Genomic DNA, 72,089 nt, shown 5'->3' with positions numbered 1-72,089 from the left:
CACAAGCTTCACCTTCAAGCCTTGGTAGACTCTGGAGCCGCAGGTAACTTCATGGATGGTGTCTGGGCGAAGGAGAATGGCGTTCCCTCTGAACCTCTAAGTGAACCCATGAGGGTCACTACATTGGATGGAAGCCCTTTGGGATCTGGACTTGTCACTCATGTCACTACCTCCTTGCGACTTTCAGTTTCACAACACCAGGAATTGATGAACTTTCATTTGATCTCCTGTTCCGAGTTCCCTCTCGTCCTTGGATACCCCTGGCTTCACAGCCATAACCCTCACATCGACTGGTCTGTAGGCACTATCAAGCAGTGGGGTCCTACGTGCCAAGCTACTTGTATTTTCCAGAATTCCCCGAGTTCTACTCCCGAGTCTTTAGAATCCATCGACCTGACCCGAGTTCCCGAGTGTTACCATGACCTCAAACTGGTGTTTAGCAAACAGAGGGCCACCATGCTACCACCCCATAGACCTTACGATTGCCCCATCGACCTGTTTCCGGGCACTTGCCCCCCAGGGGTCGGATCTTTTCCCTATCTCCACCCGAACGAGCTGCTATGGATACCTACATCAAGGACGCTCTGGAAGCAGGCCTCATGCGTCCATCCACCTCCCCGGCGGGAGCAGGGTTTTTCTTTGTGGCCAAGAAAGACGGTGGATTACGTCCTTGCATCGACTACCGGGGACTCAATGCCATAACCGTCCGTAACCGTTACCCGCTACCCCTTATGGCCACAGCCTTCGAGCTGCTCCAGGAAGCAGTTGTTTTCACTAAGCTTGACCTGCGGAACGCATACCATCTTGTGCGGATCAGACCTGGTGACGAGTGGAAGACCGCTTTCAACACGCCTACTGGTCACTATGAATACTTGGTGATGCCCTTCGGCCTGACCAACGCCCCAGCGGTGTCCCAAGCGCTCATAAACGATGTGCTTAGGGATATGCTTAACATATTTGTGTTTGTTTACTTGGATGACATCCTCATCTTTTCGAGCTCCCTTCAAGAACACACTAAGCATGTCAGACAAGTACTCAAACGCCTCCTGGACAGCCATCTGTACGTTAAGCCGGAAAAATTTGAATTCCATTCATCCCGAGTACAATTCCTGGGATTTGTAGTGGAACCCGGTCGAGTCCAAATGGACCCCAGGAAGGTAGGGGCGGTAGCGGATTGGCCCACCCCAAATCCGTTAAGGAAGTTCAGCGTTTCCTGGGCTTCACAAACTTCTACCGCAAGTTCATCAAGAACTTCAGCTTGGTGGCAGCCCCTCTCTCAGCTTTAACCAAGGGTGGCAATGCAAGGTTTTTGTGGGGAAGAGAAGCTGAGACGGCCTTCCAAGGACTCAAGCAGCGCGTTCTCTCTGCTCCCATCCTGATACTACCGACTACGGATGAACCATTTGTGGTGGAGGTAGACGCATCAGAGGTTGGTGTTGGAGCTGTCCTGTCTCAGAGGGGTGAAGACAAGAAGCTTCATCCGTGCGCTTTCTTCTCACACCGGCTTACCCCGACTGAGAGGAACTACGATGTGGGGGATCGTGAACTCCTAGCGGTTAAGATGGCATTGAAGGAATGGAGACACTGGCTCGAGGGGGCTTCTCACCCGTTTCAAGTGCTTACGGACCACAAAATTCTGGAGTATATCCAGCAGGCGAAGCGGTTGAACTCTAGACAAGCTAGATGGTCTCTTTTCTTCAATCGATTCCAGTTTATCCTCACCTATCGGCCCGGGTCGAAGAATCTCAAACCAGATGCCCTGTCCCGAGTCTACGCTCCTGCCATTCGAGATGACACGGACATGCCTGTCCTTCCTGCTGCTAAGATTGTGGCTCCGATCTCGTGGCAAGTTGAGGATACCGTGAGACGTGCTCAAGCTAGCGAACCGGACCCGAAAGGAGGTCCTGCCAATCGGTTGTTTGTCCCCAAGGCAGTGAGGACTCAGGTCCTTCTGTGGGGGCACTCCTCTCGCCTCACCTGTCATCCGGGCGTAGGTCGCACCTTGGAGTTCATCCAGCGTAAGAAGACGTTGCCACTTTCGTCAATGCCTGTCCCGTGTGCTGCCAGGGCAAATCTTCTCACCTCCGCCCTCAAGGACTCCTTCACCCTTTACCTGTTCCCCACAGACCCTGGTCCCATATCTCATTGGACTTTATTACTGGACTTCCTCCATCCCATGGCAATACTACTATCCTAGTCATAATCGACAGGTTTTCAAAGGCGGCCAGGTTCGTCCCTCTGACTAAGTTACCTTCTGCCAAGGAAACGGCTGAGTTGGTAATTAATCATGTGTTCCGAGTCTTCGGCATTCCTCAAGATATGGTTTCTGACAGAGGTCCCCAGTTCGCCTCAAGGTTTTGGAAGGCCTTCTGCCAACTCATGGGGGCTTCTGCCAGTCTATCTTCAGGGTACCATCCGGAGTCCAACGGCCAAACAGAGAGGATGAATCAAGAGCTGGAAACCACCCTCCGATGTATGACTCGTGACAACCCGTCCACATGGTCATCCTTTATTGTTTGGGCCGAATACGCGCACAACACCTTGCGTTCCTCCTCCACTGGTATGTCCCCGCACGAGTGTCAGTTTGGCTATGCTCCTCCATTGTTCCCGGACCAGGAGGCAGAAGTCAGAGTGCCTTCAGCCTTGAAGTTCGTCAGACGCTGTCGGCTTATGTGGAGGAAGACCCGTCTTAATCTTATGCGTTCCTCACAGAGGTACCAACAACAAGCCAACAGACGTCGCCGTCCCAGGCCTACCCTGCGCCCCGGCCAGAGAGTCTGGCTCTCCACAAGAGACTTACCTCTACGGGTGGAGTCTCGCAAGCTGTCCCAAAAATACATCGGTCCCTTCAAGGTTGCCAGGAGAGTTAACCCAGTTTCGCCTACACTTACCCAGATCCCTTAAGATTAATCCCACATTTCACATTTCATTGTTAAAACCTGTTGTTTTTTCTCCCCTTGTCCCGGCAGACAGACCTCCCCCTCCGCCTCGTGTCATTGGAGGCCAGCCGGCTTATACCGTCCATCGGATACTGGATTCCCGCCGGGTGCAGCGGTCCTGGCAGTATCTGGTGGACTGGGAAGGCTACGGTCCCGAGGAGCGCTCCTGGGTTCCTGCCAAAGACATCCTGGACCCTGACCTCATTCGTCAGTTCAGGGCCCTCCACCCTGAGAGAGCTGGTAGGAACGTCAGGAGCCGTTCCTAGGGGGGATTCTGTCAGGATTTGGCCAGGGTTGTTCCGGGTTTTGGTCACTAGATGCCCCCATTGTGCTTTTTGACCTTATGTTTTTTCCCTTGTTCCCCATTATTATTTGCACCTGTGCCTCGTTTCCCCTGATTGTATTTAAACCCTTAGTTTCCCTCAGTTCTGTGCTCTGTGTTTGTATGTTAGCACCCAGCCCTAGTGTTCTGTGTATTCTTGTCGATTCCGGTGGATGCTCTTGTGGAATTCTGTTTTTGTTTTTGAGTATCTCTTGAGGCTTTTTTGTGCTATTCCTACCACCTTTTGGATTTGCCATTTTTGTATTGAAGGACTTCTCCTTTTTTTTTACTTTATTAAATACACCGTCTTAAGTACTGCTGTGTCTGCCTCATCTTCTGGGTTCTGCTCACTATTCGTGGCTCAGTTGGTTAAGTGACTGTTTCTCACTCCGGAGACCCAGGTTCGTAACCGGGTCCTGACACATGGGTTGATAAATTTGATTTCCATTGATAATTTCATTCATTCAGATCTAGGATGTGTTATTTTAGTGTTCCCTTTATTTTTTTGAGCAGTGTATTTCCAAATCATGTCCAATCAATTGAATTTACCTCAGGTGGACTCCAATCAAGGATGATTAATGGACACAGAATGCACCTGAGCTCAATTTCGAGTCTCATATCAAAGGGTCTGAATACATATGTTTTTTTATTTTAATACTTTTAAATCTAAATACCTGTTTTCGCTTTGTCAATATGGGGTATTGTGTGTAGGTGGATATGTTTTTTTTTTTTTTTACATTTTAGAAGAAGGCTGTAATGTAACAAAATGTGGAAAAAGTCAAGGGGTCTGAATATTTTCCAAATGCACTGTATATGGCTAATTAACCAGCCCATATGATAGCGCAGCACTTGTTGACTAGCACAGGAAGGCAGCGCCACAGATGGAAGGAGAAACTAGTGATCAAACTTGAGTTAGTAAGTAGCCCATCTTTGGCAGACCATCTTTGGTAGATCACCTTGCTCCCTCCTACAGTCAAACATACGGTGAGATTGAGATTTATTTCGTGAAAGTAACTAAAGTAATAGATCTAGTAATGTAGCATGTTACTATCTAGTAATATAGCATGTTACGATCTAGTAATGTAGCATGTTACTATCTAGTACTATAGCATGCTACTATCTAGTAATGTAGCATGCTACTATCTAGTAATGTAGCATGCTACTATTTAGTAATGTAGCATGCTACTATCTAGTAATGTAGCATGCTACTATGTAGTACTGTAGCATGCTACTATCTAGTAATGTCGCATGCTACTATCTAGTAATGTAGCATGCTTCTATCTTGTATTATAGCATGCTACTATTTAGTAATATAACGTGTTACTATCTAGTATTATAAACTGAGTGGTCGAGCCCTGAATGCTGATTGACTGACAGCTGTGTTATATCAGACCGTAATACCATAGGTATGACGACAAACGTTTATTTTTACTACTCTAATTACGTTGGTAACCAGTTTATAATAGCAATAAGGGGTCTCGGGGGGTTGTGATATATGGCCAATATACCACGGCTAAGGGCTGTATCCAGACACTCCATGTTGTGTCGTGTTAAGAAAAGCCCTTAGACGTGGTATATTGTCCATATATCACTCCTTCTCTTAAATATAACATGATACTATCTAATAATATAACGTGTTACTATCTAGCAATATAACGTGTTACTATCTAGTAATTTAACCTGTTACTATCTAGCAATATAACGTGTTACTATCTAGTAATTTAACCTGTTACTATCTAGCAATATAACGTGTTACTATCTAGCAATATAACATGTTACTATCTAGTAATTTAACATGTTACTATCTAGCAATATAACGTGTTACTATCTAGTAATTTAACATGTTACTATCTAGCAATATAACGTGTTACTATCTAGCAATATAACGTGTTACTATCTAGCAATATAACGTGTTACTATCTAGCAATATAACGTGTTACTATCTAGCAATATAACGTGTTACTATCTAGTAATTTAACATGTTACTATCTAGCAATATAACGTGTTACTATCTAGTAATTTAACATGTTACTATCTAGCAATATAACGTGTTACTATCTAGCAATATAACGTGTTACTATCTAGTAATTTAACGTGTTACTATCTAGCAATATAACGTGTTACTATTTAGTAATTTAACATGTTACTATCTAGCAATATAACGTGTTACTATCTAGCAATATAACGTGTTACTATCTAGCAATATAACGTGTTACTATCTAGTAATTTAACATGCTACTATCTAGTAATATAACATGTTACTTTCCACACAAAGTAATTTTGTAAAGTAACATGTTACTTTTGGTAAACGTAACGAGTAATATGTAATATATCAATTACTTTTTCAAGTAACTAATCCTAACACTGTACAGAATAGTGTTGAAAATTGTACTGCGCTTTTGTCTCCGTATGTAATAATATATCTTCAGTTGTACAATCAGGCTAGGTAACAATATAGTGAATGCCATGAAAGTCTTTTGTATTAATTGCAGTTCCAATTATGAAAGTCCCTTGTATTAATCAAATTACAATTATGAAAGTCCCTTGTATTAATCAAATTACAATTATGAAAGTCCCTTGTATTAATCAAAGTACAATTATTAAAGTCCCTTGTATTAATCAAAGTACAATTATTAAAGTCCCTTGTATTAAATTGCAGTTTCAATTATTAAAGTCCCTTGTATTAAATTGCAGTTTCAATTATGAAAATGCCTTGTGTATATAATAGACAACAGAATGTGTGAAAGGAATCAGAGGAATTTTAATGGAGTTGTATTGGCAGGGAAAATACATTGCATTGAATTATCTCTCACAGGAGCATCTGTTTGTGCTTCTTTAATTAGCAGAGGCTGTTCAGATTGCTGCATACATCTCCAGTCATTGAATAGTCTCTTTGTCTACCAACACAATTGCTAGTCTCGCATCGATGAAGCGAAGAAGGCCTATATTGCTGATGTCATTGAGACTATTAGAATTCTTCTGCATACCTTGATATCGTAGCTCGTTCAGCACTTTGATCTTGGGACTTTTATTTAGTCTTTGGCCATTTATCTGAACGATAGACCTTAGTTGTGCAGAGGGAATGACAAAGAAAGGACAATCAGTGAAATGATGGAGAGCTGTGTTTACACGCAGCCCAAGGTTATCCACCATGTTAAACTCAGAAGGAGTACAAGGTTTAAAAAAAGGCAATGTGGAAGGCTTCCAATAGCAGAACCTTCTGGTGTTATTGAAAATAAGTCACAAGATCAAGGCACAACTCTTGATCAGACAAGGACCATCTATATTTTCGATGGCGGACAAGAGAAAAATAAGCCCAATTGAAATAAATACAGCGCTCCCCGACAAGTTTAGCCCAATTTCCTGAATAATTGATCCAGTGAAGGAGCTCTAAAATGCTCCGAAAGCCTAATGAGCACAGCTCGGGCTCGATCAATCTTCAGATCAAACTAAGTCGCAGCAGAAATTCAGCTGTCACCTCCTTCGGGCTCTTACTATTTGCTGGCGTTTTAAATGGCTCGTCGGGCTTTTTATTGATTGTGATTCTGGCTGCTGTTGAAGCACAGAGTGGCTATTAAGAACGTCTATAATGGCCCCCCATTTTAATCCACGTACGGTGCAGTGTGTACAAAAACATGGAGGCTCACGCCCTAGTGTTAATTTCATGATCTCATTTGTGCAGCACATTTGGAATGCAGATGAGGTTGCAGGACTGATATTCGGGCTCTGTCCTGTGTGGCTCAGTCGGTAGAGCACGGCGCTTGCGACGCCAAGCGTCGTGGGTTCGATTCCCACTGGGGCCACCCATATGCAAAAGTAGTGGCCCCAGCCGACTTGTAAGTCGCTTTGGACAAAAGCGTCTGCTAAATGGGATATATTATTATATTATATTCTAGTGCTGACTGTTAGGCTTTGTGGTAATGTGAATGGTTTTCTATTGTTTTAGGATGACACGCCGACTGGAGAGAAATATACATAACTGGGACCTATGGGAGGCTGAAAAGATTTGGCATCGACCCTCAGATCCTCAAAAAGTTCTACCGCTGCCCCATCAAGAGCATCTGGACAAGCTGCATCACTGCTTGGTATGGCAATTGCACCGCCCTTGACGGCAAAGCGCTACAAAGTGTGGCAAGGACAGCTCAGTACATCACTGGGTCCAAGCTCCCTGCCACCCAGGACCTCTATACCAGGTGGTGCCAGAGAAAGGCCCAGAAAATTGCCAAAGACTCCGGCCACCCAAGCCATAGACTGTTCACTCTGACACCGTCCGGCAAACGGTACCCGGAGCACAGGCTCTCAGACCAACAGGCTCCGAGACAGTGTCTAGCCATAAGACTGCTAAATAGCCAGACAGTTAAAAAGTCAATAATGGGCCTCAAACCATGTGCACTGACCTACGCACACCATATACACACACTCACTAGACTATAGATACACACACTCACCTAGTAGAGCTAGTGGAGTAAGGAATTGGGGTTGTGATCTTGGACATTATACTCTTCAGCATTTCGTAATAAATATATGGCACACACATTTTGGTCCATGTACACATATTTTCTGAATGCTTAAATAGAATTGTGTGAATACTAGACTATACACACACTCACTAGACATATACACACGCTCACTAGACTATATACACACCATATACACACACTCACTAGACATATACACACACTCACTAGACTATATACACACCATATACACACACTCACTAGTCTATATACACACACTCACTAGTCTATATACACACCATATACACACACTCACTAGAGTATATACACACCATATACACACACTCACTAGTCTATATACACACCATATACACACACTCACTAGACTATATACACACCATATACACACACTCACTAGACATATACACACACTCACTAGACTATATACACACCATATACACACACTCACTAGTCTATATACACACACTCACTAGTCTATATACACACCATATACACACACTCACTAGAGTATATACACACCATATACACACACTCACTAGTCTATATACACACCATATACACACACTCACTAGACTATATACACACCATATACACACACTCACTAGACTATATACACACCATATACACACACTCACTAGACTATATATACACACCATATACACACACTCACTCACACACACTGTCACTCCCACACAAAACCTTCACACATTCAAACACTACATACGCACACAAACACACACACCGACACATCTCAAACAAACACACATACACACACTTTTACACTCATCATTTGCTGTTGCTACTCTGTTCTTTATTTTACTGTTATTATTATCTATTCTTATTTGGTCATTTTACCCTGCCTTCATGTACATATCTTCCTCAAGTTCCCTGTACCTCTGCACATTGATCTGGTACTGGTACTCCCTGTATATAGCTACATGCTTGTATTAGTTACTGTTGAAGTTAGTGTTGAACTTAAACACCTATACCTTTAAACACCTATACCTTTAAACACCTATACCTTTAAACACCTATACCCTTAAACACCTATACCTTTAAACACCTATACCCTTAAACATCTATACCCTTAAACACCTATACCCTTAAAAACCTATACCCTTAAACACCTATACCCTTAAACACCTATACCTTTAAACACCTATACCCTTAAACACCTATACCCTTAATTAAACACATATACCCTTAAACACCTATACCTTTAAACACCTATACCCTTAAACACCTATACCCTTAAACACCTATACCCTTAAACACCTATACCCTTAAACACCTATACCTTTAAACACCTATACCCTTAAACACCTATACCCTTAAACTTGTTCCACACTTTTTCCACAATTTCAATTTATTTTTGTTATTCTGTCACAATACCACATAATGTCAAAGTGGAATTATGTTTTTAAAAATGGTAAAAAAATATATATAATTAAATGGAAAAGCCCAAATGTCTTCAGTCAATAAGTATTCAACCCCCTTTTGTTATGGTAAGCCTAAATACTGTAATGAAACTGCAGGGAGAAGGTCTCGAACCCTCGACCTTCTAGCCCGAAGTCAAGCGCGCTATCGACTGTGCCGCAAAAGCCTGCTCAAACGGCAGAGTCGATATCCGCGCTTATAAACCCAGTCTCGTTACAATACATTCAGGAGTAAACGTGCTTAACAAGTCACATAACAAGTTGCATGGACTCACACTGTGTGCAATACTAGTGTTTAACATGTTTGAATGACTACCTCGTGTCTGTACTCCATACATACAATTATCTGTAATTTCAAACACAGATTCAACCACAAAGATCAGAGACGTTTTCCAATGCCTTGCAAAGAAAGGCACCAATTGGTAGATGGGTACAAAAAAAGCATACATTGAATATTCCTTTGAGCATGGTGAAGTTATTCATTACAATCTGGATGGTGTATCACTACACCCAGTCATTACAAAGCTTCCTAACTAGGTTGCTGGAGCAATGTTGACTTTATAACAGTCGCAGAGTTTAATGGCTGTTGTCGTGTCTTTGGCTATGCTGGATTAAGTGATATGACATGCTATTCTATAAAATCCTTTCTCTGTAATTAATATTACCTGATTGAGCTAATCAGGTAAATGTAATTAACTAGAAAGTCGGGGCACCACAAAATAATATTTATAGAGCTGTTATCTTCCAAATAAACTATTAAAGACCTAGTAATATATTTATATATTAATTGTCACCTTATTACAGTCTTATCTGAAAGTTGTAAATTCTTGGTTATCTTCATGAACCCTGGCTAACAAGTTGAATCAGCAATACAAAATTCGGTTCAATTATTTATTTAATAAATACCTAACTAATCATACAGAATTACATATACACAGAATGAACCATACATTGATTACAAATTATGTCATAAAGGAAAACGTCCCTAGCGGACGGAACAGATATGGCAACTGGTTACCCAAAGAAAAGGGGGCTAGGTTTGAGTGAAAGAGCGGGATGACTGAAGAACAAAGGGAGAAGCGATGTCTCTACTGGGCCGTAGGCAGCTACTCTATTGTAAATACAGAATCTTATGCATTCTAAATTACCGCCCATTTGGAAAAGGAAAATGCAATAAATATTTGCTTTGAGCTGCGCTTCGGCAGGTTGGTCGTAGATGCTGGTCGTGTTGGCCAACAGAGATCTTCCTGTCCTCGGAAGAATGTCTCTGGAGGTAAATTGGATACGTTGTACTAACGTCGTTGTGTGGTAGAAGGATAACTCTGTCTGTTCTTTCCTAGCCCACGTTTGCAGCTGCTGTTGCTAACTCAATGGCTAGGAGGTATCACTTCTGTAGTGATTAAGAGTTCAAAGTTCATACACTTCGCAACCAAAGCTAATGCTGAGGTTGGCTTCGTTCTGTAGTTATTATCTGAACCCTTCTGACATCGGATTGTCATCCTAATGTACCTGGGAACAGAAAGTGTTTCATAGTTTATAACCAATGTCTCTTCACGTGGGCGGGCCACTGAGTCGGGCCTAATTCACTCATGAAAACCCAATTCTCACATTTTAGAAGTTAAAATCACATATCATCCCCTCCCAAATAATTTCATATTCAAACATTTAAATTGCACAACAATTCCATGTGAATCTAATAACTATAATGTGTAGACTTTCCACTGTACCTTTTATGTCATCCTGAGAATGTCTCACATGACAACCGAACTGACATCATATTCATTATGTACCACCGCATATGTTCAACTGGTTGGATTACCAAAATATGGTTCATTACCCCCCACATTCTGATTTCCCTCTGTAGAGTCAAGAGAGAGGGAAGGGAGAACGGTATTTATGGGGGGGGGTCTTAAACCTTACCCACATGCCAACGTCATGACACTGTGATGGGAGAAAACTGAGGATGAATCAACAACATTGTAGTTACTCCACAATACTAACCTAAATGACAGAGTGAAAAGAAGGAAGCCTTTACATAATAAAAATATTCCAAACCATACATCCTGTTTGCAACAAGGCACTAAAGTAATATTGCCCCATGAGTGAATTTTGGTTGTATCCCTTGATTCAATAAGCAAACAACAAAATAAGCCTGGCTGCTGTAGATGCATATTGGTAATAATACTAAGTACATGAATACAACTGACCAAATACCTCCCCTTTGGGATAAGCAATACCCCAAGCCCCCATTATTCTACCTGGTTCTATTGGTAATAGTAATAACAAATAATATATCAATTCCAAACACTCCAGAGCATGTGTACCCTGTGAGGGTTCTTAGACCTGTTCACCTCTCACATGTCCCCCTTTCCAGATTCTACATCCTGGGAGGGGGATCAATGATTCTCCCAAAACACTGTCTGACCTGTCAGAGCTTCTCACTATTCTTCCCTCAGGCCCTCCTCAGAGTAGCATTTAAACCACAAACTGACTATGAGACGGGATGCTCTCACCAAAAATGTCTCTCTGCAGTAACTGCGAAAGTAGATTCAAGATATTTCATACATTTTTGGATTCAAGATATTTCAGACATTTTTGGGTCTTGACACCCTTTACAGACCATTATGGGGAAGAAATAAAACGCAAGGACAGTGTTGCTGCAAAGCTATTTGACTTACACTGTCTGACTTGTGTGAGTTTGACCTCAAAGTCTGTATGACTTGAACTGGAAAGAAGTTGATTCCAAAAAATCTGTAGGTGTACCTTCAAGTTCACCCTATCGGTTCTTCCTCTTGCATATCTTAATCCGTGAGTCAACTTAATCCGTAGTCAACAAGTTATTGATTATGAAAGAAATAATACCCTTTAACAGTTTATTTGTAATCAATCAGTCCCTGAGTAGATCCCTTAAATACAACTAGTTCTAAGAAAAGATTAGAGCCACTTCCAAACCCATTTTTACTCCCTGACAACCCAATTGAATCTTCAGGAGGCTAAAGAGAAGAAATATCACTCTTTAATATTTCAGACAGGGTTTTTAAATGAGTGTCCTTACCCCTGTCAGCAGAGGATGATAAATCCCTGTTACATTTCCACAGACACAGCGTTGGCATTCCCAGACCTGCGTCCGATGTAGACAGCCCTCTCAGTGGGACTCAAAAGCTGTTCAGTATTAAAAATACATTAGTTATGATAATTCACATGACCAGCCAATGCCCCAATGAGCCCAGCGGGGGGCTGAGATTAAGCCTGGAAACTGTAATTTTCAAAATATAAATTAAATGCTTACTGTCTCTGTGCCATGAGTGGGTGGATGCCTGACATCTATCATGTACACTATAAGATCACTGCTTTTTGCAGAGGATGGGTAGAAAGAGCAGCATGGACTAGCGGTGGTCCCTGTAACAGAGTGTATGAAACTCTCATGATAAAGCCATTCTATTTAAATCGATGGAATTGAGCCAACCCAATCAATGTCCCACATCAACCAAAGGAACTTCCTAATATGTCATTTCTGAGCTGAAATATAGTACTTGTCAAAGGTTCAGATCAGTGGAGGCTGATGGGAAGAGCTATAGGAGGACGGGCCTCATTGTAATGGCTGGAATGGCATAAATGGAATGGTGTCAAACACATTAAACATATGGAAACCACATGTTTGACTCTGTTCTATTCAAACCATTACAATGTGCCTGTCCTCCTATAACTCCTCCCACCAGCCTCCACTGGTGCTGATGTAATCCTAAAGTATAATTATGTTGTAATAATTAACAATGTTATTAAAACATACACAAAGTATTTTAACAACTAAATTTGAGTTGCTTGACAATTTGAGTAGCTTGACGTGTATTAAAACATACACTACCATTCAAAAGTTTGGGGTCACTTAGAAATCCTTGTTTTTGAAAGAAAAGCTATTTTTTTGTCCATTCAAATAAGACCAAATTAATTAGAAATACAGTGTACAACTGAGCAAGAGGACAAGTACATTTAAAGTCTAGTTTAAGAAACAGACGTCTCACAAGATCTCAACTAGCACCTTCATTAAAAAGTACCCGCAAAACACCAGTCTCAACGTCAACAGTGAAGAGGCGACTCTGTGATGCTGGCCTGGACTTGTGAGGCGTCTGTTTCTCAAACTAGACACACTAATGTACTTGTCCTCTTGCTCAGTTGTGCACTGGGGCCTCCCATTCCTCTTTCTATTCTGTTTAGAGTCAGTTTGCGCTGTTCTGTGAAGGGTGTAGTACACAGCGTTGTATGAAATCTTCAGTTTCTTGGCAATTTCTCGCGTGGAATAGCCTTCATTTCTCAGAACAAGAACAGGCTGACGGGGCCTCCCGGGTGGCGCAGTGGCTTAGGGCATCAGAGACTCTGGGTTCGCGCCAAGGCTCTGTCGCAACCGGCCGCGACCGGGAGGTCCATGGGGCGACGCACAATTGGCCTAGCGTCGGCTGGGTTAGGGAGGGCTTGGCCGGTAGGGATGTCCTTGTCTCATCGTGCACCAGCGACTCCTGTGGCGGGCTGGGCGCAGTGCACGCTAGCCAAGGTTGCCAGGTGCACGCTGTTTCCTCTGACACATTGGTGCTTCTGGGTTGGATGCGCACTGTGTTAAGAAGCAGTGCGGCTAGGTTGGGTTGTGTATCGGAGGACGCATGACTTTCAACCTTCGTCTCTCCCGAGCCCGTATGGGAGTTGTAGTGATGAGACAAAATAATAGCTACTAAAACAATTGGACACCATGACATTGGGGAGAGAAAAAAAGAACAGACTGACAAGTTTCAGAAGAAAGTTCTTTATTTCTGTCCATTTTGAGCCTATAATCAAACCCACAAATGCTGATGCTCCAGATGCTCAACTAGTCTAAAGGCCAGTAGTATTGCTTCTTTAATCAGCACAACAGTTTTCAGCTGTGCTGACATAATTGCAAAAGGGTTTTCTAATGATCAATTAGCCTTTAAAATTATAAACTTGGATTAGCTAACACAACGTGCCTTTGGAACACAGGAGTGATGGTTGCTGATAATGGGCCTCTGTACGCCGATGTAGATATTCCATTGAAAATCAGCTGTTTCCAGCTACAACATTAACAATGTCTACACTGTATTTCTGACCAATTTTATGTTATTTTAATGGACCAAAAAAAGTTGCTTTTCTTTCAAAAACAAGGACATTTCTAAGTGACCCCAAACTTTTGAACGGGAGAGTACATGCAGGATATGAACAACTACATTTGACAGAGATGCTTGACATGTATTAAAACATGGATGCAGGTGTCGGGTTCTGGTCTAGTGCTTGCAGCTAGCTGCTGCCCTCGGACCACATTTTCCCCTGTAGGTAGCGGTTCAATCCCAACTTCTGCCACACACTTTCTGCACTAATCCATTCCATCTCATATTCTAATCTATATCTGTCAGTAAAACGTCAATATACCACCAACAACAAAGACATACATACAGTGTTACAGATGACTGGGGTTGTAACGTTCCAGCCTCCTTTTGCCTCCTCATGACTCATTATCTTGAGTCGAGTGAGAGCCGAGGAACTGCTCAGGGGCCAGTAGATGTCAAACCAACAACATTCAAGTGTCTGAAGAATGAATCGATGCAGCAGTGCATCCGCTACACAGCACAATCACAAACACGTCTCGATACCGAGACAAAGGTCTATTTAAAATTGACGCCGATGCTGGATGTTGACATTAAACACCATACCAGTGCAGAGGCTAACGAGGACCACAGGCCCCGACACAGGTCCCAGTGTCAGCCAAAGAGTTCTGTCTATCTAGTGAGCAGTGCAGAGCCCAATGACCCTAGGTGGAAAAACATCATGCTCTCAGTCGGATTCTGATTCACAAAGCGCACAGATGCTTAAATAAATGTAACAAGCCCCTCAAGGCCAAATGGAAATGACAATGTTTACAATCGCTCAGTGGGTTTTTGCTTCCCAAAAATAAAAATTGGTTGAGCAATTTTCACCCATTTCAGCCTGAGAGAAAGTATTGTTTGCTTTGTAGTAAAGCAAACAAAACAAAAAAAGGCTAATGACTTTGCTCAATATTCAATTAAAAACTATAAGAGCGTGGTTTTGAATACATTAGAAAGTATCTGTTTGTTATGGAAACTGACAGGAGAGAATGATGATCGTGACAGCCATCAGGTCAGACAGAATGGCAACTCTGGGAACGCGAAACGTAATAATCCCACACACCACACCCACAAAAGACCGTGACACTATTCACTGTTGAACATTCCATGTCACATTACATTATGCCCAACCACAATGTTTTAAAAAATGTGTCATTAAAATTTCAATTATTTTCCACTTTACACAATGCAATCAATGTCGCCTTACTCATAGACATAACGTGGATTCCGCGGTCTTACTATTTAACGATATATCGTATACATAAAACTACATGCCAGGAGCCATCTACTGTATTACCTGGATCATTACTGAACATCTCTATCAGCGCATGCTTGACCTTCCATCGATACTGTAGACATTACTGAACATGTTTATCAGCACATTCTTGACCTTCCATCGATACTGTAGACATCACTTAACATGTTTATCAGCACATACTTGACCTTTCATCAATAGATATATTGAGTATGTAGATATCAGCATACCACTACACATAACACGCAACTAAAAATTGCACATTTTGATTCGTTGATGTGTTATCTTTTCTCGTGACAAATCAACCCATACAGTGGCACCCAGAGCTTACATACGAGTTCCTTCTAATGGCCTGGATAAGCTCTCCAGTGTTTGCATCATTTCACACTGGGGCTCATTTGAGCGTAATGAGCCTGTGGCTATGTTTACATCCCTGGGAGCAGAGACAGGAGTTCTCTAAGTCTGTCGTGTTTACTGAAGAAGTGCTGGAGACCCGAGGGTTACAGGGCAACTTTTTAATCAGCCCCTGGAACATATTTGTGAGTTAACTGTTTCGTTAACTTCTGTACATATGGCATGGCCCATGGGAATCAAGGTCAGTTAGCTGTCGAGCTCATTTCAGCATGTGTAACATGGAGGCCAGTTAGCTCCAGAACGTGTGGCATAAGGTTCTGAGCATCTGTGACAATGGAGGTTAGTTAGCAATTTAGCTAACTCCAGCAGCACAGAGGTTGGTTAGCTGTTTTTCTAACTTCAGCACATGGTTTAAAAATGTAGCTAATTCCAGAACATGTGACATGGATGTAATTATTGTGGGCCATTCTCAGAAATACTGGATGTTCTTGAGGTATAAAATAATTTTGAAATGCATTAAAGTCCCATAGGGCAGCGCACAATTGGCGGGTTAGGGGAAAGTTTGGCCGGGGGAAGGCTATACAAGTACCCCGTCATTGTAAATAACTGACTTGCCTAGTTAAAGACTAAATAAAAAGGCTTAAAAAAAAACTCAACCAGATAATAGCACTATACCTTAGCTAATAATGTCATAGTTCTCAATCTCATGACGTTTTGCTTTCCCGTGGATTGGTGCACTCTGACCCCAGGATGATTATGCGCCAGAGCTTCAACGTCTGGACTAATCTGCATTACATGGACTAATCTGCATTACATGGACTAATCTGCATTACATGGACTAATCTGCATTACATGGACTAATCTGCATTACATGGACTAATCTGCATTACATGGACTAATCTGCATTACATGGACTAATCTGCATTACATGGACTAATCTGCATTACATGGACTAATCTGCATTACATGGACTAATCTGCATTACATGGACTAATCGTTAAAGCTCACAGGTACGTCAAACTTGGCAATTATGAAACCATGAGCAGCTCGGCTTACATTGCAATTAGTATGCATTTGTTAGTACCGCATACCTGACATGAATTTTGGGGCAGCAGGGTAGCCTAGTGGTTAGAGCATTGGACTAGTAACCGGAAGGTTGCAAGTTCAACCCCCCGAGCTGACAAGGTACAAATCTGTCATTCTGCCCCCGTTCCTAGGCCGTCATTGAAAATAAGAATTTGTTCTTAACTGACTTGCTGAGTTAAGGTAAAGTACTATTCAGTCAAATATATGTACTGTATAATTTTTTGCCTTTGTAATTCCTCAAGGTGACCTTGTATACACTATCCTTTTCTCCAGTGCGGCTCTGACCACCCAACGTCTGCATTAAATGGAGGCTAAACAGGCAGATCAATGGTCCAGCCCAGAATGGCAGCTGATGGTTCATTAACGTTGGAGTTGCAGCTAGGAGAAAATAATGACGGGAAGAGATTTAAACAACATAGTCCTATTGACTGTTTTTATTGATACACAGGGGCATGAGGTGGCAAAAACAAAAACGTGAGGAACTCGCTGGTACCTGGGATTAGGTATGTATGGATCTGTTGCAATAGCCTCACTTGACAAGTTTATTCATTTCAAATCCCCACCTCTGTGTGTGTGACATGTCTGATAGAAATATGTCAAATAGGATGCTAATATCAAGAGGCATGAACCATTTAAAGAGACTTTAAAGTTCAATTCAAGTTTAAACAAGTGCTTCTGTCTTTAAATGATTCATGTCTCTCATGCATTTGTAGGAATATAAAAGAGTAGACAAAGTTTTGGGAAGTTATTAATTACAGGAAGAAAAAAAAAAGATAGATGCATTGTATCGTCATGGGTCCCATAAACAAAACCCCACTTTTTGATCCTAACAAAGCTGGAGCAATGACCCTTCAAGGACAAAGCACTGGCCAGGGTACATCATATGTTGCTTTCTGCAGAACTGCTAAAGGGGCGATGTAAAATGAATCAATCATTTTGAATATAAAAAGCATTGTTATTTTCATGGTGTGTGGAGAGGTTGATCTTTTTGCAATACAAAATGTAGTATTTGATTTTAAACTGAAACATTGTTTTTGCCAATAACTGTGGCATAGTGTTATATAATGGATCCAAAGCAACGCAGCGGTCTAAGACACTGCATTGCAATGCTAGCGGCGTCACTACAGACCCGGGTTCGATTCTGGGTCTGTATCACAACCCGGCCGTAAACGGGAGTCCCATAGGGCGGCGCACAATTGGCCCAGCGTCGTCTGGGTTAGGGGAGGGTTTGGCCGGGGTAGGCCGCCATTGTAAATAAGAATTTGCTCTTAACTGACTTGCATAGTTAAATAAAAGGTTAAATAAAAATACAAAATGAAATGGCGATTCATTAAAGATCTATTCGTGGATCTCCTCAACCACTAATTTGGTTTTCCCAATAGGACAATTAAAGAAATTCTCTGGTACTTTTGTATATGTTTTTGCCAGGGGTTCTGAGTGTAGTACTCATGAGCCAAAAGTGGTCCCCAAAAATTGCATACTATGTCACATACAGTGCCAACAGAAAGTCTGCACTTTTGTCAAATTTTTCTACCATAAAATTAATCTAAAAAATTATTATGTTTGATTTTCTTCCTATAGATCTACATCACCTATACCATTTTCAAAGTGAAAGAAAGAAATAAAATAAAGAATGGAAGTCTCCACCCCCCTGGGTTAATACCATTGGCAGCCATTACAGTCGTGAATAGTTTTCATTAAGAGTTTGCACAACTCTTAGGGCAACAAATATTCATTGTTTTTGTCAAAACTGCTAAAACTCATTACATTTGGTTGGGTATCATTGATGGGCAGTGATATTTAAACCTTTTCACATATTTTTTTAAAAGCTGATTTAAGTCAAGACTGAGACTAGACCACTCAACTCCTCTTGGAAAGCCATTCCGGTGTGACTTTTGCATAACAATTTGTGTAATTGTCCCACAGAAAAATAAAACCCTATCCCTGGGTTAGGCATTCAGAAGACTGAGCTGGGTTTTCCTTGAACTTTTTACCTGGTGTAACGAGTGTGATGAGAGTTGGGAAGCAAGTACAGGGAAGGGAGTGTTTTAATAAATAAACACGACACACAAACAACGCACCGACATGAAAACAGAGTCAATAACACCTGAGGAAAGAACCAAGGGGAGGGACAGACACCGACATGAAAACAGAGTCAATAACACCTGAGGGAAGAACCAAGGGGAGTGACAGATATCGGGAAGGTAATCAAGGAGGTGATGGAGTCCAGGTGAGTGTCATGAGGCGTGGGATAATCAGCAGCCTGGTGACCTAGAGGCCGGAGAGGGAGCATACGTGACACCTGGGCTTTTCTCCTTATTTCTCCATATTTCTCCATATTTCTTTTGATCCTAACCAACTCCCCAGTCCCTGCCGTTGATGCTGTCACCACAATACTTGAAAATAAAAAGAGATCAACAACATTGCATTCACTCCATATTACAGGTCTTTATGACAAAGCAAAAAGAATGAAGCCACTCCAAATCCATCAACTCTGTTTGCAACAAGGCTGTTAAGTAATACTGCAAGACAACACAGCAAATAAACAACAGTACGTAACATACAGTAGCAAACTGATTTTGAAAAACGTCTGCTTCAAACTTCTTAGACGGGAAGATGCACTATGTCACATTTTGTATCCGCCAAAAACCCTCAAATTGAAATCTAATTGAAAACATGAGGGATTTTCTACATCATTTGAGAACATCCACCCGCAGAGCCTTGCCAATTATTTGCGCTGGAGAGATTTTGGCACTGGCTTTTGTCTGTGTGTATTGGGGCCAAATGGAGTTAGCACACAGTCAAGACCTGATCATCCACTCCATTTTAACCTCACTTTCAGGGCCATAGCTTGCCAACTGACATGACCCTTTCAGTGGAAAAACAATGCAAAGTCAACCTGCATAACTTGTTTGGGTGTTGGCTGTGTTTGTGTATCAACTGCATGTAATTCATTGACCATCAGGACGTTGAACAGTAATTGCGAAGAAAACAACATTGAAGTCGATGGGGAGATGCTTTTGTTATCACTCAAAACCAGGAGTGCTTTTTGGTGGCATCCTTGGACTCTTGAGCTAACTCTGAGAAATTATACACAGCATCTTGGTGGTGACAATGCCAAAGCACAATGTGTTTTCACAAACACGCAATTGCATGACCTATTCTCAAACTGTCACTGTCTTCACATCATTGTCAATACGGCCCACTCCAAACAGATTGCCGTGACGCTGTAGGTACTGCTACCCCTCAGGTCTTATTTTGGGCTGGAGGTGGAAAAGAAAACATCTATTTGTTTTTATTTTTTTCCGGTGATTAGCTCGGGCACCCCGTTGGCAAATCGGGGAATTTGGTTCCAGGCGCAATCACACTGCCATGTCGAGGCGTGTTACATCAGCCTTTCAGGATGGCGAGTTGTGCCTTGGCAATTCTGAGTTTCTCCACACTCTGCCACCGAGACTGAATTCCAGGGGACGATTACTGCACAAATAATCAACATCAGCTAGCTGCATCCTGGAGCTCAGTGGGCATCGGGGGGAGGAAAGAAGAGCAGGAGGACTAGAGAGATAGAGACAAAGAGAAGGAGACAGAGAGGGGGAGGGAGAATGACAAAGGGATAAACAGATAGGCAAGACGAGAGACAGACAGAGAGACCAAAATAGGGGGAGAGAGAGTGGGAAGGAAAGAGAGACAGATAACTGGGGAGAGAGGAAGAGAGGTTTAGGAACTTTCAATTACCTTGTACACAGACAACAAAGGCCTAGATTTCGGCAGACTATAACAGTCTTCAGCCTCGGGGAAGCTCATTTTTGCCTTCTTCATCTCTCCTCCTCTTCACACAAATTATGGGACAGACAGAATATGTAATGCATTCCTTTTGCAGCACAAGCAATTGCAGACTTCCACATTGTTAGAAGTCACCATCAGTTGCCGGATGAGTAAATTCACCTCACAGAAACAACATAATGTATCGTTGACTACATTATTGCTAAAAAAAGAAGCCATTGATAAGAACCATCCTCACATCTAGCATTGGTGATGACTCAAGTGTTTAGTGTGTATGGATATGACCCCTTATTGAATTGACCAAATTTGAGTTTGAACGAGAATACAAACATCCTTTTACACTTTCTGTGGCCTTCGCCAAACGACATTAAAACTGAGAAATCGATGACTGCAGATTGCTGATTCAGTAGCATAAAGAAATAGAGACTAATGTCCTCTGTCTGTACAAACCATTTAACACACTCTTCGTCAATCACTCGTTGGAATTTGAATGACAAACATAACGATGACTTGCCAATACCTAAACAAAGTGCTGGCTCCTACAGCGACCAACATAAAAGGGGATTACTGACCTGGCATCAAACAAGTGAGTGGTTTTACTCTGTCCATGAAAATAAGCCCAAGAAGTTAGGAATTTTTATATGGAGGTCAACGAGAGAGTCAAATTTGGTCAACAAAAAATGTAACCGCTAATTTGCTACGTGAGGCTTATTTGTTCTAATAGAAGTTTTGTAATGGTTTAGGTTGTTACGATTGCGCTGATATAAGTGGACAGAAGTGGCATTTCGGCAACTTACTCAAAAATGACTTTATATCAGAGTTGTGCCTGTTGTCATGGAGATAGACAGAGGGCTCATCATGAATATAACCTGTTTCAGCATGGAAAATGCCATTGAGGGCTTCCACCATTTTAAAGCAGTCAATTGCGTAGGGACGCCTACGAGTTGGGAGCCAATTGGCACAGATATAAAGACATGACTTCTATCTATCTCTATGGCCTGTTGTTCACATGCATATCTTCCTTCTCATTGGCTAGAATAGTCCTGATGTCACGTCCTCTCTAGAATAGTCCTGATGTCACGTCCTCTCTAGAATAGTCCTGATCTCACGTCCTCTCTAGAATAGTCCTGATCTCACCTCCTATTTTTCCATTGTTAGAGGGATAACTCGAATATCTTGTCAACATGGGGCGGCAGGTATCCTAGTGGTCAGAGCGTTGGACTAGTAACCGAAAGGTTGCAAGATTGAATCCCTGATCTGACAAGGTAAAAATCTGTAGTTCTGACCCTGAACAAGGCAGTTAACCCACTGTTCCTAGGCTGTTATTGAAAATAAGAATTTGGTTTTAACTGACTTGCCTAGTTTCAAAGAATGTGACAGACAGTCTTTGCGTCAAACTACTCACGTTCAAGCATTTAGCTTTTCATTATTTTCCTCCCTCGATGTTGAAACAGTCTAATTAGTGATCCATCACCTGCACCTGTCACTTGCCCACCTCTCCTTAAATCCTCAGTCCCAGAGGATCCACTTTCAACTACTGTCACTCCAGCTGTCATATCTTGTGAGAGGTGTCGACCGAGACCGGGCGCGTCAGCTAGCTGTGATGATGTCATGATGAGAAAATATCAAAATCATCCATCTGCTCTACACCTGTCTCCACAATCACTGACATGACATGTCGGATTGCATTATTAATGAAAGGCGTTCTGGGCAAAAACTCCTTTGAACTATGCAGTGTGGTGCCAATCAGATCCTACAACCAAGTCTGTTGTCATAGTAGTTATTGTTTTAGTAGGCTGCCTACCATACTAGTTGGACGACATCCATAAATACCTGGCCATTTCTCATTTAACTAGTTGGACGACATCCATAAATACCTGGCCATTTCTCATTTAACTAGTTGGACGACATCCATAAATACCTGGCCATTTCTCATTTAACTAGTTGGACGACATCCATAAATACCTGGCCATTTCTCATTTAACTAGTTGGACGACATCCATAAATACCTGGCCATTTCTCATTTAACTAGGTAAGTCAGTTCAGAACAAATTCTTATTTACAGTGACTATATTATATTGATTATATGCAAGTATATTACACTAATATCTGTTGAAAAAATAATCTATAAAAACAATTTGCCATCTATTCACCAAAGATTCTATAACACCTTTGTAGCCTCTGGACTGCATGTGCAGGATATGCTTCTGATGATTTATAGTTACCTAGTTTTTAAACCCATCATCATTTTAGCAGCCGCTCTTATCCAGAGTGATTTTCAGGAGGATTTATGGTTAAGTGCCATGCTCAAGGGAACATCAAGAGATTGCTCACCTAGTCGGCTCGGGGATTTGAACCAGGGACCTTTCGGTGAGAGTCCCAACGCTCTAAAACACTCGGCTACCTTCCGCCCGATTTCACCCCAACAGTTGCGCTGACAATCATCAAACTCGAAATGAAATACATCAAAGTGCATTGTGCACACAATGTTTCATTTGTCAAAAAACGGAGCTTTACGTGTGCATAAAAAAACATCTGCTTCCCCCCTCCATTCCGTGCCAGCCCTTCTCTCATTCAAACGCACAACTAATGCTGGAACCGGGAGGCTGCAACTGCCTGAGCTGAGGAAAATGAACTCCGATAACGAACTATTAGGCTGCTTGTACACCCGATGCAGTAATTGAAGGGGTTGCAAATTAAGTCAGCAAATGTTCAACTAAAATAAGGAAGTTGAATAAACGCGTGTTCAACTTGGGAATTATTGACCGTTATTTTTACGCCCAGAGTTCTTTCCGTCTGTTTTGGAGCTGAAGTTGTTGCGCGGGGTAAATGTAAGATCCACCTGCAATCTACAGAGGAGTTTTCCAAATAATGTATGGATTTCTATGCTCCAGAATGTACAGTGGTGTCCTTTCCCGTGAACAATAAGTTTTGTGAGGAAAAGAAACGTTATAATTTTTATATATATATATATTTAAGCCTTGCGACACTTCTTACACGGACACTTTATGAATTAATTTCATATTATGACCAAAGAGCATGAAAATACATATTTTTTATTAGGGCTCGTGCAACCGCGGGATCTCACTGACGCGTCAGACATAATTGGTCTTTATACTATTTTTAAAAATCAGGTAAGGATGCAGGCATAATGTTTGACTATTCAAATGTTGCATGCGCTTGTTAATATGACGTGAACATGCACAACAAATTGCGAAGGAATTATAATGTTTATTTATGTAGCCTACTTATTTATTACAATCTGCTATTGACTTTTATTACAGCTATCCATTTCTATGTTGTATTTTAATATTTAAAACATCTCAGTGTAGTATTATTACATACAGTATAGTACTTACCCAATGAGCGAAGTTGGTTAACAATACATATTTTTAACGTCTTTTCCACCAAAGAAATACGTATTTTCAACGTATTTTGCTCATGGGTAAGGTAAGCTTGTCATATTTTGCAATAAAATCAACATTCCATGATTCGCAAATTCCCCCATATGGTTTGTTACCCCTGGACACAGGCAACGTTTGGAGAGGATGAGGAGTCGTTGGGTGAAGCATGAGCTGCCAGGGTATCGGTCTTAGACGACTGTCTGTGCTGCGCCTATGGGAGGGGCTCGCTCTGAGCCTGTGCTGCTACTGGACCGGGACTTGGGTTGTTGCTGCTGCAGCCGGACCCAGTGATGATGGTGGTACCGCTGGGCCCATGGGCTGGTTGCTGTCGGACAAAGGGCCCTTCCACCACTCTTTGGATTTCACTGAGTCGGTGGAGAGACACCAGCAGGGCTACACTACCAGATACAAGATGTTCAGGTGACCTTTTTCTCTCTTTAGTAGCCCCCCCCACCCCACCACCACCACCACCACCACAATTTCAATTTAAAGGGCTTTATTGGCATGGGAAACATATGTTTAGATTGCCAAAGCAAGTGAAATAGATAATGAACAAAAGTGAAATAATCAATAAAAGATGTACAGTATACATTACACCTACAAAAGTTTCTAAATAATAAAGACATTTAAAATGTAATTATGTCTATATACAGTGTTGTAATGATGTGCAAATAGATAAGTACAAAAGGGAAAATAAATAAACATAAATATAGGTTGTATTTACAATGGTGTTTGTTCTTCACTAGTTGCCCTTTTCTTGTGGCAACGTGTCACAAATCTCTCTCTCTCTCTCTCACACACACACACACACACACACACACACACACACACACACACACACACACACACACACACACACACACACACACACACACACACACACACAAATACAAATATAGGGAGAGAGAGAGACAGCCTCACAACGAGGGTTGCAAAGCTACCGGTAATTTCATAAAATTTACCAGAATCTTCTGTAAATGTTTTAATTAATTACTATGGTAATTTATACTAGAATAACTTTAAAGAGATTATTCCTATGGTATTACTTTGTTATATAGGTGTATATATTGTCCATTATATTCTAGTGGTTAGACCATATGGTTCAAAAGAAAATAGCCTAATTCATGTAAAAAGCATCTAATCAACTTAGGCATTATTTTCATTTAACTCTGCAACTCTTCCAACAATTGACTTTTTTTCGCAACTGCCACCAGTTTTGAAACATTTACAACAAAGACATGTTGACACATTAAAATACATTTCCCCCCAAAATATATAAAGGATATTTCATGCTGAAACCCTAATAATAAAACACCAATGGGTATCACTACATTGATGGTTCATATTTAGCATAATGTTTTACGGTTTTGTCATGAATATATTATATTGTCAAATAATCTTATTTTACTTTTTGTATATATTTTAGATGTGATAAGGCCACACAGAGGGTCAGAGATAATTATACCAGAGATAATTACAGACACCTGTGATAATCTGAAGTGCCCATAAAAGGTTACTAGATCTTACAAAATTCCCCAAAACCTTAAAAGCTACAAAAATCTGGCAGTTTACTGGTAAACTTCAAAATATTCCAGTAGTATACTCTCCCTTTGCAACCCAACTCGCATGCATGTGAGACTATTCTGTGGCACATTCCCCTCTCCGAACAACACTTCACTCCTACAGCGTGTTGTTATCAACTCTCGGCATATTATTCTTTTGTATCAGTGCTTTTACATACAGCACTGTCGTTGTGACTGTTTTTTCAAGGACACTCTTATATATGTTATAATTCAGTTCAGTCCTGATATTGCGTTCACTGACTGATGTAGGCACGGTGTCTAAATAGCATACATGCAAATCCATGAAAGCTTGTGGCGTCAACACATACGTTGTAAGTAAACATAGACTGGATGTCCACCACAATTCACATTGATGGGTATGTTGTTTTCAGAACTAGTGTGAATGGAATGTGTTACACTTTGCTTGTGACATTGGTGGAACACACACATCCTGGTTAATGCCCTGTACCAGAGAGGATATAGACAGACTGCTTTAGAAAATGGCAGAGTATTGCCTGAAACAATGCTAAATGGTTTAGAATAAATGGAAGGTGGGAGTTCTTTTGAAAGTGAAGTGTGCTACTCAAACTTCCAATGAGCCGTTGAAAGTATAGGATGATGCTGGCCTTGTGCCACAATATAATGACATTCCTAAATATGGTCCTGCTGTTCCGCTATGACTCAATACTTGTTCTCCCCCTTGTGGTAAGCCAAATAAAGGAGGATTTCTACTGGCTTTGAGAACGCTGAAGTCTTCACAAAAATATGTGTCTCTGAACAGCCTCTACTGATTTGAATTCTCTCTCTAGAAGGGAGCAAAAGCAACATGGGGAATCTTTTCAACTGATATGATGCCCCCACTTTGAAATGTCCTCTGTTTGGATTGGAATATGGGTCCTAGCAACGTAACTAGATTATTAGATGATTAGACTGACAAACCGCTGGTGTCCGTCTTTCCTCTCGACCGGTTCTCCATGGTCCCTGGAGGACCTTCCCGTTTCTCCGTGTTTGATTGCACATGAGCCCCGGGTCTTGAACAGGAAGCTGTCAAACTATTATCCACCAGTGTAGCGTTAGCGTAGCATGCCTGCTTCCCATCCATAAGTGTTCACTGGTGAATAAGCCTGCAGGCTAACGCCAGGGTGTGATCTATAGAGGCCATCAAGTGACACCCGGAGAGGCACTGCAGTCTGTCTCTCTTTAGGATGATTGGCTGTAATTACACCCTCCACACTGGCCTGATTCCTCAATTATTTCTCTGCCGATCGTTTCTCGTGGCAGTGATTTGATTGCCTCCCACGAGAAGAGACAAGAAGGCAGTGTCTGAAATATTGGGGCAGTAGGACTCTTGACTGTAGAGACTGGAGAGAGACTAGCGTATTAGAATGCTTTCACTTGCAGGTCCCCAGATGGGACGTGACTGTGTATGCAACACTTGAGCTCGATGTGACACGTGTCAGTGCACTGTGTACGAAGTGGCCAATGGTCACCACAAACAGTAGGCTAATGGTGAATCACAAGGGCTTTGTGAGATCACATTATGAATATATTTTGTTAGCTATGGACACCTCAAGTGCTTATAGTTAAAGCATTTCTATGGTTTCCTGAAAGGCTCCAAGGCAGAGGTTCTCATTTTGCTCTAAATGGCTCACAGTCATAGAATGATTCATGGTCATTCAAATATGGTTCAGGATTAGCTGTGATTCATGGTTACCCATACACTCTTAGAAAAAATGGTTCAGGATTAGCTGTGATTCATGGTTACCCATACACTCTTAGAAAAAGTGGTTCAGGATTAGCTGTGATTCATGGTTACCCATACACTCTTAGAAAAAGTGGTTCAGGATTAGCTGTGATTCATGGTTACCCATACACTCTTAGAAAAAGTGGTTCAGGATTAGCTGTGATTCATGGTTACCCATACACTCTTAGGAAATGTGGTTCAGGATTAGCTGTGATTCATGGTTACCCATACACTCTTAGAAAATATGGTTCAGGATTAGCTGTGATTCATGGTTACCCATACACTCTTAGAAAAAGTGGTTCAGGATTAGCTGTGATTCATGGTTACCCATACACTCTTAGAAAAAGTGGTTCAGGATTAGCTGTGATTCATGGTTACCCATACACTCTTAGACAATATGGTTCAGGATTAGCTGTGATTCATGGTTACCCATACACTCTTAGACAATATGGTTCAGGATTAGCTGTGATTCATGGTTACCCATACACTCTTAGAAAATATGGTTCAGGATTAGCTGTGATTCATGGTTACCCATACACTCTTAGGAAATGTGGTTCAGGATTAGCTGTGATTCATGGTTACCCATACACTCTTAGAAAATATGGTTCAGGATTAGCTGTGATTCATGGTTACCCATACACTCTTAGAAAAAGTGGTTCAGGATTAGCTGTGATTCATGGTTACCCATACACTCTTAGAAAAAGTGGTTCAGGATTAGCTGTGATTCATGGTTACCCATACACTCTTAGACAATATGGTTCAGGATTAGCTGTGATTCATGGTTACCCATACACTCTTAGAAAATATGGTTCAGGATTAGCTGTGATTCATGGTTACCCATACACTCTTAGACAATATGGTTCAGGATTAGCTGTGATTCATGGTTACCCATACACTCTTAGAAAAAATGGTTCCAGAAGGGTTATTCGGCTGTCCCCATATCAGAACCATTTTTTGGGTCCAAATAGAATCCTTTTTGGTTAGAGGCAGAACTTTTGGTTGATCTATGTAGAACCCTCTGCGTAAAGAGTTCTACATGGTTGTCACGCCTTGGTCTTAGTATTTTGTGTTTTAGGTAATTAGTTGGTCAGGCCAGGGTGTGACATGGGTTTATTGTTTGTTGTAATTCTTAGTGGGGTTTTTTAGTTATTGGGATTGTGGCTGATTAGGGGTGTGTGTTGCATAGGTTTGGCTGCCTGAGGCGGTTCTCAATCAGAGTCAGGTGATTATCGTTGTCTCTGATTGGGAAACATATTTAGGTAGCCTGGGTTTCACTTTGTATTTCGTGGGTGATTGTTCCTGTCTCTGTGTTAGTGTTCACCAGACAGGCTGTATAGGTTTTTCACGTTCCGTTTGTTGTTTATGCTATTTCATGTATCGTCATTTGTTCTATTAAAAAACATGAGTAACCAACACGCTGCATTTCGGTCCGACTCTCTTTCGACAAACGAAGAACGTCATTACAGAATCACCCACCACACACGGACCGAGCAGCGTGTCAACAGGCAGGAGCAGCCCAAAGAGGAGCTGCGTATTAAGGATTTCTGGACATGGGAGGAAATCCTTGACGGGAGAGGACCCTGGGCTAAACCAGGGGAGTGTAGCCGCCCAAAGGTGCAGCAGGAGAAGAGGAAACAGGAGCAGCCCAAAGAGGACTACAGTATGGACTATACGACGTGGGAAGAAATAGACAGGTGAGCGGCCGACCCATAGAGAGTGCCGGAGCCCGCCTGGGATTCGCTGGAGCAGCGCGAAGAGGGCTATAGGAGAATGGAGTCGAAAAGAAAGACACGGCGGCGCAGAGCGAAGCCCCAAAAATTTCTTGGGGGGGGCTCAGAGGGGGAGTGGCTGAGTCAGGAGACAGACCTGAGCCAACTCTCCCTGTTTATCGTGAGGAGCCAAGGAGGAGACCAGAGCCGGTGTTGGAGGTGAGCGAAGCAGAGACTGTGAAGGAGTTAATGGGGAAATTGGAGGAGAAAGTAATGAGGGAGTTGCTAGTTTGGTGCTTTAGGTATAAGATTCGTCCGACGGAGCGTGTCGGGGATTTAATGACACCTGGGTCAGCGCTCCATACTAGTCCTGAGGTGCGTGTTAGTCGGCTGGTGAAAAATGTGCCAGCCTCACGCACTAGGCCTCCTGTGTACCTACCTAGCCTTGCACGTCCTGTGCCAGTCCTGCTCTCAGGCTCTCCAGTACACCTTCACGGTCCAGTCCATCCTGTGCCACCTTCACACACCAGTCCTCCTATGGTAGCTCCCCGCACAAGGCGTCCTGTGCGTGTCCTCTATCCAGTACCACCTCCACACCCCAGCCCTCCGGTAGCAGCTCCCCGCACTAGGCTTCCTGTGCGTGTCCTCGGCCCAATACCACCAGTGCCAGCACCACACATCAGGCCTTCAGTGCGCCTCGCCTGTTCAGCGCAGCCAGCGCTTTCTCCCTCTCCTGCGCTGTCGGAGTCTCCCGCCTGTTCAGCGTTTCTAGAGCCTTCCTCCTCTACAGCGCTGCCGGAGCCTCCTGCCTGTATGGAGCAGCTAGAGCTGCCAGTCTGCATGGAGCAGCCAGAGCTGCCAGTCTGCATGGAGCAGCTGGAGCTGCCAGTCTGCATGGGGCAGCCAGAGCTGTCAGTCTGCTTGGAGCAGCCAGAGCTGCCAGTCTGCATGGAGCTGCCAGTCTGCATGGAGCAGCCAGAGCTGCCAGTCTGCATGGAGCAGCTGGAGCTGCCAGTCTGCATGGGGCAGCCAGAGCTGTCAGTCTGCTTGGAGCAGCCAGAGCTGCCAGTCTGCATGGAGCTGCCAGTCTGCATGGAGCAGCCAGAGCTGCCAGTCTGCATGGAGCAGCTAGAGCTGCCAGTCTGCATGGGGCAGCCAGAGCTGTCAGTCTGCTTGGAGCAGCCAGAGTTGCCAGTCTGCATGGAGTTGCCAGTCTGCATGGAGTTGCCAGTCTGCATGGAGTTGCCAGTCTGCAAGGAGCTGCCAGTCTGCAAGGAGCTGCCAGTCTGCAAGGAGCTGCCAATCTGCAAGGAGCTGCCAGTCTACAAGGAGCTGCCAGTCTGCAAGGAGCTGCCAAAGCTGTTAGTCTGCATGGAACAGTCAGAGCTGTCAGTCTGCAAGAAGCCGCCAGAGCCGCCAGTCAGCATGGAGCAGCCAGAGCCGCCAGTCAGCATGGAGCAGCCAGAGCCGCCAGTCAGCATGGAGCAGCCAGAGCCGCCAGTCAGCATGGAGCAGCCAGAGCCGCCAGTCAGCATGGAGCAGCCAGAGCCGCCAGTCAGCATGAAGCAGCCAGAGCCGTCAGTCAGCCAGACTCTTCCAGATCTGCCAGTCAGCCAGACTCTTCCAGATCTGCCAGTCAGCCAGACTCTTCCAGATCTGCCAGTCAGCCAGACTCTTCAAGATCTGCCAGTCAGCCAGACTCTTACAGATCTGCCAGTCAGCCAGACTCTTACAGATCTGCCAGTCAGCCAGACTCTTCCAGATCTGCCAGCCAGACTCTTCCAGATCTGCCATTCAGCCAGATTCTTCCAGATCTGCCAGTCAGCCAGACTCTTCCAGATCTGCCAGTCAGCCAGACTCTTCCAGATCTGCCATTCAGCCAGACTCTTCCAGATCTGCCATTCAGCCAGACTCTTCCAGATCTGCCAGTCAGCCAGACTTTTCCAGATCTGCTATTCAGCCAGACTCTTCCAGATCTGCCAGTCAACCAGGATCCGCCAGTCGGCCAGGATCTGCCAGTCAGCCAGGATCCGCCAGTCAGCCAGGATCCGCCAGTCAGCCAGGATCCACCAGTCAGCCAGGATCCGCCAGTCAGCCAGGATCTGCCAGATCTGATAGTCAGCCAGGATACGCCAGTCAACCAGGATCTACCGGATTCAACTGCCTGGCTGGGCTTCATCTCAGTACTGGGCTTCTTCTCAGTACTGGGCTTCTTCTCAGTACTGGGCTGCCTCTCAGTACTGGGCTGCCCCTCAGTCCCGAGCTGCCCCTCAGTCTCGAGCTGCCCCTCAGTCCCGAGCTGCCCCTCAGTCCCGAGCTGCCCCTCAGTCCCGAGCTGCCCCTCAGTCCCGAGCTGCCCCTCAGTCCCGAGCTGCCCCTCAGTCACGAGCTGCTCCTCAGTTCAGTGGGGTTCTGGGTGAGGACTATTCGGCCATGGTCGGCGGCGAGGGTAGATTATCCCAGGACGCGAAGGGGAGGAACTATGACATTTATGGAGTGGGGTCCACGTCCCGAGCCGGAACCGCCACCATGGACAGACGCCCACCCGGACCCTCCATATGGTTTTGAGTTGCTTTCGGGAGTCCGCACCTTAGGGGGGTTCTGTCACGCCTTGGTCTTAGTATTTTGTGTTTTAGTTAATTAGTTGGTCAGGCCAGGGTGTGACATGGGTTTATTGTTTGTTGTAATTCTTAGTGGGTTTTTTTAGTTATTGGGATTGTGGCTGATTAGGGGTGTGTGTTGCATAGGTTTGGCTGCCTGAGGCGGTTCTCAATCAGAGTCAGGTGATTCTCGTTGTCTCTGATTGGGAACCGTATTTAGGTAGCCTGGGTTTCACTTTGTATTTTGTGGGTGATTGTTCCTGTCTCTGTGTTAGTGTTCACCAGACAGGCTGTATAGGTTTTTCACGTTCCGTTTGTTGTTTTTGTTATTTCATGTATCGTCATTTGTTCTATTAAAAAACATGAGTAACCAACACGCTGCATTTCGGTCCGACTCTCTTTCGACAAACGAAGAACGTCGTTACAATGGTACTCAAAATGGTTCTACCTGGAACCAAAACAACAATTTTAGGTTCTAGTTTTCACTTTTTTTTCTACTTATAGGGACATTACACTGGTTAATGGGTTATCTGGCATAGAGGGTCAGTGGTTTCATGGTCACATTGACTATTTATAATACTTATTATGCCTAGTGCTGCATTGGACCCTCTCATAAAGACTATCATGCTACAGTAGCACTATTGTACTGTGGTCACCTAACAAAGGCATTGTGAAACTGAGGTTTCCTTTCTTCAGCAAGATCAAAGCTACAATGAAACAAGGCAAAAGAGCACCAACAAAGACAATTGTAAGACAAGGTCATACAGTCTCACAGACCTGTGAACATATGTGTTGGAAGAGTGACCCACGGTTTTTTAGCCAGTGGCAATGTCTGTCAGAGCAAATTCCAGCCAATCTGAAGTCATTCGACACTTTCCCTTGCCCTCCCTCAAGTTGCGTGCCAACATAAGGAGGCTTTAGGAGAAAATATCTGCAGTATGCTCACAGCTCTTCCAGGGAAAATTCCATACTGTCTGGATGTATTAGCTGTATGTGAGAGATTCTGCCTGTGTCTGTCTGTAAATGTTGTGTCTGTCTATAAATATTGTGTCTGTCTGCATTGGGGTTTGTTTGTGTTAAATGTAGGTTTTCACATTCTACAATTACATTCAAATACAGTGCCTTGGGAAAGTATTCGGCCCCCTTGAACTTTGTGACCTTTTGCCACATTTCAGGCTTCAAACATAACTATATAAAACTGTATTTTTTTGTGAATAATCAACAACAAGTGGGACACAATCATTAAGTGGAACGACATTTATTGGATATTTCAAACTTTTTTAACAAATCAAAAAAATATCTTTATGTTTGAAGCCTGAAATGTGGCAAAAGGTCGCAAAGTTCAAGGGGGCCGAATACTTTCGCAAGGCACTGTAAATGTTCTCAACAGCCTGTTAAGTTTGTGACAATTTCACAAACTGAAAACTCTCTCCACGAACCAAGAACTCAATCAAATAATTAATGAAGTGTGTTTTCAGGGAGTTCGGCCGATGGAAAGTCAACAGCCTGGCGGTGGAGAGGCGGGGCGGCAGCGGCCTGACTCCGCCCCTTGACCCTGACTTCATGCGCACAGTCAGGCAGTTGGGGAGGCGGCCCACCCTCCGCAGGATCACTGAGACCATTATCAAGAAGTACGGGACTCACCTCCTGCTGTCCGCCACTCTTGGAGGTACAGTAAACAGAGGCTCCAAGCGTTGGTTCCTACTTTACCCGCATCACAGCAGGACTCCTTAGAAGTGGGTTTTTCAAGAGGGAATTTCATATAACTTTTAAATGTAAAATCTGTTACTGAATGTAATGTATGACTCAGACTATGGGAAAACATTCCTAGTGTCTGAATAATACTCTACATTTAATAACTTAGCTACAGCAGATACTTCTGCATAAGGGGTATATTTTTAGTAACATATGTAATGTGGAAATTATACAGGTTGGAATTTATGTAATATACTGTATCTTATGTGCTTAAAAAGCTACTGTATATATATATATATATATATATAGTTAAAGTCGGAAGTTTACATACACCTTAGCCAAATACATTTAAACTCCGTTTTTCACAATTCCTGCCATATAATCAGAGTAAAAATTCCCTATCTTAGGTCAGTTAGGATCACCACTTTATTTTAAGAATGTAAAATGTCAGAATAATAGTAGAGATAATGATTTATTTCAGCTTTTATTTCTTACTTCACATTCCCAGTGGGTAAGATGTTTACATACACTCAATTAGTAGTTGGTAGCATTGCCATTAAATTGTTTAACTTGGGTCAAATGTTTTGGGTAGCCTTCCACAAGCTTCCCATAATAAGTGGGGTGAATTTTGGCCCATTCCTCCTGACTGAGCTGGTGTAACTGAGTCAGGTTTGTAGGCCTCCTTGCTCGCACACACTTCTTCAGTTCTGACCACACATTTTCTATAGGATTGAGGTCAGGGCTTTGTGATGGCAACTCCAATACCTTGACTTTGTTGTCCTTAAGCCATTTTGACACAACTTTGGAAGTATGCTTGGGGTCATTGTCCATTTGGAAGATCCATTTGTGACCAAGCTTTAACTTCCTGGCTGATGTCTTGAGATGTTGCTTCAATATATCCACATAATTTTCTTCCCTCATGATGCCATCTATTTTGTGAAGTGCATCAGTCCCTCCTGCAGCAAAGCACCCCACATCATGATGCTGCCACCCCCGTGTTTCACGTTTGGGATGGTGTTCTTTGGCTTGCAAGCCTCCCCCTTTTCCCTCCAAACATAACAATGGCCATTATGGCCAAACAGTTCTATTTTAGCTTCATCAGACCGGAGGACATTTCACCAAAAATTACGATCTTTGTTCCCATGTGCAGTTGCAATCTGTAGTCAGGGTTTTTTATGGCGGTTTTGGAGAAGTGGCTTCTTCCTTGCTGAGCAGTCTTTCAGCTTACGTCGATATAGGACTTGTTTTACTGTGGATATAGATACTTTTGTACCCGTTTCCTCCGGCATCTTCACAAGGTCCTTTGCTGTTGTTCTGGGATGATTGATTTGCACTTTTAGCACCAAAGTATGTTCATCTCTAGGAGACAGAACACTTCTCTTTCCTGAGCGGTATGACGGCTGCGTGGTCCCATGGTGTTTATACTTGTGTACAATTCTTTGTACAGATGAATGTGGTACCTTCAGGCATTTGGAAATTGCTCCCAAGGATGAGACAGACTTGATTTCTTTTGATTTTCCCATGATTTCAAGCAAAGAGGCACTGAGTTTTAACGTATGCCTTGAAATACATCCATACATCCACAGGTACACCTCCAATTGACTCAAATTATGTCAATTAGCCTATCAGAAGCTTCTAAAGCCATGATATAATTTTCTGGAATTTTACCAAGCTGTTTAAAGGCACAGTCAACTTTGTGTATGTAAACTTCTGAACAAAAGGATTTGTCATACAGTGAATTATAAGTGAAATAATCTGTCTGTAAACAATTGTTGGGAAAATGACTTGTGTCATGCACAAAGAAGCAGACCTAAACCACGTTCCCAAAAATATAATTTGTTACCAAGAAATGTGTGGAGTGGTTGAAAAACTAGTTTTAATGACTCCAACCTAAGTGTATGTAAACTTCCGACTTCAACTGTATTAAAACAGGGATCTCAGTTCAGTATGGTTGCTGGATTGGGGTGAGATTAAACATACATCACATGTTCTGCTCATTATCTTTCTTCATCGCAGTCAATGAATAATTGGAACCTCTCTAAAGAAGAGACGGGAGATGATCACCATTGATCATGAGATCACCATTGATCATGAGATCACCATTGATCATGAGATCACCATTGATCATGAGATCACCATTGATCATGAGATCACCATTGATCATGAGATCGATCACCATTGATCATGAGATCACCATTGATCATGAGATCACCATTGATCATGAGATCACCACTGATCATGAGATCACCACTGATCATGAGATCACCATTGATCATGAGATCACCATTGATCATGAGATCACCATTGATCATGAGATCACCATTGATCATGAGATCACCATTGATCATGAGATCACCATTGATCATGAGATCACCATTGATCATGAGATCACTGAGCCTCTCTGGCTCAGTTAATGGTCTCCCCTTTCCTAATTTCCTGTAATCAGGGGAGGAGTCCTTGACGATATTTGTGGATAAGCGGAAGCTGAGCCGAGGCCCAGAACCAGGGGCTGGAGCTGAGGGCAGCAGCCACAACAATACGGGGGCTGGGGTGGTGACCCTGGAGGCCCTTCACCAGCTGGCTGCCTCCTACTTCACCGACAGGGAGAACACCCTGCGCCGTCTCCACCACCTCCAGATCGCCTCCACCGCCATCAGGGTAAGAGACCCCTGACTGCCCTCTGCCTCTGGGCATACAGAGGGGAAGTTAGATGCCAATATAGGTTACTATAGGAGGTCAAACTGTGTTAAACCAATGCAGCTGCTGCAAGGACTTTGCTATGTTTTCTTTAGATGTTTTTCTGTGGGGGAGGCAAGTGGATAGGTTACTGTTGCATTTAAAGTTGCCATTTTAATAATGTCAAATATTCACAGTGTAGTATGTTGATGTGTTGTTTTGATTTGAGATTTTTCCTTATTGTGTGTGCAAATGAACTCAAGCTTACGGGGGTGGCAGGGTAGCTTAATGGTTAGAGCATTGGACTAGTAACCAGAAGGTTGCAAGTTCAAACCCCTGAGCTGACAAGGCACAAATCTGTCGTTCTGCCACTGAACAGGCAGTTAACCCACTGTTCTTAACTGACTTGTTAAATAAAGGTAAAATTTTAAAAAATTGTCAGACTCTCGCTGTGCCAATTCAGTAAGTGTTGTTGCATAGAGTGTTCTCAAAATGAAAATCTGCTGAGAATTAACATGTTTCAAGTCATAAGAATTTCATGTGACTTAGACTGTACTCATATGTGTTCCAATTATATATCAAGGGCGATGTAGACAAATGAACAGGGTTTTATATATATATATATATATATATATATATATATATATATATATATATATATATATATATAATATCTACATTAAAAAGTATTAGGCAGGTCAGAATAACAACAAAACAATCCAGAAAAACGCATGTTATAAATTGATTTTCATTCAGAATCCAAATGCTCCACCATGGCCAAGACCAAAGAGCTCTCCAAGGATGTCAGGGACAAGATTGTAGACCTACACAAGGCTGGAATGGGCTACAAGACCATTGCCAAGCAGCTTGGTGAGAAGGTGACAACAGTTGGTGCGATTATTCTCAAAGAATAAGAGAACCTCCCCTCAGCCAGGGCATTGAAAATGGGTCATGGATGGTTATTCCAGCATGACAATGACCCAAAACACACGGCCAAGGTAACAAAGGAGTGGCTTAAGAAGAAGCACATTAAGGTCCTGGAGTGGCCTAGCCAGTCTCCAGACCATAATCCCATAGAACATCTGTGGAGGGAGCTGAAGGCTTGAGTTGCCAAAAGTGAGCCTCAAAACCTTAATGACTTGGAGAAGATCTGCAAAGAGGAGTGGGACAAAATCCAACCTGAGATGTGTGCAAACCTGGTGGCCAACTACAAGAAACATCTGACCTCTGTGATCGCCAACAAGGGTTTTGCCACCAAGTACTACGTCATGTTTTGCAGAGGGCTCAATACTTATTTCCCTCATTAAAATGCAAATCAATTTATAACATTTTTGACATGCGTTTTTCTGGATTTTTGTTGTTGTTATTCTGTCTCTCACTGTTCAAATTAACCTACCATTTAATTTATAGACTGATAATGTCTTTGTCAGTGGGCAAACGTACAAAATCAGCAGGGAATCAAATAGTTTTTTCCCTCACTGTACGTACCTATGTGAGAGTGGGTTCTCGGCCCTCACTAGCATGAAAACTAAGTACAGACTGTGTGTGGAAAATGATTTAAGACTGAGACTCTCTCCAATGCAACCCAACATTGTTGAGTTATGTGCATCCCTTCAAGCACAGCCTTCTCATTAACCTGTGGTGAGTTATTTGATGAACAAATAAGGTTTTATATGTAAGATAAAGATAAAGAATAATACTATTGATTATTAGTATATTATTATTTGTGCCCTAGAGCTCTTTGTCAGCCGGGTTGTGACAAAGTCACACACATTCTTATATTTAATAAATGTATCGTATAGTGTGTGTGATGGCTAAAAACAACATTTGAGAGTGCGCCGAGGAGGTGCAGCTGGAGGTTGAATGTTTGAAAGGGAAAGGGTACGAGACTATAAAAAGCTTGCGAACCACTGCTGTAGATCATTGGTGCTCTCTCACCAATAGCAGGTGTTAGTATGTGATAATCAAGAGAGACGCTAGTAGTGTTGTAGTGTTGCTCCACATACTACAGTATCCCGATACTCCATTCAATCTTCTGACATGGATATTAAAATAGGTTCATTTCTCAATGTGGCAGGTGTAACAGTATAGCTTCCGTCCCTCTCCTCGCCCCAACCTGGGCTCGAACCAGGGACCCTCTGCACACATCAACAAATGACACCCATGAAGCATCGTTACCCATCGCTCCACAAAAGCCGCGACTCTTGCAGAGCAAGGGGAACCACTACATCAAGGTCTCAAAGCGAGTGAGGTCACCGATTGAAACGCTATTAGCGCGCACCACCGCTAACGAGCAAGCCATTTCACATCGGTTACACAGGCATACCTGATATTGATGAGGAGAAGTGGCCACCTGACTGAACGTGCCTTCCTACAGTATAGTTAGTTATTCATCAAGATGATATATCGGCCCATATCTTTCTATTCATTTACGTCCAAACTAACCACCTTTGTCAGCCATTTTGTGGAGTGAGCCGAGTGTCAATTGGTCAAGAAAAGGTTTTGAATAGGTGTTGAGGGGTGTTCAGCACTGCCAGCTGCATATAGGCCTTCATTAAAACACATATGCTGGAGAATATGGAAGAAATATGAAATAAGAACTCTTACTGAGGCATAAATCTAGAGGTTTGATTATGATTCATCTCAAGCCGTGTCGTGATTCCCTTCATCTACGTTAGGGATGGGCAACACCAGTCCTCGCAGGACCCGAGTGGTGCCCCCCCCCCTGACAAACACGGCTGATTAAACTAATTACATTCTAAACTGAAGATCATGATTAGTTGATTATTGGAGTCAGAGGTGTTAGTTGGGTCTAGGGGCCGAAGTGTGACACCAATCAGGCCCCCGAGGACTGGAGTTGCCCAGGCCTGCTCTACGTCATGGTTTATCATGCTACACAATGGTTGACGTAAGACACTGTAATCAGTATATGGGGGATTGGAAATTATGCAGACAATTACATTGATGGGAAGCTACAATCTATCTGTAGTATTAAGCAGATCTACTCCCTAAAAATAAAAAATAATATATATATATATATATATATATATATATATATAAAATTATGAAAAAGAAACTGTAATCAGTTGTGAGTGACCCGCATTGAGGAACACTGATTCGCATGATCACCCTGAAATATTGGTGATTGGGCAGGAATGAAAGTTAATTCATTATGAATTCTCCACCACCATTGTACAATAACTTGCCAACTAAATGTATGCTATTTCAAAAAATGCTTTATTTTATTTAACTAGGCAAGTCAATTAAGAGTAAATCCTTATTTACAATGACTGCATAACCCGGATGATGCTCGGCCGATTTCTATTATTATGGTTTCAATTATTCAATACCCCAAATAAGATTAATGGAGTCGATATGATTTAACATTGGAGATGATGATCTTATGTCCTTCCTTTATGATAGCCTACCAGAACACACATACTATTCATTCATTTCCACAGAATATTTTCCTAGTTCATTCTCTGATGTTTGAGGCATAAAACAAAACATCAGAAAATGAATGAACTTTCAACATTAATTAGTTTCCTTACCTCCCCAGGTGACTGAAACCAGGACAGGCCCCCTTGGATGCAGTAACTATGATAACCTTGACTCTGTCAGCTCAGTACTGGTCCACAGTCCAGAAAACAAGATCCAATTACAAGGTATGCCTGAAACAAGAACTGAAGACAAAACTTCAACAGGTGTATCACTCTGAATGAACATCAAAGAGCCAGGTGTGCCTTTCATGGTTAACATTAATATATGTATTCCCAGCAGTGTAGAGGGAATAGTTTATAGTAACTCACTACATCACAACATAGAATGCATTCTTCAGGAGGTTCAATGCAGCAAAGACACAGTAGTTCCTATCTGGAATCTAATTGGTTCTCCAGGCTAACCTGCGAGGATCTTTATCAAACCCCTGGATGACTTAGTTGTATTTGGTTTCTGAAGTAGGATCTTCAAAAGCAATTTAGCGGCAGTGTCTGTTCGTTTTGCCTTCTTATACACCCCAAAATACTCACCCACGCCTCTCTGGCCTCCCCAGGACTCCAGGTCATTCTGCCAGCGTACCTGCGGAGCCGCTTCGTCCAGGCAGCCCTCAGCTACATCGGCTGCAACTCGGAGGGCCAGTTTGTGTGCAGGGCCAGTGACTGCTGGTGCCAGTGTAGCCCGGACTTCCCAGAGTGCAACTGTCCACAGACGGACCTCCAGGCCCTGGAGAACAACCTGCTCCGCCACAGAGAGGCCTGGACACTGGCCAACGAGGAGTTTGAGGAATCAGGTGTTTACTGGAGATAGTTGAACATGCAACAGTTCAATGACCTAAGTGATGAGCAACAATTGGGTGGCAGGATATTTCTGCTTTAGCCAGCTTGTTTTTTAACTTGCAATAATTTAGTGTAGAATTTAGAGAGTAAGGTATTCAGGCATTCAATAAGCTTCCATATGTGAGAATGATAAAAAGCATTGTTCAGAGATACGGTGGAGAAGTGTTGTGTCTTTGGCTATGCCGGATTAAGTGATATGACATGCTATTCTATAAAATCCTTTCTCTGTAATTAATATTACCTGATTGAGCTAATCATGTAAATGAAATTAACTAGAAAGTCGAGGCACCAAAAAATAATATTTATAGAGCTGCTATCTCTAACCTTATGAAAACCCAATTCTCTCATTTGGAAGCTAAAATTACATTTAATCTTTTCACCAATAATTTAACATTTAAATTGAACAACAATACCATGTGAATCCGATAACTACAATGCGCATACTTTCCACTGTAGAGTTTATGTCATCCTATCATTGATGAGAATGTCTCAGATGACAATCGAATTGCCATCATATTCATCAAGTACCACCGCATATGTTCAATTGGTTCAATTAACAGAATATAGTTCATTTCCCCCCACCTTCTGATGTTCCCAGAATCTCTATGTTAACCAAAGGATTTTCAAATGTCACATCAGTAGGGTAGAGAGAGGAAAAAGGGGGGAGAGGTATTTATGACTGTCATGAACCTACCCCCAGGCCAACGTCATGACAGAAGGGAGTATACTAGATTAAAAACCTTACTGAAGTTGCATAATAAAAGTGTCTTGTGGGATTTCTCACTTCTTGAAAACACTTTTGAAATAGGGGAAACATAGTGAATTGCAGAATGGAACCCATTCAACCCGAGTGGCGCAGGGGTCTAAGGCACTGCATCTCAGTTCTAGAGGCGTCACTACAGACCCTGGTTAGATCCTGGGCTGTATCACAGCCGGCTGTGATCAGGAGTCCTATAGTGCGGTGCACCCGGGTTTAACTTCCGGGCTCAAGGGTTTATCCACTTGGGGATTTAAACCAGCGACCTTCCAGTTACTGGCCCAACACTCTTGATGTAATAGGTTACCATGGCAATATACATGGCCTTGCTTCGAAAGCTGGAAGTGTATATTTGCACCCACTTCACTACTGACTAAACCATTCAATGGTGCACACTACAGGCAGGTTGTTAATAAAATATGATGCCTCTTGAAATAACAGTTTTGCACTCTAGTAAGCTGAGAAGAAACAATCTGAACCAGTATCACTGAACACGTTGTTTATTTATATTTGGGTTTGTTTACTTTTCTGGGACAAAAACAATGAGAACAGACACATTGTCACACGTTGTAATTATTCCCCAATGGCTCACGTGGCTCCCTGCTAGAACGAAACTTGACTTATTCATGTTTATTTATTTTTTTACTCTTAATTTACTATTTTAGAGGAGTTCCAAAGCTTCGTCGGAAGGCTGCCAACCCAGTACGCGGTGAACAAATCTGCCGTGGAACACTTTTGGAGGACGGATGGGGGTCTGCTCCAGCGCTACAGGCAGCTGGAGACCACGAGAGGCCTGCTTCTCGACAAAGCGCGCCGCACCGCTAACAAGCTCTTCAGCCTCATGAAGAGATGCCGCCATCAACCCAGAATTGAGCTGCACAGGGAGAGGTATTAGACTATTGTTTCATTAACCCGACGTTTCCCCCAAACTTCCTTTGTCTTATAATTATGCAAATTATTTATGCACTGACACAAAAAAAATAGTAGTTTTTTAGGAGACAAGAAGGGCTGACAGACGAAATTGAGTCTCACCTCGGAAAACCAGAGTTGAGGATAGCTGGACAACTGCCAGTTGCTAATTGCAATGCAATTAGTACTGTTTTAACTTTAGTTATCTAAAGTACCTAAGACCACTGGGCTCAATAAAAGATTAAAAGATGAAGTACCTACTCACTAGGCCACAATAGGTCTTCAGATTGTGTCACACATCCACACTCAGAAAAGAGTACCAATAACAAACATTTTGGCATTCAAACGGTTAGGTCCTCTTTATCTTATGCCTCTGCTGAAGTTACCACTTACACTCTGTTTTCATTAACAGTTCAAACTACAGTCTGAACAACATTCCAATTATAAGTTGGTTAGCCTGGTCCCAGATCCGTTTGTGCTGTCTTACAAGGCTGGCAAGATAGCACGGTCCCAGATCATGTTTGTTATATCTCTTGTACTGTATCTGTAAAAAATACTATATATCTGTATCTATACAAATACAGTGCTGCCAAGCGCACTGTGACTACTGCGCCGCTTGGCGGAGTTCTTAACGGGTCCAACAGAACCCCTGAGTCCTGACACGAGTAGTCCTCTCGTTCCCGGTTCAGCCCTATGTAATGCAACCTGGTCTAGCTTGTATTAGTTACTCCAGTCTTCCAGAGAGCCTTTCCTTTGAGCAGAACTTCCCGGTGCTGGACTCCTCTCTCCTGACCTCTCTGTTTTGATGGCCATTCTTTGGAAAAAAATTAACTACATTACAAAATTCTTCAGTACTACTGCCAAACACTCTGCTTCCACAATCCTCAATCGAATTACACTGCTTTATCACACCCTTCTGGTCATAAAGGGGGATTTGATGGCGGTTCCCAATTATTTAACTGGTTCATTTTTTCCGCATGTGATCCTATGAAATGTTTTATGCATAGTTTATTTGCTCTGTAATTGTACTGGGTGGTTAGTATTCAATATTCATACATTGAACAAAAAAAGTGTGTGTGTGTGTCTGTGTCTGTGTGTGTGTGTGTGTGTGTGTGTGTGTGTGTGTGTGTGTGTGTGTGTGTGTGTGTGTGTGTGTGTGTGTGTGTGTGTGTGTGTGTGTGTGTGTGTGTGTGTGTGTGTGTGTGTGTGTGTGTGTGTGTGTGTGTGTGTGTGTGTGTGTGTGCGTGCGTGCGTGCGCGTGTGTGTGTGTGTGTGTGTGTGTGTGTGTGTGTGGTTGGCTCTCTCAGTCAGCACCCACCTGCCTACTCCAGAGGAATATTTTCATTTTGGTCTGATTTAGCTTGCATTCCAGCAGCTGAGCCTACAAGTGCAGAGATGGGGCTTCTGCTCTGCCTGTCCTGCTTAATTGACAGATATTGTTGCTGTGAATGTGCAGTATGAATCCTATTGTGTCTGATGAGATGTTAACATATTTCAAAGACAGAAAACAAAAATAAAACGTTAATTGACTAACGTTCACCTACAGTATGTTCTGTCCTCCGTCCTCAGACCCCTCCGCTACTGGCTGAGCTACATCCTGTCCCTCCTGTACTGCAGTGAGAACGACCACATCGGCGTGTACTCTGAGCAGACCAGGAGCTGTTCCTGCCCCTACCACCTCTCTTCCTGCCAGGGCCCCGTCCCCTGCTCTGTGGGAGAAGGCCCCCGCTGTGCGTCTTGTTCCCCCGAGAACCGCACCCGCTGCTCCAGCTGCAACCCGGGCTTCTTTCTAGGCCAGGGGCTCTGCCGACCCGCCGTACCTGACCCCACGGATCCTTACCTGGGTTTGGAGAGCGACCGCGACCTTCAGGACTTGGAGCTGCGCTACTTACTCCAGCGCCGCGACTCGCGCATTGCCCTGCACGCCATCTTCGTCAGCAGCGATGTGCGCCTCAATGCCTGGTTCGACCCATCGTGGCGGAAGAGGATGCTGCTGACGCTGAAGAGCAACCGCTACAAGTCCAACCGCGTGCACATGCTCCTGGGGGTGTCGCTCCAGGTGTGCCTGACCAAGAACAGCACGCTGGAGCCTGCGCTGTCCGTGTTCGTCAACCCGTTCGGGGGCAGTCACTCGGAGAGCTGGACCATGCCCATCGGCCAGCATGGCTACCCCGACTGGAACAGGACCAAGCTGGATATCCCCCTGGACTGCTACAACTGGACCTTGACACTGGGCAACCGGTGGAAGAGCTTTTTCGAGACCGTCCATTTCTACCTGAGGAGCCGCATTAGGGATTCGGGGCCAGGCTCGGGGGTTGGGGGACACAGAAATGCTAGTAGAGCGTACTTTGAACCACCAGAGGGCACCGTGGAACCTGTGGAGGCGTATTCATCCCAGAACATGGGCTACATGAAGATCAACAGCATGCAGCTGTTTGGATACAGCATGCACTTTGACCCAGACGCAATCCAGGACCTAATCCTGCAGTTGGACTACCCGTACACCCAGGGATCCCAGGACTCAGCCCTGCTGCAGCTGGTAGAGGTCCGCTATAGGGTCAACCGCCTCTCCCCTCCAGGGGCTCAGCCTATGGACCTGTTCTCGTGTCTGCTCCGTCAAAGACTGAAACTGTCCAGTTCAGAAGTGACCAGAATACTGGCTTCTCTACAGGCTTTCAGTGCCAGACAACCAAACTTTGTGGAGTACGAGGCAACCAAGCTATGTAGTTAATAATGGGCAGGTGGGCGGGGCCAATGTGATGTTTTTTGTATTAACCCAATCAGATACAATGTCAGCCCCATAGCCTATATCTGTTTGTGTTGGTGTTTGCCGTTCATGGCGTTAATTGTATATAAGTGTCATTAAATTTGATGTTTTTATCAATACCGGTCAAAAGTTTGGACACACCTACACATTTAAGAGTTTTTCTTTATTTTTTACTATTTTCTACATTGTAGAATAATAGTGAAGACACCAAAACTTTGAAAAAACACATATGGAATCATGTAGTAAACAAAAAAGTATTTGCCTTGATGACAGCTTTGCACACTCTTGGCATTCTCTCAACCAGCTTCACCTGGAATGCTTTTCCAACAGTCTTGAAGGAGTTCCCACATATGCTGAGCACTTTTTGGCAGCTTTTCCTTCACTCTGCGGACCAACTCATCCCAAACCATCTCAATTTTGTTGAGGTCGGGTCATCTGATGCAGCACTCCATCACTCTCCTTCTTGGTAAAAAATCCCTTACACAGCCTGGAGGTGTGTTTTGGCTCATTGTCCTATTGAAAAACAAATGATAGTCCCACTAAGTCAAACCAGATGGGATGTTGTATTGCTGCATAAAGACACGGCGGTTGGAACCAAAAATCTCCAATTTGGACTGCAGACTAAAGGGCAAATTTCCACCGGTCTAATATCCATTGCTCGTGTGTCTTGGCCCAAGTATGTCTCTTCTTCTTACTGGTGTCCTTTAGTAGTGGTTTCTTTGCAGTAATGTGACCATGAAGGTCTGATTCACACAGTCTGCTCTGAACAGTTGATGTTGAGATGTGTCTGTTACTTATTTGGATTTGTTTAACACTTTTTTGGTTACTACATGATTCCATATGCATTTTTTCTTAGTGTTGTTGTCTTCACTATTATTCTACAATGTAAAATAAAGGAAAACCCTTGAATGAGTAGGTGTTCTAAAACGTTTGACCGGTAGTGTACATTGGAAAGATCTGGAAAAAAGCATCCCTTTTTCCTTTTTACAGAAAATGCTGCAATTTATTATTGGATAGAGAGGATTTGATCTGCTTTATACAGGTATCAAATCAGCATCTATTCCAAATGTATATGACCACTGTGTTATTACAGTGGAGTATTAGATTGATACTAACACACACCTACTAAAAACCTATGTAAGTCATTTGCTAATGGAAGGAGAACGAGGTGCTGCAAATGTGCTGTGTTAGTACTGCCCATCTGGAGCTGCAGAACACAGTGTCTCATAATGTCTCCGTTCTGTAACAGCCTTGGCACATATTACCAAGGGTATAGTGAGGACAGTAGCCTCCGCCCCCTGTCTCTGGCTGCCATTCACACTCACTGTGATTGATGAGAGAGGGAGGTAGAGAGACATGCACAGCATTAAACACAGGCTAGGTATCAATGGCCTTTATCAGAGATAATTAGCTCACAGAGCAAATAGGGAGTTGATTGAAGGCTCAATGACCAAGGGTGAAATTAGACCCGAACTCCCAAAAGAACTGTTGTCTCTAGACTACAGTGTCAGCTGTTTGAGTATGACTTGCATCTTAGATAGCACTTGCAGAAGTGGCTTGTCGTCGCTTAATCTAGATTCGTAAGACGTTCCCCCCTGGGGTTAAGGAGTGATGGGTGGTTATCCATCCCGTCTCTTCCCTCTGTTGTAACGCTAACTTTAAGGGAAAGAGAAAGTGGGTAGAAACATAAGCAATTAACTTGAAAACACTACCAAATGACACACTCGTTGTTCTCAAATTCGGTTATGGGCTAAATTATTTTCCTATTTATTTATTAAATGCAGTCATTTAGTTTGTAAGTAAATTGGATTTCCAAATTCGATAGACTGAATCCTTTTCAGTGAGGTAAGGTTTAGATTTCAAATATTTTCATTTTTTTAAAGGTCCTAGAAGCATTTGCATAACTAAATGGAATATAAAGTAATTAAAATAATGGCTGAGTAAACAAACAGTGATGTCATGCATGTGCAGCATACATCGACATCTGAAGTAAACTCCTCAGTGTGACAAGGCCCAAGTGTGCTCAAACAAACCCTTTAAAATGTCCTTGATTGTGGGGTTGCAAAAGTCCCTGATTACTAATCTTTACACTGTTTTGTGTTTCAATATGTTACTTACCAAGGATTGTTGACCACTGAGATTTTTTTTGTAATCGTGGTCTTTATTGTGTGATTGCACAATATGTAGGCCTATATCTGCTAATGTATAGGTTTCACAAACACACACACACAATCAAACACACACGCACACATACACACACACTGAGCGATTAGCTGAGGCTCTGGGCAGGGCAGTGGGCCTCGGAGGAAACATGAGTAAGACTAATAATATAATGTGACTGTTTTACAAGTGGACTGGCGAGGGGAGGGCGGGCTGCGGTGAAGGACAAGAGTTTATGGAGACGAGTCTCTCAGGAGAGGCATTTCAAATAATGGCTGACAATCCACAGGAAGAACACAATGAGCCGGCAGTCCATCAAGACAGTCTAAAGGGAAATCTGTGAGTGTTTGGTATTCATCATACAGCAGCCGTTCCTCTTTATGAAACGGCCCTGCTGTTGAAGCCGAGCCAAGCTCTACTGCTGTTGAAGTCGGGCCAAGCTCTACCGCTGTTGAAGCCGAGCCAAGCTCTACCGCTGTTGAAGCCGAGCCAAGCTCTACCGCTGTTGAAGCCGAGCCAAGTTCTACTGCTGTTGAAGCCGAGCCAAGCTCTACTGCTGTTGAAGCCGAGACAAGTTCTACTTCCTTTAAAGCCGAGCCAAGCTCTACTGCTGTTGAAGCCGAGCCAAGCTCTACTGCTGTTGAAGCCGAGACAAGTTCTACTTCCTTTAAAGCCGAGCCAAGCTCTACTGCTGTTGAAGCCGAGCCAAGTTCTACTTCCTTTAAAGCCGAGCCAAGCTCTACTGCTGTTGAAGCCGATACAAGCTCTACTGTGCTGGCCTAGTTAGGCATCCACCACTGGAACGTTTCTGGAAAGTGACAGAGTAAAAATAAATGATCAGAGCCAGTAGGATATGTTTCACAATAGTGTGAAAATAGGAAATGTGAGCAAAATGGATCCACTTACAGGAATAGAGCAGTAACAACCTGTTTTGCCCCCAGCAAGAGTAGCTGCTGCCTTGGCAACAGCTAATGGGCAGTAGCGGTGCGTGGGTAATATCACTGAGGAAGCCAAGCCAGTTAAAAAGCCATATTACAGACTATGTTGTAATAATTGCGTTGTTTGCTCTATACCCCATTTGTTCATACTCCACCGTGATATACAATAACGCCCTGACAACAAAAAGACAACAGTAACGCAGTGGCAGAATAAATTCAACTACATTTGTTTCATCACAAAACCAGAGAGCAACATCTGTCCAGTGAAGTTCACAAAGCAAAAATTGCATTAACAAACAGTTACACGACCTGCAGCATGGTCAAGCAAGTTAATGTTTTCGACAGTTTTCTACACAACTACTGATTTAGAACCACTTAGTTACCGCAAGTCAGCACAAAGACAACAGGAGCACTGCCTCCACTATTCCAGCACAATTTCAACTAAAACATTTAAATATCATCAAATCAGCAAGGCTATATTTGCTTATTTTAAAACAGTGAAAAGAAGTGTAAAGATACCAAAAACAATTTTGTCCAATCAATGTTCCTAAATCTAATGTGGCTGCCCATGGTACTGTTTTCTGTGTGTGTGTGTGTGTGTGTGTGTGTGTGTGTGTGTGTGTGTGTGTGTGTGTGTGTGTGTGTGTGTGTGTGTGTGTGTGTGTGTGTGTGTGTGCGTGTGCGTGCAAGTAAAAATATATATATACTCACCCTACTTGTAGACTAGTTGAAGGCCAATGCCATCCACATCTCTTTCATGTTGACAAAACGGTCTATGGCTCTGTCATACAGTACGCTTTTAGTTTTTATTGTCATGGGCTACTTAGCTAAAATGCTTACTAGCCTGACTTCGTCGCATGGCAACAGTGAACCAGCTAAGTTAGATAGCTAGTTAACGTGAGCATACCAGGCTACATCTAGGCTACATATGGAACTTCAATCGTCTCGGGGCAGTGGCACAACAAATTAATTTATGGTTAGATCCGAATCTCTGTCATAATCATTGACCTGTACAGAGAATTATTTGATTTGAGAATTAAGTCAAAACCACATGTCCAAATCCCCATCATCGTCCGTGGCTTAGGAAAAGGGCCGATTTAGCAAGCTAGCTACTGCAGCACATCAACACAAGCAGACCGACCATAAACTGACAAATGTTTCTGACAATTATGACGTTTTTCTTAGGATGTGGTTTGATTTGTGTGAAGAGAAATCCAAAATGGGGAGGGGGGGTGGAGGACAACCCACAGTTGAGCTCAGTGCAACGATGAATTCCTAATTATTTAATATTTTTTTATCAAGGGAAGTAAATGCTTGCTGGCATCAATCAATCAAATGCTACGGCAGTAACATGTCATACTCTTTTGTTCCAGACAGCATCAGATACATGGGCTGCACATACAGAGACAGAGGGGCGCTGATTTCTCATGTGGGATTCAGCCACTTGCGAAAAGACGGAAAATTATGAAAACACAGAGAGACGAGAGACATTATTTTATCATTAAAAAAAATGGTAGTGGTCAAATATCCATGATTACACACCACTGCTAATGGGGATCCTAATAAATATGAAATACTAAACCTAGAGTGATTGATAACTGTATTTGTTAATTAAGGGAATATACTTTTCTTCCCCTCATCATCCATATACGAAATTATACAAGTCATAATCTATTATATTAAGTTTGTCAATAGATTCCTTCTACTTTCTCGCAATAATTTTAGAGCACTCTTTAAAACTATTTTTCAGAATTCTAAAGCTATTCTTGAGATCTACAAAAGCAGCAAGCTGTTTTCTGTGTAGCCCCATCCTGGGCTAAAAGCTGTGTGAAGTCTAATGAGAGCTATTACAATTATACTAAATAAAATGCAACATGCAACAATTTAAATGATTTTACTGAGTTACAGTTCATATAAGGAAATACATTCATTAGGCCCTAATCTATGGATTTCACATGACTGGGCAGGGGTGCAGCCATGGGTGGGCTTGGGAGGACATAGGCCCACCGACTTGGCAGTCAGGCCCACACACGTGGGAGCCAGGCCCAGCCAATAAGAATGAGTTTTTCCCCACAAAAGAGCTGTATTACAGACAGAAATACTCCTCAGTTTCATCAGCTGTCAGGGTGGCTGGTCTCAGACGATCCCGCAGGTGAAGAAGCCGGATGTGGAGGTCCTGGGCTGGAGTGGTTACATGTGGTCTGCGATTGGATGACAAATGATCTAAAACGATGATGGAGGCGGAATATGGAAGAGAAATAAACATTACATTATCAGGTAACAGCTACTGGACATTCCTGCATGCTCAGTCAGCATGCTTATTGCACACTCCCTCAAAACTTCAGACATCTGTGGTATTGTGTTGTGTGACAAACTGCACATTTTAGATTGGAATTGTATTGTCCCCAGCACAAGGGGCACCTGTGTAATGATCATGCTGTTTAATCAGCTTCATGATATGTCACACTTATCAGGTGGATGGATTATCTTGCTGAACAAGAAAAGCTCACTAACAAGGATGCAAACAAATTTGTGCACAAAAATTAGAGACAAAATATTTTTGGGGTGTGTATGGAAACTTTCTGGGATCTTGTATTTCAGCTCATGAAACATGGGATCAACACTTTACAAGTTGCGTTTAGATTTTGTTCTGTATGCATAAAATATGTTAATTTAGCAAATCAATACAACAAAAGAAGACTAAAGTGGGAGAAGAACCTGGTTCCATAGCACCAGATACCGTAGCACCAGGTTCTGTAGCACCAGATACCGTAGCACCAGGTTCTGTAGCACCAGGCGCCGTAGCACCAGGTTCCGTAGCACCAGGTTCCGTAGCACCAGGGTCCATATCACCAGGGTCTGTAGCACCAGGTTCCGTAGCACCAGGTTCCGTAGCACCAGGTTCTGTAGCACCAGGTTCTGTAGCACCAGGTTCTGTAGCACCAGGTTCCGTAGCACCAGGGTCCATATCACCAGGGTCTGTAGCACCAGGTTCCGTAGCACCAGGGTCCATATCACCATGGTCTGTAGCACCAGGTTCCGTAGCACCAGGTTCCGTAGCACCAGGTTCTGTAGCACCAGGTTCCGTAGCACCAGGGTCCATATCACCAGGGTCTGTAGCACCAGGCAAGATGAATCAAGTACAACAAAAGCGTTGGTAAGAAAAACTATACTATTTGAACCCAGGTCTGGTTGCAGAAGATTAAAAACTTGCCTTGAAACAGGCTCAAACCACTAGCAACATGGCTGGTGTTCGTCTGATGAATTACTCTGTACTGACATGATGAAGCCTCTCATCTTTCCTCCAAAAGAAACCAGCTCGGCAGCTGATAGAAATACTTAGATCAATAAGATCAGAGGAGCGCTCATCGACTGGGTCCCCTCATTGGCTTTTGAAATATTTTCCTGTAGTATTATATTTTCACCATCTATACTTTCTCACAAAGCTTAACAATGGGTGTAATAAAGGTTTTCTATCGCGGGTGGCTTTGATGCCCCACGCTACGCCAGCAACACTGACAAAGGCCAGTTCAGCTATTTATCTCCGTCTCTCACTGTTAGCTACCGAGCTAATGACTTACAGCGGATGGAGATATGGCATCTGAGATGAAAGACAGAGATGCAGAGGATTTAAAGATCCACAGATCACTGATAATGCACAGCACAAACAGAAAACACCCTCCGGTGGGGTTTCTCCTCTGTTGTTCTGCCTAGTCTTCATTAAACAGCTAGTATCAACAAACGGCTGAGCGTGTGAATAATAATGAGTCTCTAGCATCCTACATAGTGTAGTACAAAGCATGTTGGAGGCGTAAACCCATAGGCAGACACCAGGGAGCCACCAGGGAGCCTTCACAGTGCCTGTGGAGCCTCTGCTGCTTCTTCTCCTTCCTCTAAGCAGTTCCGATTATTAGCATAATATGGTATTAGAATGCTAAGCTAATCAGGGGCCGGGGAGTATTCAGCCAAACCAGGGTGTGGACTTGAGGGAAACCTGAGAGACCTTGAAGAGGTGATGAGCCATGCGACTGATAAACATCAGTGGTAGACTGGCATTTAAAGCCAGAGGCGTTCCAAATGTCTATAACAATGGATTTTGTTCACGGGATACAGTAGTCTTACAGTAAAGTACACAATGCAGTATAGATCAGGCAATTTTTTTAGGTTGCCCTAACCTTACACCTCTCACCCAGCTAACAGAATGTCGTCCCTGTATTGCGTCATGTACCAAAACATCACCTCAAAATACTACCGGTTAGTAAGTGTGTTACATTCTCGATCAAGGTATTTGAAAAACAAAAACTGCGCATCACAACACAACATCCTTTTGAAATCATCGGCCTGTGATGCTATGGGATCAGTTTACAGTTATTATTACAGTCATGTACAGCATCTACAGTAAGTAACCGTCCCCCCTCTGTGAGTTGAACCGATAACGTCATACTAAACAAACAATTACTTATCCTAATTTACTCAGCCGTGTCCAGTGATGCTTCAGGGGAGGCAGTTGCCTCTGGGAACCTTTTTACAACATTTTGCAATGTTTCCCCTCCACATAAATCAAACAGCCACTGACATCCAGAGACCTTTTGGCGATTAAGAGCACACAAATTCTTGTGAAAAGCTGTTGGGATCAGCGGTATTGGGTCTTCGGAGAGAGGATTTGCCATAGCTGGAGGATGTGTAATCTCACAGCCCCATAAATACTGCAGCCAATTATTGTGTGGAAACAGGCACATCCCAGGACGACCCAGGGCACTTGAGCTGCAGAGTGGAGTGGGTATAGTAATTATGTCTCAAAATCATAGGTCATTAATCTATTTGGGAATGTTATTTACTACACCATACAATTTGCAAGTACATTGATTATATTGGTAGCCTACTTGAGTGGTGATACTTGCTTTTGCAGTTTAGTGTAAAGATTGTAGAAGTGCCAAGGATGGGAAGGAGTCATACTACTGATGAGTAACTTCACCTGGGTTTGAACTAAACAACCCAAACACCCTCGGTGAGTTTTTTTCTGTCCACCTCGGTAAACTGTCTCTTCCATTAAGCTGTAACTCACTGAAGCAGTGTGTCATCTATAGAAATACCATGTAGAGCTACTTTAGCAGTGTGTCATCTATAGAAATACCATGTAGAGCTACTTTAGCAGTGTGTCATCTATAGAAATACCATGTAGAGCTACTTTAGCAGTGTGTCATCTATAGAAATACCATGTAGAGCTACTTTAGCAGTGTGTCATCTATAGAAATACCATGTAGAGCTACTTTAGCAGTGTGTCATCTATAGAAATACCACGTAGAGCTACTTTAGCAGTGTGTCATCTATAGAAATACCATGTAGAGCTACTTTAGCAGTGTGTCATCTATAGAAATACCATGTAGAGCTACTTTAGCAGTGTGTCATGTAGAGCTACTTTAGAAGTGTGTCATCTATAGAAATACCATGTAGAGCTAGTTTAGAAGTGTGTCATCTATAGAAATACCATGTAGAGCTACTTTAGCAGTGTGTCATCTATAGAAATACCATGTAGAGCTAGTTTAGAAGTGTGTCATCTATAGAAATACCATGTAGAGCTACTTTAGCAGTGTGTCATGTAGAGCTAGTTTAGAAGTGTGTCATCTATAGAAATACCATGTAGAGCTACTTTAGCAGTGTGTCATCTATAGAAATACCATGTAGAGCTACTTTAGCAGTGTGTCATCTATAGAAATACCATGTAGAGCTACTTTAGCAGTGTGTCATCTATAGAAATACCATGTAGAGCTACTTTAGCAGTGTCATCTATAGAAATACCATGTAGAGCTACTTTAGCAGTGTGTCATCTATAGAAATACCATGTAGAGCTACTTTAGCAGTGTGTCATTTATAGAAATACCATGTAGAGCTACTTTAGAAGTGTGTCATCTATAGAAATACCATGTAGAGCTACTTTAGCAGTGGGCGAAGGTTCAATCCAAACAGGTGTCTAGAGAGATGTTGTGTTTTCTGGACCACGAGGCCACTGACCTTTAAATCAACCCCCACTATGCAAAGGAGGCCTACCACAGCACACACAGCACAGTGTGGTGACATCACCAGGTGACATCACCAGGGTTAATGAACAAAGCAGCGATCCGGAAACTGTACTTCTCATGCTTTTAGCATATTGTGGCCCATCAACCCGACTCCAACATGTTACCTGACCTGATTCCATTCAAACCTGAAGTCCAATTCATATGAATGGCAGGAGAGGGGACAAGGGAATTTCATGACCGAGCTTTCTTCAAACCACGTCCCTCTGAGCGTAAAGCCTAGGCTTAGCCTAAGCAAACACAAGTTTTCAGGTCGGTCTCAGGCAAGGTTAGTCATCTAAGAACAGTGGTTCACCAAACCATCTCATTATTATCATTATCACAAACTTGCCACAATAGACATCAACATTTGGGATGATTTCTGGTGAAATTGTTCAATAAGCCTCAGATACCTATAAACGTTAGACTGTTCTAAAGGGTTTCTCATTCAATTTGGACTCCGATTGTGAGCCAGTTTAGTCCCTTGCCCAGCCTAATGACATCATGAATCAACTGTACCACGCTTTTACTCTTCATCCGTACTGTCACGTTCTGACCTTTATTTCCTTTGTTTTGTATTTATTTAGTATGGTCAGGGCGTGAGTTGGGTGGGCAGTCTATGTTTGTTTTTCTATGTTTTGGGGTATTTCTATGTTTCGGCCTAGTATGGTTCTCAATCAGAGGCAGGTGTCATTAGTTGTCTCTGATTGAGAATCATACTTAGGTAGCTTGGGTTTCACTGTGTGTTTGTGGGTGATTGTTCCTGTCTCTGTGTTTTGCACCAGATAGGGCTGTTTTTGGTTTTGTAGTGGTCATGTTCATCTGTTTTTATTAAACATGAATCAATATAACCACGCTGCGTTTTGGTCCTCCTCTACTTCACCACAGGAAAACCCTGACACGTACACAAATTCATGGGCCTTGATAACGACGCCAAGTTTCTCCCTAAATAATCACCAGCCCCCCCCCCCCCCCATACCATTTTAATTCCGTCCCTGCCGGTGCTGTGCCTTTCCTCAACGCATCCCTAACTCAATTGCGGCACTATAGGACTTGACAAAAAGGTGGAAATTGAGGTGCATCCTTTGAAAGTGGAACGTCTCTTTATTCCTTTGAGGTTGATGTGTCTGCAGTGCTCTGAGCATGCCCAGTTTGCAGATGATGATGAAAGAGGGTTTCAAATCTAGCTGAAGATTAAAGAGATGTATTTGCTTCTCTCCAGGCTCATTATTCTCAATTCAGGTGTCTTTCCGCAGTTCTCCCCTTCTCTGCCCTCTTTCCTCCCTTTTTAACTGTCAGATCCCTCGCTCCGGTTGAATGAATGAAGTCTCCACTTGAAGGGTCTGCTAATAGGATAAGAGTGATGGCCAAATGACTTTGATAGACTTTGATAGAGACAAATGTTACAGACATTTAATTCAAAGCACGCGTTAAAAAAAAGTTATTGGGATGGCAGACGTAATGCTTGGATGAGAACAGGTACAGAAATACATTTTGGAGAAAACAAAACGTACATTATGAATAGAAGGTTGTTGGTTTTATCCTCAGGCTCCTTGATTACCTTGGAATAATTCTCATCAGCAAGAGAGGCTGGAATGAATTAAAAGCTGCAAAATGTATTCTCACTGTAATTACGCACTAGCCTGAAATAGAGCTCCACCTGCTCACAACTGTTTGTAATTTACTTTCACCAAAACATGGTTTTAGATGTTTACTCATCTATTTCTCACCCAGATGTTAGAACCAGCTGTCTGCATGGATAGCTGCTCACTCGGAGCTGGTCGGAGGCCAGCACTTTCACGCGAGATATGGATCTTTCCAAGATTAGCTGCTCACAGATGTGAATGGCTAAGATAGTTTGTTGTATTACAAATTGTAGACGTTTTTAGATGGAAAACATCATTCTGACAAGACGGGGTGAAAACAAAACATCTGTACACCCTATGTGACAACACAAAAATAAGACATGAGAGAAATCCAGCTGCATAATTATCAACCTAGCTGTGTTGCATCGATAGGCATCCAGATGATCTAAAAGGGTTGATAACCGCAGCTCTCATCTATTAGTGCTGGCTGTCCCCAAAGATGATCTAGTATATTGACAAGATAGTTGAGTGAACACTCTAACAATGGAAATACATGTCCTCAAAGATGGAAGGCAGGAGGGAGAAGGTGAGGTCAGGTGGGATCTTTCTAGCCAATGAGAGGACAGATATGAGGGTGAATAACAGGCACAACATTTTTTCAAAGTTGCCGAAATGCCACGTGCGTCCACTTATATCAGTGCATTCATAACAACCTAAACGTTATGAAACTGCTATTTGAATAAAATTAGCCTCATGTAGCAAAATAGCAATTACATTTTTGTTGACCAAATTCGACATTCTCATTGACCTCATTCTTCACTTCCTGGTCTTATTTTTGTGGACAGATTTTAGGCGGAGTAAAACCCTCTCGCTTCGCCTCATCTTCTCTGCTATCCCCCTCATAAACCCTGTCACATGTTGCATCTGGCAGCTTCAGACTCAAAATGGCCTCCGATGTAACAGTAGGGGAAGGGAGAGGTGGGTAGGGTAAAGGTGCAGGCATAAAAAAAAACATCTGCAGTCTCTATTTCAAGAGTCATAAAGCATCACAGCCATGCCCGAGCCACTAACAGGAACATTCCTGTCCTCGTCACACAGCGATGCCCGAGCCACTAACAGGAACATTCCTGTCCTCGTCACACAGCGATGCCCCAGCCACTAACAGGAACATCCCTGTCCTCGTCACACAGCAATGCCCCAGCCACTAATAGGAACATGCCTGTCCTCGTCACACAGCGATGCCCTAGCCACTAACAGTAACATTAATTTACATAAATGATTTCAGCACGGTCATAAACCTCTCAAGCGTTAGCACCTTCGAGACACATTTCACGACTGACATTTTAAGCTGGGCTTCGATTAATTGGCTCCCATTTGGGCCGGTCGTCCAAGAGGTCTGTAACCGTATGCTAATTCCGCAACCAAAAGCAAGTTAAATACATCAGGCAAGCTTAACTATATAGTAATTTTATTAGCGCTAAGGCAGATGGGTAATGACCCGAGACAATGATAAAATATTTTAATAACGTCCCAACTCTTACCCCTCAGAACCACGGGCATACACTGTAGGTTGATACACTTGAGAGGCTTTGCGTTTGTTACATCACAGATTCCAAAATAGGCTGCTAATATTTGTCCTTGTTGAATGTGAGAAGATACGCAATGTAATTTCACCATTCCCTAAGTTACGTGTCCCTTTCTACCAATTAATTTAAACATAATCAAATTCAGTTTTTTGGACTTCACATTTTGCATTAGTCAAATGCAATCATTGCAATTTCTAGAAAAATTGCCAAAATTGCTACTACTACTAAAGCCCTAATATTCAGTATAAAAGCCTAAAACGCAAAGGCACTTTTTGTTTGATGCTGTCGCTAAAGACATTAGCATATGTTTGCAATTACTGTCTTATCAAAACTGGAATCAAAACAGTAATCAGGATGTGGTCTTGACACCAGTCTTGTCTGCTCAATTAAGCAGAAAGGTGCATAGAAAATGAGGTGCGTGGTTTTTCTGACAGTGTGGGATGTACACTGTGGGATGTACACTCAGGGAGAAAAAGGTATAGATTCACTACTCCGGGAGAAAAGGTGTAGATTCACTGCTCAGGGAGAAAAGGTGTAGATTCACTACTCCGGGAGAAAAGGTGTAGATTCACTACTCAAGGAGAAAAAGGTATAGATTCACTACTCCGGGAGAAAAGGTGTAGATTCACTACTCAAGGAGAAAAAGGTGTAGATTCACGTGCAGAGCAAGGCAGATGTTTAATCCTTCTCAGAAGGCAGGAATCGTGGTCACAGGCAGACAAAGGCCAAACACAGGTAGGTAGTCAAAAACAAACAATAGAACTGAACTAAATAGGGAGCTGATGAGTCCAGGTAAGAAATGAACACAGATTGAAATCAATGAACAAAAATGAAAGACAGGGTTATGTTCCAGAACACAAAGAAACAGTGCTATGTTCCAGAACACAAAGAAACAGGGCTACATTCCAGAACACAAAGAAACAGGACTACGTTCAAGAACACAAAGAAACAGGACTACATTTCAGAACCCAAAGAAACAGGGCTACGTTCCAGAACACAAAGAAACAGGACTATGTTCCAGAACACAAAGAAACAGGACTACGTTCAAGAACACAAAGAAACAGGACTACATTTCAGAACCCAAAGAAACAGGGCTACGTTCAAGAACACAAAGAAAAAGAACTCAAGGTTGACTAAGAAAAGAAAAGCAGAACATTACAGTGGTATTGTCACTTGTCTTTATTAAAGCTGTTCCAAACTACAGATCACATTACTGTATCTCCCCAAATTACAACCAATCCCTAAATTAGCAACTTCATTTTCTGACTTTAACATTCAAATGTTTTAATTACTCAGCTCTCAGCAAATAACTCAACTCTCAGCATTTGCAACCAGCGTATAACAAGGCTAGTAGTACTATTCCTTAAATTAGCTAACACAAATATGCCAATCTGTGGAAAATGCTGGCCGCTGAGTTATTAAATCATTTGAATGTGTTGTTTCGCAGTAATTTAAAGGGATAGTTCAAATATACCTGTTTTCTTTCCTTGTAAAAAGTTTTGTTCAACTAGCCGTTGCTACCAACCGCTAACAGTATCATTAACATTAATATGTTTGTAATGTGGATGAACTATCCCTTTAAAATCAACCAACATGTGTTATTTTATTCCTGTTTTTTCCATGCTCGTGGAATATCTACTTTATTACCATAGACTTGTGTTTGGAGGTGGTCAGGTGGCTTGTTGAGGTCATCTGATTAATCCCTTGTTGAAAATGAAACTGTCTTTCACAATCTTTATGGTCTCATATATATGTCTGCATTACTATGAAATATGAAGGTCCATATCATGCAATGTATTTGTTTACACTACAAATCCTCTACATTTCCATTGCCTAAAAATTAACACTGGGTTTACACGAGCTGGCACAGCCACAAAGTCAAAATTATCTATATTATAAAAATGTATGAAAACAAAAAAATGAGCCTTTTGGTAATTCATTTTAAGGTAAGGGTTAGATATTAGGAAGATTAATTATAGAAATAGACGGGGTTTATCTGCGTCTATATGTTGTAATTTGTATGTGTATGTTTTGTGTGTAATATATATATATATATATTTATATATATATATATTACGAGAAAACAAAATATAGGCAGGTTTATGACTTTGTGGCTGTGCCAACTAGTGACGACCAAAACCCCGGGGCCTGTTGTGGATCATTACAGGTGAACTTGAGATAACTTTCCCAGCTGTGCTCTGCTTTCCATTTCTCAATGCACATCAATATCGCAATTATCGATAATGGATCTGCCAAGATAATGTTATAGAGGAAGATGTATGACAAGGCCGGTGCTGAGATTGAGTCATTGAGTCATTCAGAGACTGGGGAGGGAGAGACATTGACTCTCCTTTCTACTGCGGCCCTGATTTCCACCTCTCATTTCAGAAGAGAATACTTTGAAGCCATCATGTTAAGACAGGTCCACTCATCGCTCTCATCTATCCCCATTATGCTTCAACCACAGCCTCACATCGTCCCATTGGAGAAAATAGCTGTGGAGATTCAGGGCCAATTTATTTAGTGTCAAAATGACATTATGGTTTCGGGAGATTTCCATCCTCAATGTGATTGAGTTACCTTTTGAGAATGAAAACAAGAGTGAACAGGGAATATTTCAGTTCATTTCATTGTCATTAGTGTTTCATGCAAGACGTTTGCTTATCAGCATGCAGGTGCTTAATTGCTGCTATGGGAGATTTGATAGAGCTGGAAAGCATGGCCAAAATATTATTCCAACATAACACCAATATTACTCCAACACTACTCCAACATACCGCCAATATTACTCCAACATTACTCCCACACTACTCCAACATTACTCCAACATACCCCGACACTACTCCAACATAGCTCCAACATTACTCCAACAATACTCCAACATAGCTCAAACATTACTCCAACATAGCTCTAACATTACTCCAACATAACACCAATATTACTCCAACACTACTCCAACATAGCTCCAACATTACTCCAACTAAACACCAACAATACTTCAACTTTACTCCAACATCACTCCAAACTTAACTCCAGCATAACACCAATATTACTCCAGAATCACTCCAACATTATTCCAACATAACGTCAACATTACTCTAGAACTATTCCAGAATTACTCCAACATTCCACCAACATTCCTCCAACATTACTTCAGTGTTACTCCAACATTACTCCAGAATTACTTCAGTACATCTGCACATTCCCTCACTGCCTTCATAAGATAATGAGAAACAGAACTGGATAGAATTGAATGTGTAGTGTGTAGTCTGTAGTGTGTAGTGTGCAGAGTGTAGTGTCTAGTGTGTAGTGTGTAAAGTGTAGTGTGTAGTGTTCAGTGTGTAATGTGTAGTGTGTACTTGTATTGTGTAATGTGTAGTGTGTAGTGTGTCATGTGTAGTGTCTAAAGTGTAATGTGTAGTGTGTAGTGAGTAATGTGTACTTGTACTGTGTAATGTGTAGTGTGTAGTGTGTCATGTGTAGTGTGTAGTGTGTAATGTGTAGTGTGTAATGTGTAGTGTGTAGTGTGTAGTGTGTAATGTGTCGTGTGTAGTGTGTCATGTGTAGTGTGTACTTGTATTGTGTAATGTGTAGTGTGTAGTGTGTAATGTGTAGTGTGTATTGTGTAATGTGTAGTGTGTAGTGTGTCATGTGTAGTGTGTAGTGTGTAGTGTGTAGTGTGTAATGTGTAGTGTGTAGTGTGTACTTGTATTATGTAATTTGTAGTGTGTAGTGTGTCATGTGTAGTGTGTAGTGTGTAGTGTGTAGTGTGTAGTGTGTAATGTGTAGTGTGTAGTGTGTACTTGTATTATGTAATTTGTAGTGTGTAGTGTGTCATGTGTAGTGTGTAGTGTGTAGTGTGTAATGTGTAGTGTGTAGTGTGTAATGTGTAATGTGTAGTGTGTAATGTGTAGTGTGTAATGTGTAGTGTGTAGTGTGTAGTGTGTAATGTGTAGTGTGTAATGTGTAGTGTGTAGTGTGTAGTGTGTAATGTGTAGTGTGTAGTGTGTAATGTGTAGTGTGTAATGTGTAGTGTGTAGTGCGTAGTGTGTAATGTGTAGTGTGTAATGTGTAGTGTGTAATGTGTAGTGTGTCATGTTTTAGTGTGTAGTGTGTAATGTGTAATGTGTAATGTGTAATGTGTAGTGTGCAGTGTGTAATGTGTAGTGTGTAATGTGTAGTGTGTAGTGTGGACTGTGTAATGTGTAGTGTGTAGTGTGTAGTGTGTAATGTCTAGAGTGTAGTGTGTAATGTGTAATGTGTAATGTGTAGTGTGTAGTGTGTAGTGTGTAATGTGTAGTGTGAAATGTGTAGTGTGTAGTGTGTAGTGTGTAATCTGTAGTGTGTAATGTGTGGTGTGTAGTGTGTAGTGTGTAGTGTGTAATGTGTAATGTGTAGTGTGTAATGTGTAGTGTGTAATGTGTAATGTGTAGTGTGTAGTGTGTAATGTGTAGTGTGTAATGTGTAGTGTGTACTTGTATTGTGTAATGTGTAGTGTGTAGTGTGTCATGTGTAGTGTGTACTTGTATTGTGTAATGTGTAGTGTGTAGTGTGTAATGTGTAGTGTCTAAAGTGTAATGTGTAGTCTGTAGTGTGTAATGTGTACTTGTAGAGTGTAGTGTGTAATGTGTAGTGTGTCATGTGTAGTGTGTACTTGTATTGTGTAGTGTCTAGTGTGTAGTGTGTAAAGTGTAGTGTGTAGTGTTCAGTGTGTAATGTGTAGTGTGTACTTGTATTGTGTAATGTGTAGTGTGTAGTGTGTCATGTGTAGTGTCTAAAGTGTAATGTGTAGTGTGTAGTGAGTAATGTGTACTTGTACTGTGTAATGTGTAGTGTGTAGTGTGTCATGTGTAGTGTGTAGTGTGTAATGTGTAGTGTGTAATGTGTAGTGTGTAGTGTGTAGTGTGTAATGTGTCGTGTGTAGTGTGTCATGTGTAGTGTGTACTTGTATTGTGTAATGTGTAGTGTGTAGTGTGTAATGTGTAGTGTGTATTGTGTAATGTGTAGTGTGTAGTGTGTCATGTGTAGTGTGTAGTGTGTAGTGTGTAGTGTGTAATGTGTAGTGTGTAGTGTGTACTTGTATTATGTAATTTGTAGTGTGTAGTGTGTCATGTGTAGTGTGTAGTGTGTAGTGTGTAGTGTGTAGTGTGTAGTGTGTAGTGTGTAATGTGTAGTGTGTAGTGTGTACTTGTATTATGTAATTTGTAGTGTGTAGTGTGTCATGTGTAGTGTGTAGTGTGTAGTGTGTAGTGTGTAATGTGTAGTGTGTAGTGTGTAATGTGTAATGTGTAGTGTGTAATGTGTAGTGTGTAATGTGTAGTGTGTAGTGTGTAGTGTGTAATGTGTAGTGTGTAATGTGTAGTGTGTAGTGTGTAGTGTGTAATGTGTAGTGTGTAGTGTGTAATGTGTAGTGTGTAATGTGTAGTGTGTAGTGTGGAATGTGTAGTGTGTAGTGTGTAGTGTGTAATGTGTAGTGTGTACTGTGTAGTATGTAATGTGTAGTGCGTAGTGTGTAATGTGTAGTGTGTAGTGTGTAGTGTGTAGTGTGTAATGTGTAGTGTGTAATGTGTAGTGTGTAGTGTGTAGTGTGTAATGTGTAGTGTGTAGTGTGTAGTGTGTAATGTGTAGTGTGTAATGTGTAGTGTGTAATGTGTAGTGTGTAGTGTGTAATGTGTAGTGTGTAATGTGTAGTGTGTAGTGTGTAGTGTGTAATGTGTAGTGTGTAATGTGTAGTGTGTAGTGTGTAATGTGTAGTGTGGAATGTGTAGTGTGTAGTGTGTAGTGTGTAATGTGTATGTGTGTAATGTGTAGTGTGTAGTGCGTAGTGTGTAATGTGTAGTGTGTAATGTGTAGTGTGTAATGTGTAGTGTGTCATGTTTTAGTGTGTAGTGTGTAATGTGTAATGTGTAATGTGTAGTGTGCAGTGTGTAATGTGTAGTGTGTAATGTGTATTGTGTAGTGTGGACTGTGTAATGTGTAGTGTGTAGTGTGTAGTGTGTAATGTCTAGAGTGTAGTGTGTAATGTGTAGTGTGTAATCTGTAGTGTGTAATGTGTGGTGTGTAGTGTGTAGTGTGTAGTGTGTAATGTGTAATGTGTAGTGTGTAATGTGTAGTGTGTAATGTGTAATGTGTAGTGTGTAGTGTGTAATGTGTAGTGTGTAATGTGTAGTGTGTACTTGTATTGTGTAATGTGTAGTGTGTAGTGTGTCATGTGTAGTGTGTACTTGTATTGTGTAATGTGTAGTGTGTAGTGTGTAATGTGTAGTGTCTAAAGTGTAATGTGTAGTGTGTAGTGTGTAATGTGTACTTGTAGAGTGTAGTGTGTAATGTGTAGTGTGTCATGTGTAGTGTGTACTTGTATTGTGTAATGTGTAGTGTGTAGTGTGTCATGTGTAGTGTCTAAAGTGTAATGTGTAGTGTGTAGTGTGTAGTGTGTAATGTGTAGTGTGTAGTGTGTAGTATGTATTTGTATTGTGTAATTTGTAGTGTGTAGTGTGTCATGTGTAGTGTGTAGTGTGTAATGTGTAGTGTGTAGTGTAATGTGTAGTGTGTAGTGTATAATGTGTAGTGTGTAATGTGTAGTGTGTAATGTGTAGTGTGTAGTGTGGAATGTGTAGTGTGTAGTGTGTAATGTGTAGTGTGTACTGTGTAGTGTGTAATGTGTAGTGCGTAGTGTGTAATGTGTAGTGTGTAGTGTGTAGTGTGTAATGTGTAGTGTGTAATGTGTAGTGTGTAATGTGTAGTGTGTAATGTGTAGTGTGTAGTGTGTAATGTGTAGTGTGTAATGTGTAGTGTGTAGTGTGTAGTGTGTAATGTGTAGTGTGTAATGTGTAGTGTGTAGTGTGTAGTGTGTAATGTGTAGTGTGGAATGTGTAGTGTGTAGTGTGTAGTGTGTAGTGTGTAATGTGTAGTGTGTAATGTGTAGTGTGTAGTGCATAGTGTGTAATGTGTAGTGTGTAATGTGTAGTGTGTAATGTGTAGTGTGTCATGTTTTAGTGTGTAGTGTGTAATGTGTAATGTGTAATGTGTAATGTGTAGTGTGCAGTGTGTAATGTGTAGTGTGTAATGTGTAGTGTTTAGTGTGGACTGTGTAATGTGTAGTGTGTAGTGTGTAGTGTGTAGTGTGTAATGTCTAGAGTGTAGTGTGTAGTGTGTAATGTGTAATGTGTAGTGTGTAGTGTGTAGTGTGTAATGTGTAGTGTGAAATGTGTAGTGTGTAGTGTGTAGTGTGTAGTGTGTAATCTGTAGTGTGTAATGTGTGGTGTGTAGTGTGTAGTGTGTAGTGTGTAATGTGTAATGTGTAATGTGTAGTGTGTAATGTGTAGTGTGTAATGTGTAATGTGTAGTGTGTAGTGTGTAATGTGTAGTGTGTAATGTGTAGTGTGTACTTGTATTGTGTAATGTGTAGTGTGTAGTGTGTAATTTGTAATGTGTAGTGTGTAGTGTGTAATGTGTAGTGTGAAATGTGTAGTGTGTAGTGTGTAGTGTGTAGTGTGTAATCTGTAGTGTGTAATGTGTTGTGTTTAGTGTGTAGTGTGTAGTGTGCAATGTGTAATGTGTAGTGTGTAATGTGTAGTGTGTACTGTGTAGTGTGTAATGTGTAGTGTGTAATGTGTAATGTGTAGTGTGTAGTGTGTAATGTGTAGTGTGTAATGTGTAGTGTGTACTTGTATTGTGTAATGTGTAGTGTGTAGTGTGTAGTGTGTCATGTGTAGTGTGTACTTGTATTGTGTAATGTGTAGTGTGTAGTGTGTAATGTGTAGTGTCTAAAGTGTAATGTGTAGTGTGTAGTGTGTAATGTGTACTTGTAGAGTGTAGTGTGTAATGTGTAGTTTGTCATGTGTAGTGTGTACTTGTATTGTGTAATGTGTAGTGTGTAGTGTGTCATGTGTAGTGTCTAAAGTGTAATGTGTAGTGTGTAGTGTGTAGTGTGTAATGTGTAGTGTGTAGTGTGGATTTGTATTGTGTAATTTGTAGTGTGTAGTGTGTCATGTGTAGTGTGTAGTGTGTAGTGTGTAATGTGTAGTGTGTAGTGTAATGTGTAGTGTGTAGTGTATAATGTGTAGTGTGTAGTGTGTAGTGTGTCATGTGTAGTGTGTCGTGTGTAGTGTGTGTAGTGTGTAGTGTGTAATGTTTAGTGTGTAGTGTGTAATGTGTAGTGTGTAATGTGTAGTGTGTAATGTGTAGTGTGTAGTGTGTAGTGTGTAGTGTGTAATGTGTAATGTGTAATGTGTAGTGTGTAGTGTGTAATGTGTAGTGTGTAATGTGTAATGTGTAGTGTGTAATGTGTAATGTGTAGTGTGTAGTGTGTAGTGTGTAATGTGTAGAGTGTAGTGTGTAATGTGTAGTGTGTAGTGTGTAGTGTGTCATGTGTAGTGTGTACTTGTATTGTGTAATGTGTAGTGTGTAGTGTGTAATGTGTAGTGTCTAAAGTGTAATGTGTAGTGTGTAGTGTGTAATGTGTACTTGTAGAGTGTAGTGTGTAATGTGTGGTGTGTAATGTGTAGTGTGTAGTGTGTAGTGTGTAGTGTGTAATGTGTAATGTGTAGTGTGTAGTGTGTAATGTGTAGTGTGTAATGTGTAGTGTGTAATGTGTAGTGTGTAGTGTGTAGTGTGTCATGTGTAGTGTGTACTTGTATTGTGTAATGTGTAGTGTGTAGTGTGTAATGTGTAGTGTCTAAAGTGTAATGTGTAGTGTGTAGTGTGTAATGTGTACTTGTAGAGTGTAGTGTGTAATGTGTAGTGTGTCATGTGTAGTGTGTACTTGTATTGTGTAATGTGTAGTGTGTAGTGTGTCATGTGTAGTGTCTAAAGTGTAGTGCGTAGTGTGTAATGTGTAGTGTGTAGTGTGTAGTGTGTAATGTGTAGTGTGTAATGTGTAGTGTGTAGTGTGTAATGTGTAGTGTGTAGTGTGTAGTGTGTAATGTGTAGTGTGTAATGTGTAGTGTGTAATGTGTAGTGTGTAGTGTGTAATGTGTAGTGTGTAATGTGTAGTGTGTAGTGTGTAGTGTGTAATGTGTAGTGTGTAATGTGTAGTGTGTAGTGTGTAGTGTGTAATGTGTAGTGTGGAATGTGTAGTGTGTAGTGTGTAGTGTGTAATGTGTATGTGTGTAATGTGTAGTGTGTAGTGCGTAGTGTGTAATGTGTAGTGTGTAATGTGTAGTGTGTAATGTGTAGTGTGTCATGTTTTAGTGTGTAGTGTGTAATGTGTAATGTGTAATGTGTAATGTGTAGTGTGCAGTGTGTAATGTGTAGTGTGTAATGTGTAGTGTGTAGTGTGGACTGTGTAATGTGTAGTGTGTAGTGTGTAGTGTGTAATGTCTAGAGTGTAGTGTGTAATGTGTAATGTGTAGTGTGTAGTGTGTAGTGTGTAATGTGTAGTGTGAAATGTGTAGTGTGTAGTGTGTAGTGTGTAGTGTGTAATCTGTAGTGTGTAATGTGTGGTGTGTAGTGTGTAGTGTGTAGTGTGTAATGTGTAATGTGTAGTGTGTAATGTGTAGTGTGTAATGTGTAATGTGTAGTGTGTAGTGTGTAATGTGTAGTGTGTAATGTGTAGTGTGTACTTGTATTGTGTAATGTGTAGTGTGTAGTGTGTCATGTGTAGTGTGTACTTGTATTGTGTAATGTGTAGTGTGTAGTGTGTAATGTGTAGTGTCTAAAGTGTAATGTGTAGTGTGTAGTGTGTAATGTGTACTTGTAGAGTGTAGTGTGTAATGTGTAGTGTGTCATGTGTAGTGTGTACTTGTATTGTGTAATGTGTAGTGTGTAGTGTGTCATGTGTAGTGTCTAAAGTGTAATGTGTAGTGTGTAGTGTGTAGTGTGTAATGTGTAGTGTGTAGTGTGTAGTATGTATTTGTATTGTGTAATTTGTAGTGTGTAGTGTGTCATGTGTAGTGTGTAGTGTGTAATGTGTAGTGTGAAATGTGTAGTGTGTAGTGTGTAGTGTGTAGTGTGTAATCTGTAGTGTGTAATGTGTGGTGTGTAGTGTGTAGTGTGTAGTGTGTAATGTGTAATGTGTAGTGTGTAATGTGTAGTGTGTAATGTGTAATGTGTAGTGTGTAGTGTGTAATGTGTAGTGTGTAATGTGTAGTGTGTACTTGTATTGTGTAATGTGTAGTGTGTAGTGTGTCATGTGTAGTGTGTACTTGTATTGTGTAATGTGTAGTGTGTAGTGTGTAATGTGTAGTGTCTAAAGTGTAATGTGTAGTGTGTAGTGTGTAATGTGTACTTGTAGAGTGTAGTGTGTAATGTGTAGTGTGTCATGTGTAGTGTGTACTTGTATTGTGTAATGTGTAGTGTGTAGTGTGTCATGTGTAGTGTCTAAAGTGTAATGTGTAGTGTGTAGTGTGTAGTGTGTAATGTGTAGTGTGTAGTGTGTAGTATGTATTTGTATTGTGTAATTTGTAGTGTGTAGTGTGTCATGTGTAGTGTGTAGTGTGTAATGTGTAGTGTGTAGTGTAATGTGTAGTGTGTAGTGTATAATGTGTAGTGTGTAATGTGTAGTGTGTAATGTGTAGTGTGTAGTGTGGAATGTGTAGTGTGTAGTGTGTAGTGTGTAATGTGTAGTGTGTACTGTGTAGTGTGTAATGTGTAGTGCGTAGTGTGTAATGTGTAGTGTGTAGTGTGTAGTGTGTAATGTGTAGTGTGTAATGTGTAGTGTGTAGTGTGTAGTGTGTAATGTGTAGTGTGTAGTGTGTAGTGTGTAATGTGTAGTGTGTAATGTGTAGTGTGTAGTGTGTAATGTGTAGTGTGTAATGTGTAGTGTGTAGTGTGTAGTGTGTAATGTGTAGTGTGTAATGTGTAGTGTGTAGTGTGTAGTGTGTAATGTGTAGTGTGGAATGTGTAGTGTGTAGTGTGTAGTGTGTAGTGTGTAATGTGTAGTGTGTAATGTGTAGTGTGTAGTGCGTAGTGTGTAATGTGTAGTGTGTAATGTGTAGTGTGTAATGTGTAGTGTGTCATGTTTTAGTGTGTAGTGTGTAATGTGTAATGTGTAATGTGTAATGTGTAGTGTGCAGTGTGTAATGTGTAGTGTGTAATGTGTAGTGTTTAGTGTGGACTGTGTAATGTGTAGTGTGTAGTGTGTAGTGTGTAGTGTGTAATGTCTAGAGTGTAGTGTGTAATGTGTAATGTGTAGTGTGTAGTGTGTAGTGTGTAATGTGTAGTGTGAAATGTGTAGTGTGTAGTGTGTAGTGTGTAGTGTGTAGTGTGTAATCTGTAGTGTGTAATGTGTGGTGTGTAGTGTGTAGTGTGTAGTGTGTAGTGTGTAATGTGTAATGTGTAATGTGTAGTGTGTAATGTGTAGTGTGTAATGTGTAATGTGTAGTGTGTAGTGTGTAATGTGTAGTGTGTAATGTGTAGTGTGTACTTGTATTGTGTAATGTGTAGTGTGTAGTGTGTAATTTGTAATGTGTAGTGTGTAGTGTGTAATGTGTAGTGTGAAATGTGTAGTGTGTAGTGTGTAGTGTGTAGTGTGTAATCTCTAGTGTGTAATGTGTTGTGTTTAGTGTGTAGTGTGTAGTGTGTAATGTGTAATGTGTAGTGTGTAATGTGTAGTGTGTAATGTGTAGTGTGTACTGTGTAGTGTGTAATGTGTAGTGTGTAATGTGTAATGTGTAGTGTGTAGTGTGTAATGTGTAGTGTGTAATGTGTAGTGTGTACTTGTATTGTGTAATGTGTAGTGTGTAGTGTGTAGTGTGTCATGTGTAGTGTGTACTTGTATTGTGTAATGTGTAGTGTGTAGTGTGTAATGTGTAGTGTCTAAAGTGTAATGTGTAGTGTGTAGTGTGTAATGTGTACTTGTAGAGTGTAGTGTGTAATGTGTAGTTTGTCATGTGTAGTGTGTACTTGTATTGTGTAATGTGTAGTGTGTAGTGTGTCATGTGTAGTGTCTAAAGTGTAATGTGTAGTGTGTAGTGTGTAGTGTGTAATGTGTAGTGTGTAGTGTGTATTTGTATTGTGTAATTTGTAGTGTGTAGTGTGTCATGTGTAGTGTGTAGTGTGTAGTGTGTAATGTGTAGTGTGTAGTGTAATGTGTAGTGTGTAGTGTATAATGTGTAGTGTGTAGTGTGTAGTGTGTAGTGTGTCATGTGTAGTGTGTCGTGTGTAGTGTGTGTAGTGTGTAGTGTGTAATGTTTAGTGTGTAGTGTGTAATGTGTAGTGTGTAATGTGTAGTGTGTAATGTGTAGTGTGTAGTGTGTAGTGTGTAGTGTGTAATGTGTAATGTGTAATGTGTAGTGTGTAGTGTGTAATGTGTAGTGTGTAATGTGTAATGTGTAGTGTGTAATGTGTAATGTGTAGTGTGTAGTGTGTAGTGTGTAATGTGTAGAGTGTAGTGTGTAATGTGTAGTGTGTAATGTGTAGTGTGTAGTGTGTAGTGTGTAGTGTGTGGTGTGTAGTGTGTAGTGTGTAATGTGTAGTGTGTAATGTGTAATGTGTAGTGTGTAGTGTGTAATGTGTAGTGTGTAATGTGTAGTGTGTAGTGTGTAGTGTGTAGTGTGTAATGTGTAGTGTGTAATGTGTAGTGTGTAATGTGTAGTGTGTAATGTGTAGTGTGTAATGTGTAGTGTGTAGTGTGTAGTGTGTCATGTGTAATGTGTACTTGTATTGTGTAATGTGTAGTGTGTAGTGTGTAATGTGTAGTGTCTAAAGTGTAATGTGTAGTGTGTAGTGTGTAATGTGTACTTGTAGAGTGTAGTGTGTAATGTGTAGTGTGTCATGTGTAGTGTGTACTTGTATTGTGTAATGTGTAGTGTGTAGTGTGTCATGTGTAGTGTCTAAAGTGTAATGTGTAGTGTGTAGTGTGTAGTGTGTAATGTGTAGTGTGTAGTGTGTAGTGTGTATTTGTATTGTGTAATTTGTAGTGTGTAGTGTGTCATGTGTAGTGTGTAGTGTGTAGTGTGTAATGTGTAGTGTGTAGTGTAATGTGTAGTGTGTAGTGTATAATGTGTAGTTTGTAGTGTGTAGTGTGTAGTGTGTCATGTGTAGTGTGTCGTGTGTAGTGTGTGTAGTGTGTAGTGTGTAATGTTTAGTGTGTAGTGTGTAATGTGTAGTGTGTAATGTGTAGTGTGTAATGTTTAGTGTGTAGTGTGTAATGTGTAGTGTGTAATGTGTAGTGTGTAATGTGTAGTGTGTAGTGTGTAGTGTGTAGTGTGTAGTGTGTAATGTGTAATGTGTAGTGTGTATTCTGTAGCGTGTAATGTGTAGTGTGTAATGTGTAGTGTGTAATATGTATTGTGTCGTGTGTAGTGTGTAATGTGTAGTGTGTAGTGTGTATTGTGTATTGTGTAGTGTGTAATGTGTAGTGTGTAGTGTGTAGTGTGTAGTGTGTAATGTGTAGTGTGTAATGTGTAGTGTGTAGTGTGAGTATTTCAGTAACGCTGATAAAGGTAGCTCTGTATGAACTGTATAGGAACACAATATGATATTATCCTTGCATGGTACAGTGAAAATAAAGTATGTTGTTGTAAGCCTTGGGCCAACGTGTCCAGCATACCGTATATGATTTCTTCCTCAATACAAACAGTTAGGACCGCATGACAAAACGTTTTTTTCCTCTGATAGCCTTTTGAACTCTACGTTATTTCTTCCCCCAGTCATAATGTATTCATTCATCTGTTACCTAATGTACAAAGGATTCCACTGGCATTCATAGCTGGATGTTGAAAAACACAGAGCCAAGTGATTGCGTCTCTCTCAGGGAGCAGGTCAGCATTGAATGAGATCAGCATGTAATAGGATTTATATGCCAGTGGAGATTCAGTACATAGTCTTTGGAAAGTACTTGGAAATGTGGATCGGTCTTATGATGATGTTGATCAAGCTTTGTATCTTTTTAAAACCTTTCTAGGGCAGGCGTTCCGCTAGCGGAATCCCTCGACAACATTCCGCTGAAAAGGCAGCGCGCAAAATTAAAAAATATTTTTTTAGAAATATGTAACTTTCACACATTAACAGGTCCAATACAGCAAATGAAAGATAAACATCTTGTTAATCTACCCACTGTGTCCGATTTCAAAAACGCTTTACAGCGAAAGCACAACATATGATTATGTTAGGTCATAGCCAAGTCAAAAAAACACAGCCATTTTTCCAGCCAAAGATAGGAGTCACAAAAAGCAGAAATATAGATAAAATTAATCACGAACCTTTGATGATCTTCATCAGATGACACTCATAGGACATCATGTTACACAATACATGTATGTTTTGTTCGATAATGTGCATATTTATATCCAAAAATCTCAGTTAACATTGGTGCATTACGTGCAGTAATGTTTTGATTCCAAAACATCTGGTGATTTTGCAGAAATACTCATAATAAACATTGATAAAAGATACAAGTGTTATTCACAGAATTAAAGATAGACTTCTCCTTAATGCAACCGCCATGTCAGATTTCAAAAAAACTTTACGGAAAAAGCAATATCTGAAAACGGCGCTCAGAGCCCAATCCACATAACATATCCTCCATGTTGGAGTCAACAGAAGTTAGAAATAACACTATAAATATTCACTTACCTTTGATGATCTTCATCAGAAGGCACTCCCAGGAATCCCAGTTCGACAAATAAATTACTGATTTGTTCCATAAAGTTCCATAAAGTCCATAATGTATGTCCAAATAGCCACTTATATAGCGTGTTCAGCCCAGTAATCCAACTTCATGAGGCGTGAGCACTTCGTTCAGACAAAAACTCAAAAAGTTCCGTTACAGGTCGTAGAAACAAGTCAAACGATGTATGGAATCAATCTTTAGGATGTTTTTAACATACATCATCAATAAGGTTCCAACCGGAGAATTCCTATG

At 41.8% G+C, this 72,089-nt stretch overlaps 1 protein-coding gene across 1 annotated transcript; it reads left to right on the top strand.

Moving 5' to 3' along the window:
• The first annotated feature begins 23,871 nt into the window (after window positions 1-23,871).
• Window positions 23,872-45,158, top strand: LOC135558144 (BMP/retinoic acid-inducible neural-specific protein 3-like). The gene is made up of 8 exons (XM_064991881.1): window positions 23,872-23,934; window positions 24,333-24,624; window positions 33,298-33,488; window positions 35,961-36,172; window positions 39,750-39,855; window positions 40,242-40,478; window positions 41,947-42,169; window positions 43,760-45,158. Exons 2-8 carry the CDS (start codon window positions 24,371-24,373, stop codon window positions 44,919-44,921), a joined length of 2,385 nt encoding a protein of 794 aa, XP_064847953.1. The 5' UTR covers window positions 23,872-23,934; window positions 24,333-24,370; the 3' UTR covers window positions 44,922-45,158.
• Window positions 45,159-72,089: the final 26,931 nt, after the last annotated feature.

Source organism: Oncorhynchus masou, chromosome 17 (genome assembly GCF_036934945.1).
Source record: "Oncorhynchus masou masou isolate Uvic2021 chromosome 17, UVic_Omas_1.1, whole genome shotgun sequence".
In the NCBI taxonomy this organism is placed as follows: Eukaryota; Metazoa; Chordata; class Actinopteri; order Salmoniformes; family Salmonidae; genus Oncorhynchus; species Oncorhynchus masou.
This window is presented reverse-complemented; position numbering and strand designations above follow the sequence as displayed.

Excerpts from the sequence above, each read along its gene's own strand:
- LOC135558144 (XM_064991881.1), top strand. The coding sequence starts at position 24,371 with ATGAGCTGCCAGGGTATCGGTCTTAGACGACTGTCTGTGCTGCGCCTA. Across the intron at positions 39,856-40,241 it reads AAACAAGATCCAATTACAAG|GACTCCAGGTCATTCTGCCA; the intron begins GTATGCCTGAAA and ends TGGCCTCCCCAG. Across the intron at positions 42,170-43,759 it reads ATTGAGCTGCACAGGGAGAG|ACCCCTCCGCTACTGGCTGA; the intron begins GTATTAGACTAT and ends CTCCGTCCTCAG.